Source organism: Alnus glutinosa, chromosome 8 (genome assembly GCF_958979055.1).
Source record: "Alnus glutinosa chromosome 8, dhAlnGlut1.1, whole genome shotgun sequence".
Lineage (NCBI taxonomy): Eukaryota > Viridiplantae > Streptophyta > Magnoliopsida > Fagales > Betulaceae > Alnus > Alnus glutinosa.
Window position 1 is genome coordinate 24,387,563 of NC_084893.1, and position 72,089 is coordinate 24,459,651.

The 72,089-nt window shown below is 34.8% G+C and overlaps 2 protein-coding genes, 5 long non-coding RNA genes and 1 pseudogene across 8 annotated transcripts; 2 read left to right on the forward strand and 6 right to left on the reverse strand.

Moving 5' to 3' along the window:
* Nucleotides 1-5,653: 5,653 nt before the first annotated feature.
* LOC133874510 (uncharacterized) lies at nt 5,654-6,583 on the reverse strand. The gene is made up of 2 exons (XM_062312348.1): nt 6,215-6,583; nt 5,654-6,105 (listed from the first exon to the last, which is right to left on the reverse strand). The coding sequence occupies exons 1-2, from the start codon at nt 6,297-6,299 to the stop codon at nt 5,792-5,794; spliced, it is 399 nt and encodes a 132-aa protein (XP_062168332.1). The 5' UTR covers nt 6,300-6,583; the 3' UTR covers nt 5,654-5,791.
* A 14,473-nt stretch (nt 6,584-21,056) lies between these two features.
* Nucleotides 21,057-23,142, reverse strand: LOC133874513 (uncharacterized). The gene is made up of 3 exons (XR_009901310.1): nt 23,101-23,142; nt 22,905-22,971; nt 21,057-21,246 (listed from the first exon to the last, which is right to left on the reverse strand). It is a non-coding gene; the product is annotated as an uncharacterized LOC133874513 (long non-coding RNA).
* A 5,910-nt stretch (nt 23,143-29,052) lies between these two features.
* Nucleotides 29,053-32,503, reverse strand: LOC133876447 (uncharacterized). The gene is made up of 4 exons (XR_009901538.1): nt 31,796-32,503; nt 29,907-29,969; nt 29,726-29,830; nt 29,053-29,265 (listed from the first exon to the last, which is right to left on the reverse strand). It is a non-coding gene; the product is annotated as an uncharacterized LOC133876447 (long non-coding RNA).
* Nucleotides 32,504-32,794: 291 nt separating this feature from the next.
* LOC133876264 (TMV resistance protein N-like) lies at nt 32,795-46,869 on the reverse strand (annotated as a pseudogene).
* LOC133875326 (uncharacterized) lies at nt 39,400-42,155 on the forward strand. 2 transcript variants are annotated; one of them, XR_009901444.1, is made up of 4 exons: nt 39,400-39,814; nt 41,393-41,482; nt 41,578-41,836; nt 41,926-42,155. It is a non-coding gene; the product is annotated as an uncharacterized LOC133875326 (long non-coding RNA). The 2 variants fall into 2 exon arrangements; XR_009901443.1 differs by having other exon boundaries at nt 39,401-39,814; nt 41,578-41,758.
* LOC133875325 (uncharacterized) lies at nt 42,565-45,202 on the reverse strand. The gene is made up of 3 exons (XM_062313423.1): nt 44,773-45,202; nt 43,139-43,274; nt 42,565-43,062 (listed from the first exon to the last, which is right to left on the reverse strand). Exons 2-3 carry the CDS (start codon nt 43,262-43,264, stop codon nt 42,733-42,735), a joined length of 456 nt encoding a protein of 151 aa, XP_062169407.1. The 5' UTR covers nt 43,265-43,274; nt 44,773-45,202; the 3' UTR covers nt 42,565-42,732.
* A 15,748-nt stretch (nt 46,870-62,617) lies between the features above and the next one.
* LOC133875204 (uncharacterized) lies at nt 62,618-63,862 on the reverse strand. The gene is made up of 2 exons (XR_009901440.1): nt 63,617-63,862; nt 62,618-63,023 (listed from the first exon to the last, which is right to left on the reverse strand). It is a non-coding gene; the product is annotated as an uncharacterized LOC133875204 (long non-coding RNA).
* Nucleotides 63,863-68,175: 4,313 nt separating this feature from the next.
* Nucleotides 68,176-69,581, forward strand: LOC133876383 (uncharacterized). Its single transcript, XR_009901528.1, has 2 exons — nt 68,176-68,417; nt 69,005-69,581. It is a non-coding gene; the product is annotated as an uncharacterized LOC133876383 (long non-coding RNA).
* Nucleotides 69,582-72,089: the final 2,508 nt, after the last annotated feature.

A 72,089-nucleotide genomic window follows, 5' to 3' on the forward strand; every position in this document is an offset into this window, starting at 1 on the left:
ACCACACAATTTGGAGTAATGAACTTCATAACAACTAATCCACAAGAGCTTCTTTCGTAAATTATTCTTTACTTATTACACCTGTAATTATGAAGATCATTGAATAAACGTTTTTCAATGTAAGAAGCTAGCCAATGTTGAATTATTAGAAATTCTGGTAATATGTACGTAATTTGATATATTACAACAAATTGGAAAAAAAAAAAAAAAAAAAAAAAAAAGAAATGGAAGAAAATTTCAAGGAACTTTACATATCTTGCCAAAAGAAAATGAAGTTCTAGAGAACTTTGATGCACTCAAAATTTCTGATAGCTTTTCATGTTGTGCATTTGTTATCAGGATAAACTTGGTCTTAATATTAAAAAGAAAAATCTAGGTTTTAACCCACTTAATGTACGTGCGGCGACACTCTAGTAAAATGTTAATGAGTAATTATATGCAATGAGTCTTTTGATTTACCATAGACACTAATTACAATAGAATGTAAAACTAAATGTCAATTATTTACTTTAAGATTTTTCATAAATGTGGGATCTCATCAAAGAACAAAAAAGAATTCTTAGCCGACCAAAAGTCCCATGCATACTAAGTTCTCATCGCTACAAAAAATATGGTCCTCATCGACTAGGTAATTAGTGATGACCTTTTGGTCGTCGCTAATAAACACTTATCAACAATGACTTTATGTAGTTGTCGCTAGTAGCCTAGTACTACAAAAAGTAGGAACAAGAGATTTTACGTGGTTCAGTACCTACTTTTACTGGAAGCTCTAAGGCTATATTATGCTCTTATTTCACTTGATGAGTTTACAATACATTAGACTCTTATATATAAGAGAATTTGGATAAATAAGTATGGTAATTAAATCAATGTGATTTGATTAACATCAAATCTAATTACAATCGAATCTAATTTATAGGAGATAACAATAATTACAATAAATTTTTGAAATCAAATCTCCTAGTATACTTTAACATCCCCTCAAACTCAAGATAGAATAATCTGGAAGCTTAAGTTTGCAATAAATTCTTCTTCTTCTTCTTTTTACTTTTTTTTTTTATTTTTTTATTTTTTTATTTTTTTTTATTGGATATTACAACGATCAACGGTGATGACCGGAGGAAGTCGGTGATGGTGATTGTAAATGCGCCTTAAATTTCTATAGGCCAACTATGGGTTAAAATGGGCATGGTTATAAACAATACCACAAATGCCAAAAAAGGATAAGCCAACTATGAGCCAAAATCAAAGCCAATTATGAGTTAAAATGAGCATAGGTTTTACACAATGCCACAAATGCCAAAAAAAAGGTAGGTTAACTATGGGCCAAAATAAGATCGCCAACTATAGGTTAAAATAAACCTGAGTTTGAATAATATCACAAAGGTCAAAAGATGGGTCTCGATCAACAATTTGGCTAACAAAGAGCCTAAAAGTAGGCAATTTGGCCTCTTTTGGAATTTTATTTTATTTTTTTCAACTTTTCTTTTCTATTCTTCTCTTCGATCTTTCTTCTTCTCTTTCCAATTTTTTTTTTTTTAATTTTTTTTCATGTTTGGCATCTTTTGACAATACACGGCAAACAAAACAAAAAGGAACTTCAACGTTGGTTCCTGAACCATTACCCCCATCACGGAGAACAACAAAGAATTTTTTTATTTTTTTATTTTTTTATTTTTTTGGGAAAAAATACGATTTAGCCCCTTAAACTACTACTATTTTTTTGGATGGCCCCATAAATTACCAAGGCTTGTATTTTGGCCCCAAACTATTAAAATCTTTGAAAAATACCCCTTTTGACGAAATATCCCCATAATACCCCTGCTGCATGTCATTTTTCAATTAAAAAATTCAAAAAAAATCAAAAAAATTTATATATATATATATATATATATATATATATAAATTAAAAAAATTAAAAACTAAAAAGAATTAAAATTTTATTTTATTTTCTTGTTTTTTTAAAAAATTGCAATCCACCGGAAGACGTACTGCTTCTTTCTAGCATCGTCGTTGGGCACGATGCATGTTTGCAGCTGGGCGAACAAGTCCCTGCCTCTCCGAATGCGGACATGACTAATTTCCTATCCTTCGATATTTATGATATTGATCTTTCGAAGGTTATGAATGATTCCAATCTGAATTTTGTTTTGTTATAAATGACGAGCAAGTTTATCATCGTTGTGGAAGATCTCGATCGGTTTCTAACGGAGAAATCAACGGTCGTGAGCTTGTCGTTGATGTTCATATCAATTTTCTTCTTTGTGATTTTGCAATTCAAAACGTTGGGGCTCAAGGATCACAAGCTTTTCTCTGACGGTGACCGGAGGAGTGTTGGAAGATCAGGTCGCGGTTGGGAAATAACTCCACCCCAAACACCCATCTTTTTTTAAAAATAAAAATAAAAACAAGAAATAAAATTTTAGTTTTTTTTTTTTAATTTAAAAAAAATTAAAATTTTTAAATTTTTATTGAATTTTTTTATGATTTCACTTTTTTTTTAATTTTTTAATTAAAAAATAACATATGACAGGAGTATTATGAAAATATTTTATCAAAAGTGGCATTTTTAAAAAGTTTTGGTAATTTGGAACCAGAGTACAAGACTTGTTAGTTTGGAGGTTCATTCACAGAAAAATTGTGGTAGATTGGGAGCTAAAATGTATTATTTGTTATGAATGCATTCATGCATTTGGTGGATGACCATTTAGTTTCATCTATTGGAATTCTACACATTCATGTCATCTTTTAGAATTCCATAACATTCATGTAATACATTGATGTAGCCTTTTAATTCATGTCCTATCCTTTCCTATTCCTTAACCTCCCACTATGATTCTATGTCTATAAAAGGGAGTATTGGATACTTTGTAAAACACACAATTATAGAGAAGAATCATACATAGTTCCTGAAGAACTAATTTCATATTTACAATTTCTTTATCTTGTCTTGTTATTTTCATTAATTTTACAACACGTTATCAGCACGAAGCTCTAGCCAGTTGTTGTGTTCTTTTGATCTTCAACATCAAAAGCTATCCGTGGGATATTCTTCAATCATTGTAAGCCTCTTTAAGATTTAGTAATCTTATTATCTATTTTGTTAATTAACATTCTAACATATGCTTAGAAATTTTTATTGTTTTAAGAATCATATTAAAACATATGAATCTTATGATCCATGTGCGATTAATATGAACTAAAATGTTATCATTTATAATGCTATGAATATTGATGTTATGAATTTTGGAAATACTATTAAGAATGAAAATCAAACATCCCAGCAGGATCGTGATAAAGCAATGAATGAAAATCAAGCATCCCTGCAGGATCGCGCTAAAGCAATAATTTTTCTTCGCCATCATCTACATGATGAATTAAATAAAAATGAGTACCTTATAATAAAAGATTCATTGACCTTGTGGAATAATTTGAGGGAGAGATACAAGTACCAGAAGACAGTTATCCTCCCAAAAAGCTCATTATTGTTGGATGCACCTGAAGTTGCACTCTTTAACATCAGCTCACAGTTAAAACTGTGCACTTATGATGATATATACCATATTTCATGCCTCGAATGTGCTCCTGCAGCAGCAATATCGAGAGTGTAATTTTACAAGATATTCTGAACTAATATCTTGTCTTCTAGTGGCTGAGCAAAACAACGAGCTATTAATGAAAAATCACCAATCTCGTCCAACGAGTTCTACACCATTTCCTGAAGCAAATGGAACCTCATTTTGTGGTAATAAAGGAAACCATTATCGTGGACGTGGACGTGGTAGAATATGTATATATTATAGAGGTCAATGGGAACGTACTCATAATTCTTACAAAAGAAATTTTCATTTCCACCAGAAGTGGAACCACACTGAGGCGAAAGAATATAAAAACAAAGGTTTACAGAATAAACCTACAAAGAACTATTAAGATCGATAAATGTTACAGGTGTAATATGAAAAGACATTTGTCGCGTACCTGTCGTACGCCTAAACATCTGATCGACCTATATCAAGCATCCATAAAAGAAAAAGAAAAGTGGATTAAAATGAATTTTGTTAATCACAGTAATCTTGTAGTAATATATATATATATATATATATATATATATATATATATATATATATATATATATATATATATATATATATATATATATATATATGTTTTCATTATGTTGTCAATTTTAATTTTATTTTGTTATTTTATTTTGATTAATGAAATTTAATATTTATTTTATTATGTATGGAGGTATGGGCCATACTGATGGAATGATTAATTCCAAAATGATTGGTGAAGATTTGTGTCTAGCAGACAGTTGTACAACGCACACAATTCTTAGAGATAAGAAATATTTTCAATACTTAATATTAAACAAAGCTAGTGTCAATACAATATCAGGTTCATCAAACCTAATTGAAGGCTCTGGAAGAGCAAATATTATATTGCCAAAAGGAACAAAATTTTGTATTGATGATGCTTTGTATTCTTCTAAATCTAGAAGAAATTTAATCAGTTTTAAAGATATTCGTTTAAATGGTTATCATGTTGAAACCACTAATGAAGGCAGTGACGAATATCTTTATATTACTTCAATAATTTCGGGCCAGAAGCTCATATTGGAAAAACTGTCTGCTTTCTCTTCTGGGTTGTATTATACAACAATAAGAACAATTGAATCACATGTTGTGATGCACCAGAAGTGCTCTAATCCAAAAATGTTTATGCTTTGGCATGATCGTCTTGGACATCCGGGAACAATTATGATGCGTCGAATAATTGAGAACTCTCATGGGCATCCCTTAAAGAACCAGAAGATTTTTTTACAAAGTGATTATCCTTGTGCTGCATGTTCTCAAGGTAAACTTGTAATAAAACCTTCCCCTTCTAAGGTAATTCTTGAATCTCCATCATTTTTACAAAGAATTCAAGGGGATATATGTGGGCCAATTCACCCTCCATGTGGGCCATTTAGATATTTTATGGTTTTAATAGATGCATCAACTAGATGGTCACATGTTTGTCTACTTTCTACTCGTAATGTTGCATTTGCTAGACTTCTTGCCCAAATAATTAGATTACGGGCACAATTTCCTGATCATCCAATTCAATCTATTCGGATGGATAATGCAGGTGAATTTACATCTCAAGCATTTTATGATTATTGCATGTCAATCGGTATTAATGTTGAGCATCCTGTTGCTCATACACACACTCAAAATGGTTTAGCTGAATCGTTTATTAAACGACTTCAGTTAATTGCTCGACCTTTGCTTATGAAATCAAAACTACCTATTTCTGCTTGGGGACATGCAATATTACATGCTGCATCATTAGTTCGGATCAGACCAACATCTTACCAAAAATATTCTCCTTTACAACTTGTATTTGGTCAACCACCAAATATTTTTCATTTTCGCATTTTTGGTTGTGCTGTATATGTTCCAATTGCTCCACCTCAGCGCACTAAGATGGGACCTCAACGTAGACTTGGGATTTATATTGGTTTTGATTCTCCATCTATTATTAGATATCTTGAACCTTTAACTGGTGATATTTTTAAAGCACGTTTTGAAGATTGTCATTTTGATGAAAATATATTTCCATCACTAGGGAAAGAAAAGTCGTTGCCAGAAGCACGACAAGAAATCACTTGGAATAATTCGACGTTATCTCATTTTGATCCTCGTACAAATCAGTGTGAACTAGAAGTTCAGAGGATCATTCATTTGCAGAGTATTGCAAATCAATTGCCGGATGCATTTACTGACAATAAGAAAATAATTAAGTCTCACATTCCAGCTGCTAATACTCCAACAAAGATAGAAGTCCCTGTAGGACAATTAACTAATACAGCAGCAAATGAGTCTAAGGCACGCCTGAAGCGTGGAAGACCTATTGGTGCAAAGGATAAGATTCCCCGGAAGAGAAAAGCACAAGGAAATGAAATCGGCGCTCCTGAAGAGGCCTTACCCACAAAACAGGCAACGGAAATTGATCCATCCAAACTTTCTGTACAAAATTCTCCTGGAAAGAAATCCCCTGAAGAGGAACCTCTTGAAGAGGAATCTCCTGAAGAGTTACCCCCTGAAGAGGAACAGGTACCTGAAAATAATGAGATCTCAATAAATTATATAAGTACAGGAGAAATATTTGATAGAAATAAAATTGTTGTCGACAACATATTTTCATTTAAAGTTGCATTTGACATTACCAGAAGTAATGATGATATTGAACCACAATCCGTCGAAGAATGTCGACGTAGAAATGATTGGCCAATGTGGAAGGAAGCAATTCATGCAGAATTGAACTCACTAGCAAAACGTGAAGTATTTGGACCTGTAGTCCAAACACCAGAAGGTGTGTCGCCTGTTGGATACAAGTGGGTATTTGTACGAAAACGTAATGAGAAAAATGAAATTGTGAGATATAAAGCAAGACTTGTTGCACAAGGTTTCCTGCAGAAACCAGGTATTGATTATGAAGAAACATATTCCCCTGTAGTGGATGCAATTACATTTAGATTTTTGATTAGCTTGGTAGTTACAGAAAGTTTGGATATGCGTTTAATGGATGTGGTTACAGCATATTTATATGGATCACTTGATAATGATATATACATGAAAATCCCTGAAGGATACAAAATGCCTGAAGCATGTAATTCAAAATCCCGAAGTATTTATTCTATCAAGCTACAAAGATCTTTATACGGGTTAAAGCAATCCGGACGCATGTGGTACAATCGTCTTAGTGAATATCTATTGAAAGAAGGATTTGAGAATAATCCAATTTGTCCATGCGTTTTCATTAAGAAATCAGAATCTGGATTTGCTATCATTGCAGTTTATGTAGATGATTTAAATCTTGTCGGGACTCCAGAAGAGCTCACAAAAACTGCCACTTATCTAAAAAAATGAGTTTGAGATGAAAGATCTTGGGAAAACAAAATTTTGTCTTGGCTTACAGATTGAACATTTTCAAAATGGAATTCTTGTTCATCAATCAACATACACAGAAAAAGTCCTGAAGCACTTTTACATGGAGAAAGCTCATCCTTTGAGCACTCCAATGGTTGTTCGTTCGCTTGATGTGAAAAAAGACCCTTTTCGCCCTCGAGAAGATGACGAAGAAATTCTTGGTCCTGAAGTACCATATCTTAGTGCAATTGGCGCACTCATGTATCTTGCAAATTGCACACGACCTGATATAGCATTTTCAGTTAATTTACTAGCAAGATACAGTTCTGCACCAACTCGAAGGCATTGGAATGGAGTTAAACATGTTCTACGCTATCTTCGTGGAACAACTGACATGGGATTATTTTATCCAAAAGGTTCAAATTCACAGTTAGTTGGATATGCAGATGCGGGTTTTCTTTCTGATCCGCATAAAGGTAGATCTCAAACAGGATATCTATTTACATGAGGAAGTACTGCTATTTCATGGAGATCTGTCAAGCAAACACTTGTTGCTACTTCTTCAAATCACTCAGAAATTATAGCAATTCATGAAGCAAGTCGGGAATGCATATGGCTAAGATCAGTAATTCAACACATTCGAGAAAAGTGTGGTTTATCCACAATCAAAGATAGCCCGACAATATTATATGAAGATAATGCTGCTTGTATCACACAGATCAGAGGAGGATACATTAAAGGTGATAGAACAAAACATATTTCACCAAAATTCTTTTATACACATGAGCTCCAGAAGAGTGGTGATATTGATGTGAAGCAGATACGATCAAGTGACAATTTAGCAGATTTATTTACCAAAACATTACCAACTGCAACATTTAAGAAGTTGATGAATAACATTGGAATGCGCCGACTCAAGGATCTTTCATCATAAACAATTGAAGCTCTTCATCCTGATGAGGGGGAGTAAAATGATTATGCTGATTGTACTCTTTTTCCTTCGCTAAGGTTTTTCCCACTAGGTTTTCCTTTGCAAGGTTTTAATGAGGCAATCCTAAAGCATACGATGACACACAAGAATAATGTACTCTTTTTCCTTCGCCACAGGTTTTTTTCCCACTGGGTTTTCCTTGGCAAGGTTTTAACGAGGCATATTCTTAGTGTATGGTCATCCAAGGGGGAGTGTTATGAATGCATTCATGCATTTGGTGGATGACCATTTAGTTTCATCTATTGGAATTCTACACATTCATGTCATCTTTTAGAATTCCATAACATTCATGTAATACATTGATGTAGCCTTTTAATTCATGTCCTATCCTTTCCTATTCCTTAACCTCCCACTATGATTCTATGTCTATAAAAGGGAGTATTGGATACTTTGTAAAACACACAATTATAGAGAAGAATCATACATAGTTCCTGAAGAACTAATTTCATATTTACAATTTCTTTATCTTGTCTTGTTATTTTCATTAATTTTACAACATTATTCCCTTTCTTTTCTTTTTTTTTGTGTGTGTTTTTTTTTTTTTTTTTTTTTTTAAAGATTGCATAGACATCTTTCTGCAATCTATGACTACCCCGTGGAACGAAATACGGCTGGGGAGATAGAAGGCCAGACGAAGACTGCCAACGACTGACTGGTGGACGGCTAGCGACAGGCCATTGATGACCGGAGGAAAGGGTGCCGCTGCTGGGAGTGGACGGCTGGATCGGTGCGTTCTGGGCGGTGGCTGAGACGACACGGCCTCGTATGGCGGCGGACTGATGGAGAAGAAGACGCACAGAGGTGGTGAAGGCAGCATGGCTGATCTAGAGATGACCGGCACCGCGAACATGTGTTGCGGCGGCGTGGGTTGATGAGCCGAGATCGAAGGAGACAATGACGCGTCAGATATGGTGGCAGCACGGTGAGGAGTTGATCAGATCGTGCACGGCTGGTGGAGGCGCCGGCAATACAGGGCCAAGTTTAGCTGGACAAGGTGCGGCGTTGCTGCTGTAGATCGACAGTGACGAAGATGAAGCAAGATCTGAGATTCTTGAGCCGCAATTTTTTTTTTTCTTCTGCCTTCATGCACAGAGAGAGAACAAAAGTTTGATGACTCTTCCTTTACAACGTGCCAGTGGTGCAAAAACCTCTGGTCACTAAGAAGAAAAATAAGGTTTTCACGGCGTTGTAACCCATGGTGAGACTTTTTTGTTTTTATTTTTTATTTTTTTTTTGACAAAAAAATAAGAGAAGAAAATAAGTGAAATAGTCCCCAAGTGGTAGCTCAATCGATTGGGGACCACGCCTCATGAAGCGGAGGTCACTAGTTCGAACCCTTCTCTCCCTCTTGTGTGGACATGTAAAAAAAAAAAGAGTGAAATAAAATTAAAAAAAAAAAAAAATGAAATTCACAAGATCAAAAATTGATGTTAGCCTATAGCTCTAATATCATGAAAAGAAAAGATAATGTTATAGAAATATAAAATGAAAAGCTTAATAAATAAAATAAGAACAAGTATTTTATGTGGTTCGGTCTATGATCTATATCTACAGGATAAAGCTTAAATTGCTACATTATGCTTTGATTCCTTGATGAGTATACAATACAAAATGCTCTATTTATAGAGCTTACAGATGAAATATAACGGAAAATTTATATAAAGGAGAGTTGAAATTGAAGAAAATTAAAAAATGGTTACCCTAAATTGACAATTTTTAAAGTTTGGACACCATTTTTAAAAAATGATGAAAGATCAAGGGTCATAAATGAAGTTTTTCAATTCTAACTTGTATGTAGTTATCAAACTATTTTAAATTGACAGTTGAATTGGTAAAACCGTGAATCGATGGATTTTCGATTCGGTATTTAAATTATAATAGCTAGATATACAATAAAACTATTGAGGACAGATTGAATTGGTTTCCTTTTTTTATTTTATTTTATTTTGGAAGAAAAAAAAGTCAACAAAACTAACTAGATGAACCGAATTAATTGAACTGCTTATCTTATAAATCATAATTTGTTGTTATGGTGATTCAAACATAGAAGCTCAATTTTGAATAAAATTATAATTAACTTGTTATGGTAATTCACACTTAGAACCACAAAATTTGGAGTAATGAACTACATAACAACTAATCCACAAGAGCTTCTTTCCTAAAATATGATATCTTTTATACTTATTCGCATAAAACCAAAGCAAAATACAATAGAAAATACATTAAAAAAAAAAAAAATAGAAATACAACAAATCAACCAACAACTAGAACACCGCCAGCCACGCTCCGGTCCGACCACCACGTGCCGGTCAATGCATGTCCCCTCCTTTGCTCCGGCCGCAACTTCTAGTCCGGCACGTTATCTTCACTTTATGTATACAATCATCATATATACTATGTTGGGGTTATGCGAAAAACTTATAACTTCGAAATATTAAACAATAAGGCGCTAATAACCAAAAACACTCATAATCAAACATGATCTCTTGTTCATGATCAGGGGTAGAGAGAAGGCTAGTCAGAACAAGAGAGGGTGGGAGAGAGGGAGGCAAAGCGTTATTGGCATTTAATACAATTAGAAAGAGCATAAGCAACATCATTATCATCACCAAAAGTCTGCTAAACCTAATGCCACTCATTCTTTTTCCTACTCGATCGATCTCTTGGATTTTGTTAATTGATTGTTGAAGATGAACTGGTTATTTATAAGGAGTAAACCCTTTCTCATACATGGGTTTTTGGACCAATCATATTAAAATAAAGATATTTTAGTCTAAATATTAGTTCCTTTTTGCGAAAATATTTTTATATAAACCAATAAGTTTTGATTTTAATAAAGAGGCCCTTGAACTTTTGGCAACATATAGTGACTTTTGAGTTTATACACGCAAATTAGTAAAAATGTGCTTGTAAGTGCTCCCGTTAAGTCATATTTACAATTTAAAAGTCCCACTAAAAATTTAAAATTAACAAAATAGTAGTAAATTAAGAAGGTTATATTTCTACAAAGAGACATTTGTTAAATTATAAATGGAAAAATATTACTTATAACTTCTGATATTTCATCACTTTTAAAAAAAGGTACCCAACTTTAAAAATTGTCAATTTAAAGTATTCATCATTCAAGTTTTTCAATTTCAACTATCCGTTGCAATTTTCTATTAAATCCTATCAAAATTCATGAATTACCTCTGTATTTTTTTTTTTTTTTTAAAAATAATAATAATTTTTTTAAAAGATTCAGACATGGGTATTTTTACAAATTCTGTTAAATTCTAACCAATACCTAAATCCTAGCAATTTTTTTTTTCTTTTTTTTCCTAACAAAAAAAATGAGGGGTATTTTGAAAATTTTAGCATGATTTAACAGAAAATTGTACCAAAGGGTTGAAATTAAAAAAAAAAGAAAAGAAAAAAAGAAAGATGAATATCTAAATTGACACTTTTTAAAGTTTGGATACATATTTTCAAAATTATGAGTAGGCAAAAAGGTGTACTATCAAAATCCCAAACAAGATGCTCCACACTGTAGGAGCTCTGGCTTGGGGATCATGGCTGAGAGCAGAGGATCTTTCCAGAGGCCCGGAATCCTTCACACGAAATGAGACGGAGCATACGTCGTCCACGGAGGGGCCCGATGGAGGGAGGGCGTCGAGGAAGGCGGAAGTGACGAGAGACACTTAGAAGGAAAGAAACACCCACCCGGATATCTCGCAAAAAACGGCTCCTACCAAGCAGGATCCAGCAGGGGATAAAATCTTCCCTAATAGGGCTTCAAAATCCAATCAGGAAAGGAAAGGGGATTTGATTTCCCAAGATATGCCCGGAACTATGGAGAATGTTAACAAACGGATCTGCTTTAAATAGCCAACCCAAAGCTCCAGCTGTGGCAAGTTCTGAGGGCTCGAAGATTTTAAAAAATTTAGCGCCCACTTTTTCAAAAGGTGATCAAAGGGGTGGGCCTCTGGGCTGGGTTGCCAAACCAAGCAAACAGGGTCCTAAAGTCAAATGTGAGAAGCCCAACAAACTTGGGAAAAAGTACGTTCCCCGAGAAGCGAAAATTCTGGAATCTATTTTAGGGGAGTCTTCGTCTCCGAAGGTTACGGAAGGGACTAAAAAAGGAAAGGCTCTTAGTAGCCCCCCAAAAAGATGCAGTGCGGAGGGTGGGCGGTTAACACATTGGAGAAGGGTGGCGAGAGGGCAGAAGTTGGTACAGCAGGAAAATTTGATTTCTAATGTTCTACCGGAGAAAAGAAGTTTTGGGGACCTCTCAGGGTCATCTCTGGCTATTTCTCCACCGTGCAAAGAGAGAAGGTATGAGTTGGTGGACTTTTCTCTTCCAAATGTATTGGCGGAGGCTACGGAGCAGCCCCGCCAGTCGCCATGAGTCTCCTCTGTTGGAATTGTCAGGGACTCGGGCAATCCCTGACGGTTCGAGACCTTCGCCGTTTGGTGAAGGAAAAAAAGCCCACTTTTTTGTTTCTTATGGAAACAAAGACTAGTAATTCGCGGCTTCACTTTATTCGTAGAATGCTTGGGTATGAAGGAATGCTCACGGTGGATCCTACTGGGAGAAGTGGGGGTCTGGCTTTTATGTGGTTAAGGAATAACGAAACGGAGGTTATAAACTACTCTTCTCGGCACATTAGTGCTAAGATTAGTTTAGAAGGTTCTGGGTATTGGTGGAAATTCACAGGGTTTTATGGCCATCCGGATAGAAACCTGCGGGCTAAGTCATGGCAGCTGCTCTCACATTTAAGTATCGACTTACCGCAGGATTGGCTCTGCGCGGGGGATTTCAACGAGATAGCCGATTGGTCGGAGAAGGTGGGAGGGCAGCCCAGAAGTATACAACAGATGGAGTTATTTCGATCCACCTTGGCGGAATGCAATTTGGGGGACCTTGGATTTAAAGGTCCCAAGTTCACATGGAATAACCAGCGCCCATCTGCAGAATTCATCAAAGAGAGACTTGACAGAGCCTTAGCTACTCCTGGATTGTGTGAAAATTTTCCGGATATGGAAGTGGAGGTGTTGGCTTCCCGGAGTTCGGACCATAAGCCCCTGTGGATCCGTCTATACCCTGATTTATTTCAACGTAGGCTTTCTAAGTCTTTTAAATTTGAGGCCTGCTGGAATAAAGATGAAGAATGCTCTGCCATCATCAAATCTGCCTGGGAAGGACGGATGGAGGAGTCTGTCCATGAAGGCATCCTGGAGAAACTGGACAGGTGCAAACAAGCTCTCTTCGTGGAGTTCTGTGAAGTTCGGTTCAATTGGTAAGTCTATAAAGACTTTATCCAATAAACTAGAGCAGTTGCAGAAGAGGGAGGATTCGGGGAACTTAGGCCAGATTAAATCTCTCCAAGTCGAGATACAAAAGCTGATGGAGATGGAAGACCTATGGTGGAAACAGAGAGCTAAGAAAAGCTGGTACAAAGACGGGAATCAGAATACGAGATATTTCCATGCATGGGCTAACCAGAGAAGAAAGAATAATCACATCAGCAAAATAAGGGATGAGGCAGGCTCTGTATGGTCCTCGCAGGATGACATTGGTGAAGCTTTTTCCAATTATTTCCAGCAGCTGTTCTCAGCCTCGGGGTCCAGGGGAATTGATGAATGTATTGAGCGGGTGCAGCCTAGGGTCACCCCGGAAATGAATGAGAAACTTTTGTGTCCTTTCTCTTCGGAGGAAGTGGACAAGGCCCTCTCTCAAATGCAACCTCTTAAGGCTCCAGGTCTAGATGGGTTCGATGCTAGTTTCTATCAAAAACACTGGCCTGTTGTGGGTGAGGAAGTCAGGAAAATGGTCTTGAACTTTCGTAACTCGGGTGTTATGGTGCCCTCTGTCAATAATACACTGATTGCACTCATTCCCAAAACAACCCCTGCTGTTTCAGTCACGGAGTTTCGCCCTATAAGCCTATGCAATGTGTTATATAAACTCATTGCTAAGGTGCTTGCCAACCGATTGAAGAAGGTGCTTCCAGAGATTATCTCCTTGCAGCAAAGTGCTTTTGTGCCGGGGAGATTGATATCGGATAATGTTTTAGTGGCCTACGAAGCCCTTCATTCTATGAATTCACGGTTTAAGGGGAAGAAGGGTTATATGGCCATCAAATTATACATGAGCAAGGCTTATGACCGGGTTGAGTGAAACTATCTCGAGGCTATTATGAGGAGATTAGGGTTTGGGTATCAACGGATCCACCTGATTATGAAGTGTGTTACCTCAGTGACCTATAAAATTTTGGTGAATGGGAATTCTTATGGCCAAATTAATCCCACAAGCTAAGGGGGATAAGGCAAGGAGACCCCCTTTCTCCCTACCTATTCCTCCTGTGTGCTGAGGGTCTAAGTGCACTGCTGTAGAATGCTGAAAGTAATGGAAACTTGTCGGGTATTCCAATAGCTCCTCGTGGTACTAAGGTGAGCCATCTTTTCTTTGCCGATGATGCTTTACTATTTTGTAGGGCAAATTTTTTAGAATGGGGCAACGTGATGAAATTGGTCCAGCAGTATGAACAAGCCTCGGGACAGCAGATCAACACCTCTAAAACATCAATTTTTTTCAATATAAACACAAGGGGTGAGTTCAAGGGGTTGGTCTGTTCTTCTATGGGCATCTCTCCCACGGCGGGCTATGAGAAGTACTTGGGATTACCCTCTCTAGTTGGTAGATTAAAGAAGAAGGCTTTTGCTGATATAGTGAGTAGGGTAAGGCATAGGGTGGATGGTTGGAAGGAGAAACTTTTGTCCCAGGCAGGGAGGGGGGTGCTAATAAAGGCGGTATTGCAGGCAGTGCCCACTTATTTTATGGGAGTGTTCTTACTCCCGAAATCATTATGCCAGCAACTGAATTAGTTGATGAACAGATATTGGTGGGGTGCTCAAAATAAGGATAGTTTTACGTCTTGGATGAGCTGGGGAAGACTGGGTAGATCAAAACAAAGAGGAGGCTTGGTCTTCAGGGATGTTGGGGCTTTTAACTAGGCTTTATTAGCCAAGCAAGGATGGAGAGTCATGCAAAATCCACAGTCCTTGGTGGCAACGGTCCTGAAGGAAAAATATTTTCCTAAGGGCTCCTTCTGTCTGCCTCTCTTGGGAGAAACCCATCTTATGCATGGAGGAGCATTATGAAGGCGAAGGACCTTTTGGAGAGAGGATTGGTTTGGAGGGTTGGAAATGGAGAACAAATAGCTATTTGGGGGGATAGGTGGCTTCCAAACCCACCCTCTAACCAGGTGCATTCTTCGGTTGGCCAACTGGATAGGGGATCAAAAGTGTCTGCTTTGATAGATCACTCCACTGGTAAATGGGATTACCCTCTAATCCAATCCAGTTTCGTGAAATATGAAGCCGATATGATTTGTAGCCTACCTCTTAGGTCTCTCTCTCAACTGGACCGGTTAATTTGGTCAGGAACTAAACATGGGTGTTTTTCAGTTAAAATTGCATACCATATGGAGGTGACTAACTGATCCCAAGAAAGGGGGGAGAGTTCGAATGCCAATAAGCTGAAAGGTGTTTGGAAGAGGATCTGGAAGTTGGAAGTCCCTGCAGTGGTGAAGAACTTTGTTTGGAAGTTGGGGAACAATTTGCTCCCTACAAAGGAACTCTTGGTCCAGAAGCATATAGGTCAAGATCCCTACTGTCCTTTTTGCTTGAGCAATACGGAATCAACCAGTCACATTATTTGGGAGTGTCAATCTTCCAAGGGAGTTTGGCAGGAATATAGCAGGAGAGTTCAGAAGTTATCTATGCAGGTCAGTGATGGTTTTGATTTCCTTTTTCAGCTTTTCTCCAAATTAAAAGATGAGGCGATTGTGGAGGTAGTTACAGTGGCAAGGTTGATTTGGCATCGTCGGAATTCCTTTGTCTTTCGCAATGAGTTCTCTACCCCCAATCAGATTCTTAGTGTGCCAAAGGAGCATATGGAGTCTTACAAACAGTCTATAGAGAGGGAGACCCCTGATGGGAATTCAACTGAACCTCCGTGCACTCCACCGTCCCATGTTGGTTGGCATAGACCACCTTCTGGTTGGTTTAAATGTAATTGGGGGACAACCTTTTCAAAGGAAAATAACATGTGGGGTTTGGGAGTGGTTGTGCGTGATAGTGAGGGACTGGTGGTAGCAACGATGTTGAGCTCTGGCCTTTTTCCACAAGACTCTGATACTGCAGCAGCACTAGCAGTGTGGCGAGCAATTGGGTTTTGTAAGGAAATGGGATTCTCTCGGATGATCTTTGAAGGGGATGCTTTAGTGGTGGCCGGTCAAAGCTCTAAACTCTGATGCTATTTGCTGGAGTAGGTATGGTCATGTTATGGATGATTCCAGGATCCTGTTGAAAGAGTTTTCACAGGCTTCAGTGCAACATGTGAACCGAAGTGCCAATCGAGCAGCCCTTTTGTTAGCTAAGTATGCTTTGAGTTCTCCGTCTGATTTGTTTTGGGTGGAGGATGATCCTCCTCCTATTCAATTTGTAATCCTTGCTGAGCAAGGTTCTATTGCTTGATCAATAAGATTGCCTATTTTTCCTCAAAAAAAACAAAAAAACAAAAAAAAAAATATTAGTAAAGTTCTTCCATTATAAATTGTACGCATATAGTAATCACAATAATTTAAATTAACAGTTTAATTGGTAAAACCATGAATAGATTGGCTTTTCGATTCAGTATTTATATTATACTAGATAGATATACAATAAACTATTGATGACAGATTGAATTGGTGTTTCTTTTTCTTTTTTGGCAAAAAAAAAGGTCAACAAAACTGACTAGATGAACCGAATTAATGGAACTGCTTATCTTAGAAATCATAATTTGTACGTTGTTACGGTGATTCAAACTTAGAACCTCAATTTTGAATAACAATATAATTAACTTCTTGTTATGGTAATTCACACTCAGAACCACACAATTTGGAGTAATGAACTACATAATAACTACTAATCCACAAGAGCTTCTTTCGTAAATTATTCTTTACTTATACCTGTAATTATGATGATGACTGAATAAACGTTTTTCAATTTAAGAAGCTAGTCAATTTTCAATTAGAAATTTTGGTAATATATACTTAATTTGATATACTACAATAAATTGAAAAAAAAAAAATGAAGAAAATTTCATGGAACTTTACATATATATCTTGCCAAAAGAAAATGAAGTTCTAGAGAACCTTGATGCACTGAAAATTCTGAAAGCTTTTTATGTTGTGCATTTGTTATAACGATGAACTTGGTTTTAATATTAAAAAGAAAAATCTAGGTTTTAACCCACTTAATGTACGTGCGGCGACACTGTAATAAAATGGTAATAAGTAATATGCAATAAATCTTTTGATTTACCATAGACATGCACTAATTACAATAGAATTTAAAACTAAATGTCAATTATTTACTTAAGATTTTTCATAGATGTGGGATCTCATCAAAGAACAAGAAAGAATTCTTAGCTGCCCTAAAGTTCCCATGCATACTAGGTTTTTCATCATTACCAAAAGGGAAAACTACATTTTACCCGTCCCAAAATTTCACCCAAATTGTAATCTTGCTTTCGAAGTAAAAAAAAACTTGCAATGCACCTCAACCAAGTTTTAAAAATTTGCAATGTAGCCAATTCTTCCGAAAATATCCCTAAAAAAATCAATTTATCCCTAAAAAATCTTCTTTTTTTAAAAAAAAATAAAATGTTTTTTTAGAGATATTTTTTGAAGAATTGGCTACATTGCAAATTTTTTAAATCTTGGTTGGCATGCATTGTAAGTTTTTTCACTTTAGAAGCAAGATTGCAATTTGAGTGAAACTTTGAAGGGGTGAATGGTAGTTTTTCCGTACAAAAATTTGGTCCTCATCGACCAAGTTATTATTATTTCAAAGATGTGCACAGTTTTTAGGAGTAACTTATATTTTCTTTTGTGTGTATCTTGCCTTTTCACTTTAGGACATTTCAATAATAAAAACAAATTACATTTTTCGTAGAAAAAAAAAAAAAGAAAAAAAAAAACAATATAAGAAGACAAACATATGGGCCGGGAATAAGCTTGTTCCTTTTTACAAAGTAATAAACACAAACGTGTGTATATATAATATATATATATATATAATGATTGTTGCACAACTCTGGATTATGGTTCTAACTCTATATATAAATTTTATCAAAAAGAGAATTATAGTTCTAACTAGTGTTATAGGTTAGGATTTTGCTGGTACCCTTAACTATACGGAGCCTAATTTTCTCTCTAATGAGTTAAGATTGCTTGATTGGCCTAATTATCCTGAAAAATCTTTACGATTCAATTTTTGTAAAAAGAACATTGTTGAGTTAAGTTCGTGTTACAGGCACCTCAAAGGATTAGAGGGAGTACCGGTACAATTACTGTTTTTAATATTTATTTGGTTTCAATTACATTGTAAACTTCTTCTTTCAAAGTTCAAACTAATTTGTCTTCTTTTATCTAAACAGAATTTCCAAAACATGACAAGTATGGATTTCCTTGGTTGTAAATTCCTTAAAAAAAATTCCAGATCTTTCAAGGATCCCAAATTTAGTGAGATTGATTCTTGATGATTGTGGAGGTTTAGTTGAGGTTCATTGTTATGTTGGATTTCTTGGTAAGCTCGTTTATTTGAGTCTTAACGATTGCTCTAATATTCCGAGTTTGAGATCTCTAGAGTCACTTCTCCTTGGGGGCTGCTCAAGGCTTAAGAAATTTCCTGAAATTGAGTATCGAATTGAATGTTTAGAAAACATCGAATTTCAAGATACTGGTATAGAGGAACTACCTTCATCCATTGAGTACTTTGTTAGGGTTAAAGATTTAGATCTAAGCAGTTGCACAAACCTTATGGATCTTCCAGATAACATTTTCCAGTTTCAACATTTAGAGCAACTTTCTTTCAATGGTTGTACTGGTATAAAAGAGCTGCCTTCGATCATCTATTGGGTGCCTGGGCAAGATTGAAATATTAGATCTAAGCGGTTGCGAAAACCTTAAGAGTCTCCCAGGTAACAATGTTCTATCAGAATCAGATTTCTTGATTCAACATGATTGCCCATTGGGTTTGGTTATAGTCGTAATTTACCTGGCTCAGATCATGTATGGTTGAATTTCCATGGTTCATACCAATCTCAGCTGAAGATGGATAATCTTCTGAGTTAGATTTATATGCGAGTGTAAAGATACAGAATCAGTGATTTTTAGAACTTGCGGATACCATCAAAAACATATATAAGAAGATGAAGCGATAGATTTAATTGATGATATTGAAGATGATGGAGACCATGTTTGTTGGAGATGATTTCAGGTTGGTAGCCTCTGCCTCTGTATTATGCTCATCCATTCTTCTCTGCTTGTTGATCAGTTAGGGACTGACTGACGATGGCGTTTATTTAGGTAACTTTCACATTCAAATTCACATTCGCATTATGGGACAAAAAATTTCTAGTTTAATTAGCATCTGCAGACTAATCACCAACGGTATAATTAATCAAGCAAATTTGGAGCAAAATTGTTATGATATGCTTCAAATTACTTCTAGCCATCTAGGCTTATTGAAGAATTTTCTTTTGCTCTGGGTTTGTGTGTTTTGCAGGGGACTTGCAAAATCTAGCAGGAGAGTCGCATGCTGCAACTTCCACTTCAGATGTCATGTTAGTGGTTTTATTCTTCATAGTCTCTCTTTATAATTATTTTTTTTTTAAGTGTTTAAGGTTAAATTATCCAAGCTATTATAATTGAATTGTGTGGCAAGGAATTGACTTGCAATTCTTAGTTAAATGTTTAGCAACTTTACATCTTATAGTCAGTCTCTATTTGTCATGGGGGAAGCCGCCTAAATGAGACTCAAATTATAATTGTTAATGACTTGCATCTCTTTTTATTTTTTATTTTTTTATTTTTTTTATTGATGTACTTTGCTAAGGCACTTCTTAATCATGGCCATGCTCTTTTGTAATATTGGAATTAACCCGATTCAAAGATCAAGTTAGAATTTGTTTTCACAAATTTGCTTCTTTTTTCTGTCTTTCTTTCTATTTTTGTATATTCTTTTAATTTAAGCAACAACTACAAAGAGAAAAGGAGTTGTTCTGAAATAAAAGCTTGATTACAGTGTCACTAGGAATAAATGGAGAAGGGATCATTATCTATATCAATTAACCAACGAATTCCATGACCATTTATATCTAATTATATATAGAAAAGCACAATTGCTAAGCCATGAAAGACTGTTTTTTCATTCCTTAATTGAAGGAATTAATATAAGTGTTGTAGATGCTCAGCCCATGTTGAACTAGAGGAGGGCTAGCTAGAGATCTTTTCATCAACCCCCTATTGCTTGGCCAACTCTCTCAATCTAATTTCATGTTGGAGTTGAATTTGCAGGGTACTCTTACCAAACAATCCATGGCTATCTCATTAGGCGGGCTCGGAATCAACTACTGCTGTTGTTTGAGTTTCTGGAAATTCTCGGCACTGTTCTCCGCTTCTCTTTCAAGAGTCAAAAATATTTATGAGATTTAATGCGGAATTTATGATTCTTACCGACTATGATATGTACATGGCTGTGAATATTTTCATTTTTTGGTTTAAATAAAAAAGTGTTGTATGATATGAAGAATGAAATTCTTCGATTGAAGTTGGTACTTTCGGATTTGCATGTTGTTCATGTGTTACAATAGCCTTTTGTATTGGATTGATAAGTACAAGGCTATTGGGATTCATGTTCAAAATGGATGACATTTTGGAAGCATCACTATTTCGTGACGTAAAATTTTATGAAGCTTATGTATCAAACGTCATTATTTTGTGACACCTAATGTATAAAGCACGTTAAAGTTTTATGACATTTTCTGTGTAAATGTCACAAAATTATGTCGTTTACACAATAAACATCATAAACATTCCACATACAATTTAAGTCATTTAATTGCTAAACAATGTAAATTTTCTTTTAAACAAAAAATGGTTATTATATGAAATTTCCCCCTTTTTTAAATCTGTTTTCACCTCATAAAACATCTGTAAAATAACTTAATCGAAAACAAAATCATATATATAGGCAAAATACTATTATTAGATTGCTAACAAATACCTTCAAACAATGTTTCAACTACATCCAAAACAAAACCATACACAATTTTATATACGCTATTGAAATTGCCATTATTTCAAAATAAGCAAACACCTAAAGCAATGTACTCATAGTACCAGTACTTCCTTAATTACAAAAAACCTAAAAAAAAAAAACCAAAACATCATATTGTTTCGCTGGACGTCCTGTTGTATATCAACCTTGTTCTGCACCAATAAAATTCAAAAGTTGCTCTAAATCCTACAGTCAGGGGAAAAAAATGTTAGGGTCATCCACATAGTAGGAAAATAAATCAATACTAATCAAAACAATATATGCTTGTGAAAACAGGAAAACAATATTAGCGGTGTTAACATGGAATAATGCCTTTGTTTTCTTAAAATCCTACATAGATTCGTCCTTAAGGCCCCAGACGAAACAATAATTTAGCTATTTCATGTAACAAAGGAGAGATGATTGAATCATCGATCCAGTATGATTCAAGACAAAGAACAATCATCCAAAGGAAGGAGATTGAAGAGGACCTTGCCCATAAAATGAAGCAAATATTTGCTTTTGCAGTAAGCTGTAATTGGTTTATCTCTGTAAAATAATAGATAATCTATACTAAAAGAATATAATATAATTAAGTGCAGGTAAAATAAGGATAAGGAGATGATTAACTAGGATGACAAGAAATGAATTAATAAACAAGCAATTCACTGGTGTAAAATGAAGGTAGACAACATAAGAAAGATTCAGCTAACATGGTTTTGTCATGCATAGGCAATGAAGATAAGTGACTGCAACAATAAGAAGTGTTTTGCTTCAAGCCAAATGCAATAGACCAAAACAAGGAAGGTCAATAAGAAAATAGTGAAAGAAAGCGTAATAGCCTACATTTCAATAGACATGGCACTGAAGAAAGCTGAATGTGGCCAGGGGCTTGGGTAGCAGACCCCAACCGACTCTGATGAAACTTGGTTGAGTTCGATCAATTGCATCTTGTGAAGTCAGTCATCGAGAAAGGAGATTTCGGTCTCGATTAGTTTACAAGATTGAATGGCCCATTCTCCTCCATCCCCTCGATTCGATTGTTTTCCAAGAATGTTGAGCCGGGTATGTAAGCCATGTATCTGGGAGGAACCTAAAAGAAGGGCTTTCGGTTTTTTGTACCCTGTTTTGGTCTTGTAGCTATTACTATCAAAATGATGCATCTGATCTATGTTTGACTTCATCGATTCCGAAAAAAAAAATAAAAAAAGGCCAAAACAAAAACCAAAAAAAAAAGAAGAAAAGGTTAATGCAATATTGATCACCCAAAAGTCTCCTGGTACTAGCAGTTGCTCCAACTAAAGTAGTGGTTAAAAAATTTAAATGCCTGCAAACTCTGTTATCTGAGACATGTCTGCAGAAACTCTAAGGGAGAGAAAGAAGGATTATAAAAATTGAAACAGAAGCCAATCCAGTATGATTCAAGACGAAGATTCCCATTATTTCCCAAAAAATGAAGGTTGGTAATGAGCTAAGAAAAGATGTTACTTAGTTGACAGCACCAATCTAGAGAAAAAAATACAGACACACACACACACACACACACACATATATATATATTCACCTCGTTTCAAACATTCGGATAAGTAGTTGAAACCTATATGCTAAATCCCCAAACTTGATAAGTGGTAGAAAAGATACCATATATTCTAAATCCCCAAACTTCCAAGCACATTCATTAGCTTCATTCTAATCTATCAAAATCTATTCGCTAGAATTTGAGACTATTTACAATAAAACCAGGCTTGCAAAACATAAAACACAACAACCCAACAAGCCATGTAGATAACAAACTTGCTTAAGTAGGGAAGCAACCAAAAATTCGTAAAATAAGTGCAACTAAATATTGTTACTAATTAACACACCTTCTGATTTATCTTTCGCCGTCATCTCCCGCTTGATCATTGTCATCGACTGCAATTGGGTGTTCACCTATAACAAGAGCGGAATCATAATGTTAATGACTTTACGCCAATTAATAAGTATTGTGTTATATTACGTCACATGACATTTAAACTCAGCAATTCCTAGTTTAGAAATGAAACCAAAATAAAACATCACCTGCTCCAGTACCCACGGATGATTTGGGCATCACAGGTGGAGTGAAAGAAAATATGATAGGATGGAAAACTTAAAGACAAATAGTAGAATAATAGAATAAAGACAAGAGAATTTTATGTAAGAAAGAGAAAGAAAGAGAGAGTGGAAGAGAGAAAGCGGAAGCTTATAATAGACTACATTGTGCTTCTTTATTGCTTAATTGTTTACAATACAGAAGTCCCTATTTATAGGGTGTAAAGTAAATACAAATATGGTAATCAAATTCTCATCAAATATAGTAATTAAATCCCCATAATTTGATTACAACACACCATCAATGTAGAATATTACAATATCAATCAAATATGGAATATATGGAAAGTATATTATACTTTCCATATATTCTAACCCTTCATATCTTCTAACATCCCCCTTCAAACTCAAGGTGAAAGATTCTGGAATCTTGAGTTTGCAATAAATGCTTATTCTTCTTCTTTTGGAGATGACAACGATCAACGACAGTCAACGACGATGAATGAAGGAAGTCGGCGACGGTGAAGATGCGCCTTAAATATCAATGGGCCAACTATGGGCCAAAGAAAGTAAAAAGAAAAGAAAAAAAAAAGATTGGGCCAACTACAGGCCAAAAAGAAAAGGTGAGCCAACTATGGGCTAAATAAGGCATGATATCACTTTTCAAATGCCAAAATAAAATGGGCCAACTATGGGCCAAAGAAAGTGAAAAGAAAAGAAAGATTGGGCCAAAAGAAAGTGAGCCAACTATGGGCTGAAATTGGCATGGGTTTTAGAGAATACCTCAAATGCCAAAAGAAAAGAGAGATGGGGCCAACTATGGGCCAAAAGAAAATGAGCCAACTATGTACAAGAATAATATGGGCAACTTGACCTCTTTTGATTTTTTTTTTTTTTTTTTTTTTTTTCACTTCTATTTTCTTCTTCTTTTTCTTTTTCTCTTTTTTTTTTTTTCTCATTTTTTTTTTCATCTTCCCGAGACTACCCATTGGGCATTAACTGCCAAAACTACATCTTTTTTTTTTTTTTCTCTCCTGAACAACAACCAAAGTAGCAACAATCATTTTACCAGATAACTGCTACAAGAATTCGCAGGAATAAAAGCAGATACGAGCACAACCTTGAAGGGGACGGTGGGACTGATGGACGGCCGGCAAAGGGGCGGTAAGATGGTGACTGCGAGGGTGAGGAGAAGCTCTACTTGCGACGGGCCATGGATGACCGGAGGAAGAGGCGCCAACGTTGGGCCTGCACAACCGAAGGAGAAGGTGCCGAATCTGAGAAGTGGACGGCGGCAGAGAGACCGATCCCGGCTGTGAAGTGCGAAACTCGGCTGGGTTTGTCGGAGATCAACAGTAACAAAGCAAGATCTGACGCATGCTGTGTATGAGAGAAGCAATATCTTATGCTTGCTGTGTATGAAAGATTAAGAACAAGACAAGGGTTTTGGATTGTAGGAGACACAGGTGGCGTGGGTTGGAGTAAAGCTTATCTCCAACTCACGCGCACAACTTGTTTGAAGAAGAAGAAAAAAAAAGAAAAAGAAAACACAAACCAAAAGAAAATGAAGAAAAACAAAAAAGAAGAAAAAACAGGTTCTGCTGTTCTGCCGTAAAAAAAAAAAAAAAAAAAAACAAAAAAAAAAAGGAAAAACAAAACAAAGAGAAGCAAAAATAGATTCTGCTGTGGAGTGAGATTTTTTTTTTTTTTTTTTGGAATAAAAAAAAAAAAAGAACAACAATACAAAAAGAAAAGACATATGCGGGGAGAGGAGATTTTTTTTTTTTTGTCAATCATACACAAAATTTATGGTGAGGAGATCTGCAAAATAATGACTATCAAGAGAAAAATGAAATATAAGAAAACAAAAAAAAAAATTCACAAGACCATTAGATGAAACATTGGCGTTAGCCTATAGCTCTGATACCATGAAAGAAAATATGATAGGATGGAAAACTTAAAGACAAATAGTAGAATAATAGAATAAAGACAAGAGAATTTTATGTAAGAAAGAGAAAGAAAGAGAGAGAGGAAGAAAGAAAGCGGAAGCTTATAATAGACTACATTGTGCTTCTTTATTGCTTAATTGTTTACAATACAGAAGTCCCTATTTATAGGGTGTAAAGTAAATACAAATATGGTAATCAAATTCTCATCAAATATAGTAATTAAATCCCCATAATTTGATTACAACACACCATCAATGTAGAATATTACAATATCAATCAAATATGGAATATATGGAAAGTATATTATACTTTCCATATATTCTAGCCCTTCATATCTTCTAACATGGAGAAGTTGAGTTTGGAATAATGTTTAGCGCATTGTCCCTATGCGCATTCCCTTCCACAAGCATGGCAAGAAGCTATCTCATTTGAGTCATCTCACTCTCTTGCTTCTCATGCGCCATTTGTATCTACGTAACTGGAGCTTTCAGTTGATTAACTTCACTTACAAGTTCAGGATCTTGGGAAGCCGATGTTGATGCCCTACACGAACTGCTCCTGGATCTATCCAGTGTTGGCCCCAATCCCAATCCACGAACACACCCAGGATTTTCAAGGCCCATTACCTGCCCGTACACATCCTTTGGGGACCACGGTATTATGCCATGTGTACATGATCTAGATGTTGGAGTATCCTACTACATGAGTTCCTTCATCTTATCCTATAATTAAGTTCAAACTTATCGTCTATTTAGATCAATTATACGAGACAAAATGATATAAAAAATAAAGGATGCGTATAAACTTTAAGAAATCATAATATAACATTTGCACTTTAGATTTTTTCCTTGGCCTTATCATTGATGGGGTGTCATCACTTTTTGTGTGAGTTTATATAAACAGTTCGCCCGTTGTGGGGGTATACCCTACCTTTGTCTCCTACAATATTAGAATTTTTGTACAGAACCTATCAAACAATGTATCTTGAAATACCCAAAGTACATACCCGCTCATCAACAACTTGGGCAATGCTTTTCAACCCCAAGGTGTGCGAAAATTCCTGCATGCCACGTCTTTGCCTATTCTTCTCGGGTCTTTCCTATACATTTGCATTATTATCAATATTGTGATAAATATATGTATGTAAAACATTTAATACGGTAATGGTCATGTGTTATTACCCAATCTTTATCGGTTAGCCATGTTTCAATTATGGCCACTATGCCATCCGCATCTTATAGGTGGATGTTCAGCGTGGTTTGCAACACATCTTCAAGTTTTTCACCCTGCTTGAGTTGCAGAGATTGCTTCAAGGTGTGCTTGAAATCTTTTTTTTTCATTCCAAAATCCTTGAAAGGCAATATCTAAAACTCTTTCCATAGGTACACCGAGCTCCACATAGAATTTTTTCTGCATAAAAGTTAGAATTGCATATCATTAAATATTTTGCCACTAATAAGTTTAACAATGATTACAAAGTAAAAATTAAAAAAAAAAATAAAATAAAAAAAAAATAAAAAAAAATCTCAAAACATGCACCCTGCCATAAGAGCATCCATGATATCTTGTTTTTGTTGTGTTGGTACCTTCCTCCAATCGCGTGTGAAAATCACAAAGTTTCCCAGTTCTGATGATCAACTTCGCACTAAGTCTACGAAATTTCAATCCTGTGGTGCCTACAGGCACACCAAGCCTATTACACCGCAATACCACCTTCTGGGATGCGCCAAACATCCGTAGGTAAAGGGACTTTCCTTGAAGTTATTACCTTTTATGTTGGCTACTGTTTTTTTTTTTTTTTTTTGGGATAAATCTTTCCTTTCGAGGCACACCTGGAGGATTTGGTCAACAAGGAAGCTGCAGAGAAGTCTAATGCTACAAAAGAAGCTTTCTTAGCAAAGCTTGCTCTTGATGCCAAGAAGAACACTAACAAAGGAGATATACGAGGGTCGGGAAATTAAATCAAAGGATAAAAAGAAGAAAAAGGTTCATAGAAAGGCTATAAAGGTTTTGAGGTTTGTATCACTAGTTTTGTTCTGTTTCTTTTTACTATAGCAAATGTTGTCTTGTATATAAAATGTATTATATAAAGTAACGTCATAATAATATTCAATTCCTATATTGTAACCAGCAAGGGGTAGTGAGGAGCAGCATCCTACCAGTGTGCCTTTTGTTGGTTCAAGTGAGCTGCAGCATTGCAGTCAATCTGGATCAGTCCTAGACTTCCGGAAACTTTCATACAGAGAGACGGCAACCAGTGAGAAGAATGAGAGAGAGAGAGAGTTTTAGGCTTAAAGATCCTATGTTTTCCTCACCATTTTATTTGGTGTTTTTTAGCCAACGTGTTAGTGTTTTATTGGAGGCTGTGAAAATGTTGTTTTGCGGTAGGTCCGGATGGTAGGTTTTCTCTTTAAGTATTATTAAGTTTTTAAAGTTAAACATCACATAGGGAATTACCTCTATTATTATCAAATACGGAGAATCAAGCATGTGCCTTGCAAAATTTTTCCTTTGAAATTAATACTACATAAATGTACAAGATGACCAACAAGTTTGAGGCCATAAACGCCACTGTGGATAGCTATCTTCTATGGGGTTAAATGTTGTGAGAAACGCCACTATCAACCAAAGCACTCGTTTGTCATGGACCTTTGCACACAAAATGTTATCACTATGTGTGAGCCAGTTGACCCGTGGTGTCGTCCACAAATGGCCACTCTGGAATACCCTTAAAAAAAAAAAAAAAAAAAAAAAAAAAAAAAAAAAAAAAAAAAACTCGTACGTCAAAAAATTGTTAAGAGGATTCCTAATGACTTAGTCATTTTGAAGTTTTAGTTAGAATAGTTAATCATTCCTCTAAAACCCTCCCCCATTAAATTATGCACAAAAAGAAAAATGCAAAATGCATTGGTGAACATGTTTCATATTACCAACTTGATTCTTTCTTTGATTGAGGCATCCTTCGATGGTAAATATTGCTATAACCATATCGGACAGTACTAAATTTTTACTACATATTGCGACATGCTTACTTGCTATTATTAATTTTTTTTTTTTTTTTGAAAAAATTAAAACCTGTCAAAAAATCGGCCCAAATTAAAGAGTTGTTTTCAAACTGCCAGTTATAAACATGATAACCGCTAACCAGCGATTATAAAAATAACCGCTAACCGCCTAGGCGGAGGCGGTTGTTAAAATTCAATAACTGCCTCAGGCGGTTGCGGTTAGCGATTTTAGCCAATAACCTTTAATCGTAACCGCTTGTACAGTCCTACTCTTATGTGGCAATTGCTACATCAATTAATAGCTTTAAAATATTAATTAGAGGAGAGTCCACATAAGTTTACATAACCCCCTCAAATATAATCAGACAATGTCATCTTAAACTTTCAATTGTGACAATGCCTCCCAAACTACTAAAAATTGTCAATGTCCTCCAACGTCGAAAATACCCGTAATAAAATTTTAATTATGGATAAGGATGATGGAGAGGAATTTAAATAGCACAAGTGAGAAGCAACCAAGCAAGCACCATTCATTATCTCTAGCTTTCAGTCGCTAATTAAGGAATTTCTTGGCTGTGGCAAACGTGGTGTCTAAAGTCATGCTTAATTAGGGAGTTGTAAGGATAGATAATTTCTTTAGATTTTCTAAGATAATAATACCGCAGTAAAATCCATAAAATTTGAACAATCAAAGTGTTAAGATCTTGTTATCTTAATATTTAGAGTAATGCTATATATAAGAATTTTATCCCTCATTTTTATCCACATAAGAGATGTAATTTTTAAAATTACCATTCGATCAATTGTAATTTTAAAAGCCACGTTACTTTTGAATATATAACTCTAACAAATGAGAAGAGAAAGAAAAAATATAAACTAAAGATGAAACCCTATGCGGAATTATTTGATTGGTTGATACATGAGATGACAGAAAACCATTGAAAACTCTTTTTGAGAAAGCTTTTTACTTTTTTAGCGCCAAAAAAAAAAAAAAAACATTAATTAACAAACAATTCTAAATACAAAGCACTCAAAACTATTTTTACTTTTATATCACATCGTTACATTCTTTCAACTAAAAAGCACAAAGCACAGTTTCTTCTTATGTAAGCAGGCAGGATCAATACTATTGGAAGAATGGTTCCAATATAATATATGCTCCCATACTAGGCAAGTGTTTCGTGCTGCAGGCTTAATACCTGTCCAATACAAGCATATAAGCATCATAAGAACCTTGAAAGCAACAAGCTTTGGATCCCAAAGAAATTGATTAAGTGGCTGTGTGTGTGTGTGTGTTGTAGTCCTCTGGTGCCTAGGGCTAGAAGTCCATATCTACCTTGGGTCTCAAGTATTTCAATTCTAGTAGTTGTATATTTCAATAAGAGTACCTCTTTAAGATGTCTCAGTGTTGGAGTCTCTGAGTCAGTACAGGTTTTGAAGTCTTTGAGTTTGTTTTGCAGTAGGAGAAAATTGTTAGGGTTGTAAGTATATTTAAATATTGTTCTAGAGCTAATAAAATATAGAGAGAAGTTTATTCCAAACATATGTTTGAAGGAGGTCCAGGTTCCCTCTAATATAACCTATCTAAATTATCCCTTTACGAACTTGATATTCAGATTCGTCACAGAGAGTGTGTGAGAGAGAGAGAGAGAGACTAACCATGAAACCAACACAGGAGTAGTTTAGAACCAAAAGTGTGTAAGCAAAGTTCAAACTTGACAGGACCCATAGTTGGAGGTAGAGCTTGCTGACACCTGTAAATGACTGCTTGGACAGAAACAAAATAGTAAAGACAAAGAATAACAAAGCACAAGGGGAATAAGGGAGGATTGATCAATACCTCTTGAACCAGCAATCATCAATGCTGACTGAACAAAGAAGATGATGTACCCAGATATAATCCCTGTAATTTGCTGAGACAAGAAGGAAAAGAAAGAGGTAAATTGGTGTAGAAGTTGAAATTGAAGATGAAAAAAGGTTTACAGTTCCATTAATAAACACAAGAATTCAAGAAACCCACAAAATGGCTTTTGGTACAAAATTAACAAATCTAAATACAAATCCAAAATATCTATTAAAAAAAATACAAATGCAAATAGCCATATACAAACAAATCCAAAACCAAAACATTACAAATCCAAAGAACCAAATACAAACAAATCCAAAACAAAAACATTACAAATCCAAATACAAATCCAAATAACTAAATACAAATCCAAAACCAAAACATTACAAATCCAAATAACCAAATAGAAACAAATCCAAAACCAAAACATTACAAATCCAAATACAATTCCAAAACATTACAAATCCAAATAACCAAATTCAAACAAATTTTTAATATATAAAAATTTTATATATTTATTATAAGAGTAGGCAGTTAGCGGTAACTAACTGCCTCCGCCTACCTCTAAAATCGCTAACCGCCTAGGCGGTTATACGGTTATGAAGTTAGCGGTTAGCGGTTGCAGAGAGGTTATAACCACCCCGTTTTTACAAGCCTACATAAGATGCCACATTAGTTTGTAAAAGAATTATAAAAGAATTATAGTGAAATTGGTTTTATCTCTAACATTTTCTATAAAGTATATATATCAATCTAGAATTTCACATTTATTACAAGTCCAATATTAAATAAAATCTTATCAAAAAAGTGAAAACAAATCATTGTGCTAAAATTATCTGATTAAGGAAGTCCCACTTCTATATATAATATGATCGATCAACATCAACACATATTTTGAAAAACTAAAACTTCACAGCAACTAGAAGTCTTATTCCAAGAAGCTGGTTGCAAACGTTATCATGTATAAATTTGGTTGAAAAGAGAGAATCAACTTTCCATTTTATATCCTTTTATTAATAGACGTAGAAATTTTACAAAATCAATTTCAAAGTTAAAAACATGTCCTTCCAACATTTATGTTACTCGTTGTGGGTTTCCATCAAGGTCCTCTAGTATTATTTATCATTGCTGATGAATTTATGCCACAAAAATTCATAACGCAAAATACTATAACAACACAACCAAGACCCCCAAATAAAGCAATATTAATTTCAAAAAGTAAAATAATCGGCTTTGAATCTCCCCCTCCCCTCCCTAGCTCGAAGCAAAAATTCAGTTGTAATGAAATATAAAATCCACATCTTAATTACAAAATAAGTGTATAAATAAATCAAGCATTTACATTATTATAGCCCAAGTGACTGCCCTGCGCAAACAAGCTCGCTCAATGGTCAAATGCTGAATATGTCCCACGCATTCACGCATGGAACCCCATTTGTCAATGAATAATGATTCAATGCCACCTAAATATACAACTTTTCACCACCTTGCTTATGTGGTAAGGTGGTCCCCCACTACTTTTTGAATTTTTTTATTTTTTAAAAATAAATTAAAGTGGGGGACCACCTTGCCACATAGACAAGGTGGTGAAAAGTTGTATATTTAGGTGGTAGTGAATCATTACTCTTTGTCAATTGCACCAAAAGATCCGAAAAATGGCATGATTAAGTGGGCAAATCAAGAACTAACAATTAACCCTCTGAACCCACTCCATTTGTCAATTGCACCAAAAGATCCGAAAAATGGCATGATTAAGTGGGCAAATCAAGAACTAACAATTAACCCTCTGAACCCACTCCATTCAACAATTAGCAAGCAATTCTGACACCCCAAACAAAATTAACAAGCATTATGGGGTACTTTGAGAAAAAAGTGAAAAGAACCTGGCTGGTTTAAGTTCTGGGGGTGATTTGATTAGTGTTTTTGTGATTCATGTACCCAACCGCTGTTTCCTCCACATCTGAAATTCTAATGCCCAAGGTTGAAGAATGCCTCTTTTGTTGCGAGTACCAATTGGATTCCAAGTTGCCATCATCATCATCATCATGTCTCTTTGAAAGTTAAATTCCATCCATTAAAGCTATTGCTTTCTCTTCATATAGTTGTTGTAGATGGAATCCACAACTTTTAAAGAACACTGAATCTGAAGGTTCACTAGTCAAAATACCCTCACATAAAAATTTAACTTGAAGATTATTTGTCTTTAGCTGAGAATGGTGTGAACCTTGGTAATGCAACCATACATGATCTGAGTCGGTTAAATTATACATAGGACGAGACCTATGAGTATAGATTTTTTTACCATCAATGATGACTTCAACGCCAATAACAAAAGGATCCTCATTTTGTACATGCTCTTTGAAACCAATCACGGCAGAGAAAGCAAATCCAGTATTCTCCGAATCCAAATGTACAGCCTCATTGATATTTATTTCAAAAGAATTAGTATTTGCAACCTCTTTACGATGGCTAAAGCAATCTGGAATCTTGTTTCCCGAAAATACACAGCCATATTCACGGTCCTTATGATGTACCTGTTATACAGATATGAAAATTTTCAATGATACCACCTACAAATCAAGGCACACACTAAGAGCATTCACGCAACTTCTCTTTAATTTTTCTTAAATTTAGGGAACAAACTTACTTTTTAATTCCTTATCCAAATATACTCCACAAATAACTTCCCTCATATTTCCCAATATCAATTAAATATTCTTTCTTTACAAAATAACAGTTCCTATCTACCCTCACATTTTTTTATAAAATTCCGACACAATCCCCAATGAAATGCAAAAAAATGAGAGATATGAGTGAGGAGAGAGGAGAGAGGTTTTCTATTAAAATAATGTATAGGGAAGCTCTTTTGGTTTCCCTACGCATTAGTAGAACTGTAACATTCTTAATACTTAGGAAACCGATAGTGTATCAGCTGTGAGTGTTTTTTGTATTTTTTAGACATTTTCCTTATATGGTGGGAAGAGAAGGGGCTATAAGAAAACTGTTGGGAATGCTTTAACATGTGTATGAGAGAGAGAGAGAGAGAGAGAGAGAGAGAGAGAGAGAGAGATACCAGATTGAGTAAATGAATTTGTACATCATTTCTTATATGTTGAGCACAATCGGACAAGTCAATCCATTGAAGCATTGGTAAATCGCATATATTATTAATTTGAAATCTTTCCAATGACGTGCATCCATGCACAATAACCGCTCCTATATTAAGTGGTAGAAGTTCTGGAATTTCTTGAAGTTGCTTGCAATCTTCCAGGGAAAGCCGCCGCAAGTTATCAAATGTGTTGAACCATGTAGGAAGGCTAACAATAGCGCTGCCTGATAGATCTAGCTCTTCCAACAATTGTTGGGCTGGAAATATTGTTTCAACCCCAACAGGCTCTGGTGAGCCACCCGTATTAATCAATTGAGATCTTCTACCTTGTTCTAAAAATATTTCCAATGACACACACCTGTTAGCATACAGTTCTACTAGACTTGGTGGAAGTCCTAGAATTTCCTGAAGTTGCTTACAACCACACAAGTAAAGCTGCTTCAAGCAAACAAATGTGTTGAACCATGTAGAAAGGCTAACAATAGTGCTGCCTGATAGATCTAGCTCTTTCAACAATTGTTGTGCTAAAAATATCATTTTAACCTCGACAGGCTTGGGTGGATCCCATGTATTAAACAATTCAGATCTACTACTTTCTTCTAAAAATATTTCCAATGACACACACCTGCTAGCATACACCTCTAATACATTTGGTGGAGGTCCTAGAATTTGTCGAAGTTGCTTGCAATATCTCAAGCTAAGCTCCTCCAATCCAACAAACCTGTTGAACCATGTAGGAAGGCTAACAAGTGGGGTACCCGATAGATTTAGCTCTCTCAACGATTCTTGTGTTGAAAATACTATTTCACCTTGACTTCTACTTTCTTCTAAAAATATTTCCAATGACACGCATTCCCAAGCGTCCACCCGTACTACATTTGGTGGAAGTCCTAGAATTTCTCGAAGTTGCTTGCATTCACTTAAATTAAGGTACTCCAACCCAACAAATCTTTCAAAGCATCGAGGAAAGGTAACGATATCAGTACTTGATAGATCTAAGTGGACCAACGTGGAGAAACAACCAAGAACACGAAATAAATTTGATTCTGATAGGGCACAATTTGTAAGAGTCAAATCTTCAAGTTTCGAAAATACTATTGAGGAATAATCATCATTAGAATCTCTTGTATTTGGAGAAGGTAACTGTTGGAGTAATTTTGTACCTGTTGAAATTGCAGATTCCTCCATGAATACAATAGAGGGTATGGATTGTCTGTTATCCTCCACCTTCTTTGGGAACTTAACTTTTGAACAATTGTCGAGCAAAAGTATGTTTAAATGTTGTAGCTGATAAATGCTATTTGGAACATTCTGAAGGTTTGTGCAACCACGTAGATCTAAAATTTCAATCCTACCCAGGTACCCAATTGAAGAAGGGAGTTCTGTTATACCAATACTATCATTAAGATGAAGTTCCACTAAATGTTGCAACTGACGAATGCTATCTGGAAGATTCTTAAGTTTTTTGCAATTCTGTAGATATAACCCTTTAACCCCAACGGCATACCCAATGGATGAAGGCAGTTCCTCTATATCACTAAAACTGTAGTCGATGCTCGCTAAATAGTCCATTTGACACTCAAAATCAGGAAATTTCTTAAGGCTAGAGCAACGACAAAGGCCAAGAGATTGTAAAGATCTTGACTTGAGGCTTCTTGGAAAACTTATAAGATTAGAACAATCTCGAAAGCTCAACTCAACGAGCTTATCAAGGAATCCAACAGAATCATGTACCTCAACTAGATTTTCACAATGATCAAGACACAATTTCTCTAAATTTGGGATCCTTGAAACATCAGGGAAGTTTCTTAGGAACTTATATCTACTGAAATCCATAATTTTCAAGTTGTGGAAATTCTGAAAAGAGAAAAACAAATAAATTAGTTCAAATGAAGTTTACAACATAATTCAAACAAACAAATATTAAAAACAACAATTGTACTTGCACTTGCTCCAATCGCTCAAGGCTACTACGATGCATTCTTAAAATCACAAGGTTCCTTCCACAAAAATTGGATGGAAAAGATACTCCAAGATATTCAGACCAATCAAACAATCTTAACTCATTAGAGAGAAAACTAGGCTCTTCAGAAAAGCATGCATTACGGCTTATTAACAATCTGAGCTTTCTCATCTTCTCGAAGGCTTTGGGATTCAAGTGTACCATCAGATCTGATTCAAGCAAATCTACCAATATGCCCTCAACTTTGTTTGTTCCCTAACAAAACAATGAAATAATAAAAACAATTACCGACGATGATTTTATTTTTCTTAATTAAAAGGGGAGGGGGAAGGGGGGAGCTGTGCCACCCCCCACTACACCTCTGCAAGTATAACGCAGGGGGTGGGTCTCTATCTGTGCCTCCTTTAAAGGGGCGGCCTCCAACATGGAGGCAGGTCTTTACTTCTCTCTCTCTTTTTTTTTTTTTTCATATATATTAAGACCAACGTCCACGCCACGCTTGAAAAAGTGAGAATGTGTTTTTGAAACATTTGATTACGACAGTGTAGGACATTTCCTTAAAATAATGTTTTTTTTTTTTTTTTGGTAAAATATTGTGGTTTGTGTTTGAAAAATGTGTTTTTATTACAAATCTTTATTTTCCAAAAATTATATTTAAACTTTTAAAAAAGTTCATTACAATCTTTAAAATTTCTAATTGGACTTTTTTTTTTTTTTTTTTACCAAGGTGGGATTGACCTAAGATGTTCTCCTTCTATTATGAGCATCACTAATATTTTACGTACAATATTAAACCCTTGAAGTCCCATAAACATCTAACTTCAAGTAAAATTGTTATTTTGTGAAATCTCAAACAAAATTTTTATTTTGTAATCTCAAGAGGTTGTAATAAATTAACTTTCCTGGTATTTGAAAACAATTTTACAAATGGTTTTACAAAAACACAGCCAATTAAACAGTCGGACTCTATTGTAATTATGTTATAATTTTAATTTTAGTTCGAAATTAAATTCATTCTACTTATTCAATTCTTTTGTGTAACATATATGTTTTCTTTTGTGAAACATATTCACATCTATTTGTCTTCATAATCCTGTGGGGCCTTGGAGCGGGAGGACCTTTAGGTCCGTCATCGTCCTGCTAGTAATTTAAATTATGAAAACAAACAAATGTAAATTATAAAGGGTTTTTTAACATAAGTCATACCATATTTCTTTCTAGGACATCACGAACATCTTTATGAAACCACAACCTACTGCGTTCGCCAGGTTCTTTGGGTGATTCCTGTCGAACAATTTCTCTACCCACTTCTTGCAACAAGTCATGCATACTAATTAATCCAAAAACCTCATCAATAGATATGAGAGACTTATCCACAAGCACTTTTATACCATAATCTGGAAAGAAACCGCACTTGTCAAGTATTTTATTGACATAACCTACTTCTTCTCCTTTGAAAAAACATGCAATGTCAAGGAAAATTTCCTTCACAATGTCCTCCAACCCATCATAACTTATTCTAAGTATTTCGTGAATTTTTTTATTAGGAATTCTTTTGTACATATCCAGCGCACTTTTCCACTCATGTAAGCCTTTACCAGATAGATCTGAACCCATCACTACTAAAGCCAGTGGAAGGCCACTTGCATAATCTATTATATTTTTTGTGAGTTCCACAAAATCGTCGCTAGGTTCGCCACTTTTGAAGGCATGTCGACTAAAGAGTTGAATAGCTTGATTTGAACCCAACATATTCACCGGGTATACTGAATCAACTCTATGTGCCCGAAGTAAATGTTTATCTCTTGTTGTTATGATGATTCTACTTCCTAAACCAAACCAATCAGCTTTTCCAGCTAGCTTTTCTAATTGGACTAACTGATCCACATCGTCAAGAACTATAAGTACCCTTAAACTGCGAAGCCTCTGCTTTATCAAATTAATTCCTTGATCAACTTCGGAAACCATTTGACTTGAAACTCCTAGGATCTTCGAAAGAAGTTTATTTTGCAAATGCATCAGGCCGTCCTTTTGCCCGGAAGTTTCTCTAATGTTTCCAAGAAAACAACTATATTCAAACTGAGAAGCAATCAAGTTGTAAATGGCTTTAGCGAGTGTTGTCTTACCAATTCCACCAGTTCCGAATATTCCTACTATGCATGTACTGTCATTCTTCTCTATATTTAAAAGCGACTTCACCTCTTGTACACGGAACTCGATTCCAACCGGATACTTGGCAACTTGAAAGAACGTCTTTCTCACTAATATCGAATTCACCCATTCAATGATTTCCTGAATAAATTCAGGTTCATTCCTACCAATATAAAAAGATAAGTAAAGATCTAATGAGTATTTTCACAATAAAAGAATAGGAATATGATCTAGTTGCAATAATTTTCTATTATTTTTTCTTCATAAGCAATGACAATGGTAGGGCATGACGTAATGTAACAGGTTCATAGTAGCTAGAAGGGCTGGATTGTAATAAGTGGGATAGTTGGATAGTTAGTTAGTCAGTTGATTAGTTAAATGGTAGTGATTAGAATGTAGTTAGCTGTTATGTTAGTTGAATCTTGAGTTGTATAAATAGAGAAGAGAAGGCTGAGGGAAGTATCTTTGATCATTGTATTGTTCTTGAAACAAAAGGAGAATTGCACTCTCGAATGTGCTAGGAGATTGGCCCTCTCGAATGTGGCTGAATTAATACAAGTTCTTGAAGTTCTTTCTTTTCTTCCTTAGTTTCTTCTATTTTTCGTTATTTTCTGTATTAAAGTCTTAGGAGAGTAACAGGCGTGTTACAATAATGTAACAGGTTCATAGTAGCTAGAAGGGCTGGATTGTAATAAGTGGGATAGTTGGATAGTTAGTTAGTCAGTTGATTAGTTAAATGGTAGTGATTAGAATGTAGTTAGCTGTTATGTTAGTTGAATCTTGAGTTGTATAAATAGAGAAGAGAAGGCTGAGGGAAGTATCTTTGATCATTGTATTGTTCTTGAAACAAAAGGAGAATTGCACTCTCGAATGTGCTAGGAGATTGGCCCTCTCGAATGTGGCTGAATTAATACAAGTTCTTGAAGTTCTTTCTTTTCTTCCTTAGTTTCTTCTATTTTCCGTTATTTTCTGTATTAAAGTCTTAGGAGAGTAACAGGCGTGTTACAATTGGTATCAAAGCATTCGATCCACGGAAATTTCCACTGCTTCTGCTTGTTTTTGTTCAATTACAGAGCCTTCAATCCTACAAGAATGGATCTTCACCATTTTGATGGAAAAAACCTTTCGGTTTGGATGTTCCAGCTTCAGAAAAATTTCCTCTACTATAATACTCCCAACGATCTTCACAAATATATGATGGCCTCATATCACATGGAAGGTGAGGCTCTAACTTGGTTGGAAACAATGGAGAGAAGTGGAGTTTTTACAATGGATGCTGATTGGGAGAAGTTTGTGCGACTCATTCACCTTCGATTCGGACAAGAATCAGTTCCTGAGAAGGAAAAACACCTAGAAAATGTCAAGGAAGGAGAAGAGGAGAAAAGAGATGGAGAAGCAACTGATTTGGTTGAAGCTCCCTACCACTTGTTCGATGGAATTTTTGGTGAAGCACTCCCAGAAGCAACCAAGGAGCACACCGATGAAGAAATCCTCAAAAAATTCAATGCTGAAGACGATGAGCTGCGAGACAATGAAGCTACATCCACTTTTATTCCAAAACCAGATCCGACGGAAGCTACGGATCACACAAAAATTCCAGCAATAGTTTCGATTGAAGACGCCTATCCTCTGTTTGACGTAACTCCTCCACGAATTTTTGATATTCTCGAGGTGCAGCAGTTTCCAGTTCGGAGGGGTCTAGGTTATCAAATTCCAGATCGGTATGCAGAGTACTTGTTTGATGAAAATTCTGTGAATTCTGGGAATGGAAAGCACAATCCGCGCCGGGATGAGATTTTGGACTGGGTAGCACCGCAACAACATGGAGGCTATGCAGTACCCATGAAGAACATTCTGGAGGCCTCAATTCACACTGTGAATCCATTTCTGTCTCAGTATTTGAATGAGAATAGGGTGGATTTTGAGGTCCTCAAGCACCGATGGCGTTGGAAACGAGTGGCTGACGAAGAGGATGCGGAGGCTGTCGAGGAAGTGCCGCAAGCTCTGTTCAGAGGTGCTTCCTTTTATAGCCTTTGGAGGGCCGGCGTTGGTGGAGTACGTGGAGGTCATCGCCGGCGCACAACACAGTCAAGAGGCAGAGCCACGTTTGATGAAGAGAGCACATAAGTGGGTAAGTGTACAGCTAAGTGGCTATGTGTCATCATGAAGTGACGAGAAGAACCTAGAAGCTGCTACGTGGCAGTTGGAGATATGGAAAATGGTCCCTACACAAATATTATACAACAACCACACAAGAGTTGACGTGGCTTGCAATAAAATATTGTTTTCTTTTTCTTTTTTGGTTCATGCGGCTAGAAAACCGGAGAGAGGGAAAATCAAATTTTCATTTCCAATTCATTTCGCACGCTGCCTAGCCCCTCTCTCTCTCTCTCTCTGAAATTTCTCTCCGTACAGATCTTTTCTCCGGTCAGTGACGTCGCCGGCTTCTCCGTCGTCCGTCTTCCGGCGCTTCCCGCTCCGGCAGTTTCTCACTCACTCTCTCTCTCTCTCTCTCTCTCTCTCTCTCTCTCTCTCTCTCTCTCCGGCGGGAACCCAGCAGATTCAGTCGTGTCTTCGCCGTTCTCTCTCGGCGGTCGCCTCCTCTGTCGTCCGGCGCTTCCTCTCCGGCAGATTTCGTCTCAGTCCAGCTCTGTCTCCGGCCGGCCACGCTAAAAACAGGTTTTTTGTTCATGGTTTTTTGTTTGTATCACTGGGTGTTCATGGGTGTTCATGGTTTTTTGTTTGTATCACTGTTATTATGCTCAGAATTAGGTAAATACTCAAATATTTGATTACTCACAAATATAGAAATTTGATTGATTTCCTAAAAAATGACAGAAACTGTGGCTCTGCTTCAATGTATGTTTTCGTTGCAATCAACGAGGGTGAACGATGTCGTTTAGAGATGCCTAACAATTTCTTGCAGTCGTTTTGATCTCGGTGTTTGATCTAAGTTTGAAATCATTTTTATGATCAATAGCAAATCACACAGAAGAGTCAATTTCCCTCGCTGTATCGAGGTGCTTATAGTCAATCTCTCAGGCTCAGCATTGTCTTTCAAACTTGCAAGTCTCTACTCTTCATCGAGTTTGTTCTTTTACAGTTTTACCTCTGTCTCCCATCCATTTGTCTCTCTCTCTCTCTCTGGCCGGGTCTGTGTGTTGGGTGTTCATGAGTTTTTCATTTTCCTTGGTTGTTTTTCATTTTGCTTTATTCAAAATTTTGGGTTGTTTTCCATTGCACACAAGGTGCTTGATAAAATGCTCCACTGACCATTTTTAGCTTCTCTTGGCAAGTTTTGTCCAAGCTAACATTTTCTACCATTAGTTTCTGAACTTCAGCCTCTGTCTGCATCTTCTCACCCTCTAACAGTGTCGTCTTTGCAACTAGCCTGCTTTGCGGCAACATTAGCAAACAAAACCACCCAAAAACAAAAACAAAAAAAAGAGAGTGCGTGTCTTGCAGAAAAAAGAGAGAGTATTAGGATTTTCTAACTCATGGTTTATTGTTTGTATCACTGTTATTATGCTCAGAATTAGGTAAATACTCCTATTAAAAATGCAAAGGCACATCACTAACTGACACTCCCCTCAAGCTGGAGCATAGTATCACACATGCCCAGCTTGCCTAAAATGCTATAAATAAAACAGTGGTTGACACTCTTTAGACAATATGTCTGCTTGCTGGTCACCAGTTTTTCACATAAAAACATATATATTAGAGCACACAATCTTCCTTAGAAAATGAACTTGTAGTGCATTTTGGTGATAAAAAAATTAACAAATTCATCTAATTACAGATCAGACAAATTAGTGTTGATGCTTGATTACACTATCTTTTTATAGGATCAATCATGGACCTTGTATATTAGAATCATATAGCATTAATATTATTTTTCTCTCTTCCTCTCACAAATTGATAATATGGTATTAAAAATTAGTCATTAGATCAATAATTTTTTTTTTTTTTAAAAAAAAACAAAACATAAAAATTTAAGGCTACTCTTAATGTGTTATCTCTCAGCCAAAGATGGTTTTATGTTAAATGAATGGTTCAAATAGTAGTAAGTAGATTTCTAAATTAGAATCCTTATCTCTAATCATGAGTAAGAAAGCCTCGCTTTCACTATTCTTGTGTTATATATTCATGTCTAATCTTACTCTTTCTACAATTCTCTAATGTGTAATAGAATTTTATTATTATTAACAAATTCTTACATTTTTCCATTCAATTAACTTGTAGTGCTTTTTAATATAGCATTTTCCAAAATGGACTCTTCAAGTTCACGAGTGGATAACTAGGGTGAATTTGACGGTGCTTTAACCCATCAAGATGACCATCAAAATGGTTAGATTTTTCATTTTTTTTTTTATTATTTATTTTATTTCTTTATTATTATTCAAGGTTTTTTTTATAAATACTTGGTATTCTTTTTTGGATAGATGTGAGTGAAAAAGTTGAAGAACTGAAGGATTTAACGACTTTTAGTTCAGATGAAGAGTTGAGTGATAAGGAAGAAAATGTGGTACTACTTGTGGTGTTAAAGGATGATGAGAAAATTGAAGAACCGAAGTCATCAATGACTTTTAGTTCTATAGAAGAAGTTTGCTCTTATTATAGGAGGTATGCTAAGCAAACTGGGTTTGGTATAGTTCTATAGAATGGTTTACTTCCACCTTGAGACTAAAATGATAGTTAATGGTATTTGATTTATTATTTTGGTCATTGTTATGTTTTCTTCAGAACAATATAATGATCTTGTTTTATAATATGTATGTGTTTTCTTGCAGAGCTAAAATGAATATTTTGTGTGGGAGTTGTAATGGGGTAGCTTTCAAATGGACTCCTGGATGTACTGGAAAAGATTGACTCCATTATTTTATTTTATTTCATTTTAATTTTTTTGTTCTTATATGATGTTCATATATGTTGTGTACTAGCTAAAGAAGTTGAGGTGAATTTTGGATGGTGTATGTTATTCTAGAAAATCAGCTTTGGATGGTGAATTTTGGATGGTGTATGTTACTTTGAGTGATGGCTGATGTGTTGCTTTGGAAGAATTGGTATGGTAGTTGCTAATGTGCTGCATTTAATTTGCTGCCCACATATCTGCATTCGGATTCATTAATATGACAGCAATAGAAAGCTGTGTACCATCAGATGCTTAAGAGATAAAGAACAGCACATTCAGGAGGCACAGGATCAAGGAAGCTCTCGAAAAATGGTAAAAAAAGTGAGATAAAAAAAAGTGGTTGAGGTTGAGGTTACAAGTAAGGTTAGTACAGTGACAGTGCCGGATTTGGCACAACATTGACCTGAAAAATGGTAAAAAAAAAAAAAAAAAAAAAAAAAAAAAGGTAGAAGGAAAAGAAATGTGCATCAGTTAACTGAACCTGCAGAGATCAATAAATTCAAGACAAGGACTCAAGTTACATAAAACAAGACTTTTTCTTTTGAGGAAGAATAGAAAGGAGAAATTACAGGGATTACATAAAATATATGGGTTTGACTAATCAAATACTGAATTTACATATCAACTTCCATCATAACTAAAATATTTGACAACGATCATTTTCAACTTTCTTGTTTTCATCCTTTCATTCTAACATCAAGTAGTTAACTTCAAAACCACTATAACTACTGAGATAAATTACAAGGCCCAAAATGATTACAAGTACTGCTACCCAAAACATCTTTCTATTACTTTGACGCAGACCCAACTCTAACTGAAGTCTAGCATGTTGTTCCTTGTGTTTTGTTTCAATCAGCTTCTCAAGTCTGTCAATATTGGCCATTGTCATCTTCTCAACTTTCTTAATATCGGCCTGTCTCCCTTTCTCTATGTCTCTCATATGTTCCTCCAATCTCTTCTCATAAGAAGTCATGTGGTTATCAGCCCACTTAAAAAAATCACAATCCCCAGCTTCCTGTGTGAAAACGAATAATAAATGTCATAAACCACTAACAAAAAAAAAAGTCACAATTAATTAATTTTAAAATTACCTTATACTTTATACAGTCATACCACTTTCTTTCGGGGTTGTCACTAATCCATGAGTACCTTAGACGTGCACACACTCCACAGTAACATAACGGAATGGGTCTTGACGCATCACTATTTACTGACATTTTTTCGGGCCTACCCAAAAAAAAAAAAAAAATTACATACATATAAATATTATTAAAAAAAAATGTCCACATTCCTTTGCCCATATATTATTATCAAATTAATCAGCCAACATATCATTTTTTTTTTGTTTTGTTTTTTTTTTTTTCCCTAAAACCAAATCAGAACCAAGCAACTATACCAACATCATCCAACAATCGAAACCAGCAAACAAAAGACCGAATTTTTTTTCCCTCAAACCGAATTAGAAACAACCAACGGACGGAAATTTACCCTTTGCTTGGCCTGGGAAATTTACATATATTGCAGTAACATATAAATGCTACCAACACTAAAAGTTCATTGGTACAGAGCCTTTGAAATTATACTGTTATAATAAGGCAGAAATTAACATTTCACAAAACTATGACAGGACTATAGAAGTTATAAGATTGACCGTCACCTTATCAAGGAGAAAATAAATTGTCAATCGATCTGCATTTCTTATATGAAAAACTGGTGACCAGCAAGCAGACATATTGTCTAAAGAGTGTCAACCACTGTTTTATTTATAGCATTTTAGGCAAGCTGGGCATGTGTGATATTATGCTCCAGCTTGAGGGGAGTGTCGGTTAGTGATGTGCCTTTGCATTTTTAATAGGAGTATTTACCTAATTCTGAGCATAATAACAGTGATACAAACAATAAACCATGAGTTAGAAAATCCTAATACTCTCTCTTTTTTCTGCAAGACACGCACTCTCTTTTTTTTGTTTTTGTTTTTGGGTGGTTTTGTTTGCTAATGTTGCCGCAAAGCAGGCTAGTTGCAAAGACGACACTGTTAGAGGGTGAGAAGATGCAGACAGAGGCTGAAGTTCAGAAACTAATGGTAGAAAATGTTAGCTTGGACAAAACTTGCCAAGAGAAGCTAAAAATGGTCAGTGGAGCATTTTATCAAGCACCTTGTGTGCAATGGAAAACAACCCAAAATTTTGAATAAAGCAAAATGCAAAACAACCAAGGAAAATGAAAAACTCATGAACACCCAACACACAGACTCGGCCAGAGAGAGAGAGAGAGACAAATGGATGGGAGACAGAGGTAAAACTGTAAAAGAACAAACTCGATGAAGAGTAGAGACTTGCAGGTTTGAAAGACAATGCTGAGCCTGAGAGATTGACTATAAGCACCTCGATACAGCGAGGGAAATTGACTCTTCTGTGTGATTTGCTATTGATCATAAAAATGATTTCAAACTTAGATCAAACACCGAGATCAAAACGACTGCAAGAAATTGTTAGGCATCTCTAAACGACATCGTTCACCCTCGTTGATTGCAACGAAAACATACATTGAAGCAGAGGCACAGTTTCTGTCATTTTTTAGGAAATCAATCAAATTTCTATATTTGTGAGTAATCAAATATTTGAGTATTTACCTAATTCTGAGCATAATAACAGTGATACAAACAAAAAACCATGAACACCCATGAACACCCAGTGATACAAACAAAAAACCATGAACAAAAAACCTGTTTTTAGCGTGGCCGGCCGGAGACAGAGCTGGACTGAGACGAAATCTGCCGGAGAGGAAGCGCCGGACGACAGAGGAGGCGACCGCCGAGAGAGAACGGCGAAGACACGACTGAATCTGCTGGGTTCCCGCCGGAGAGAGAGAGAGAGAGAGAGAGAGAGAGAGAGAGAGAGAGAGAGAGTGAGTGAGAAACTGCCGGAGCGGGAAGCGCCGGAAGACGGACGACGGAGAAGCCAGCGACGTCACTGACCGGAGAAAAGATCTGTACGGAGAGAAATTTCAGAGAGAGAGAGAGAGGGGCTGGGCAGCGTGCGAAATGAATTGGAAATGAAAATTTGATTTTCCCTCTCTCCGGTTTTCTAGCCGCATGAACCAAAAAAGAAAAAGAAAACAATATTTTATTGCAAGCCACGTCAACTGTTGTGTGGTTGTTGTATAATATTTGTGTAGGGATCATTTTCCTGGAGATATATATACTGCACCTCATAGAAACTTTTACAAATGGGTTAGTTGAAATATTTTCTTGCTACGTGTCCAAGGACAAGGCATTTGACGACTGTTACATTTTTGAGCAGAAACAGTTGCAGACATATGCCTTTAGAGAATTTGAGCCGTTGGATTTTTTTTTTTTTTTTTTAACAATCTTGCTTCAATTGGACCAAGAAGCCCATGGCAGATTTCATGTCCTACACCGTAGCTGCCGTCTGATGCTGGGAGTGGGCCAGAAGTCCATGGATTGTTTGGCAAATACTGGGTTACTTTCTCATTCAACTAGCACCTTGAGGGCAAGGTGCTTAAAAGGGGTGGGTAATGTAACAGGTTCATAGTAGCTAGAAGGGCTGGATTGTAATAAGTGGGATAGTTGGATAGTTAGTTAGTCAGTTGATTAGTTAAATGGTAGTGATTAGAATGTAGTTAGCTGTTATGTTAGTTGAATCTTGAGTTGTATAAATAGAGAAGAGAAGGCTGAGGTAAGTATCTTTGATCATTGTATTGTTCTTGAAACAAAAGGAGAATTGCACTCTCGAATGTGCTAGGAGATTGGCCCTCTCGAATGTGGCTGAATTAATACAAGTTCTTGAAGTTCTTTCTTTTCTTCCTTAGTTTCTTCTATTTTCCGTTATTTTCTGTATTAAAGTCTTAGGAGAGTAACAGGCGTGTTACACGTAATTAAGGGATAATCTTTCCCTCCCTAAAGGCCAGTCCTCCAACTGACTACTAGTCCTTTTATTAGAAGAAAAAATCTAGAATAATCTAAGAGGAAAGGCCCAAGAGTGGTTAGAAATACCTGTTCCCCAAATGCTTCCCGGACAAATCGGCCACTTTTTTAAGGGCTTTCTTCCACTCCTTCACCTTCATTATATCATTCTTGAACCTTTTTTCAAGTTTAGCGAATGCTTCTCCAACACTATTGGTTTGATGACGTACTTCCGATGGATCTACGTCGTAGAACAACGGTAGAACCTGCTGCCCCCTGCTTCTCTACACTCGAGGATCTTTATTAGCTCGTCCAAACACCATCGGGATGATGCGTAGCTTTTGGAGAGTACAATGATTGAAATCTGGGACTCTACAATGGCTTTGACAAGTTCCGGTGAAATTTCCAGTCCGCTTCTAAGCCTGTCGTCCAAGAAGGTGTGGATTCCCTTTTGACGCAAAGCTGTGCATAGATGGGCAGTAAAAGTATTGTGAGTATCTTCGCCTCTAAAGCTCAAGAATACATCCCATCGAGGAACGGAAGAAGAGGAGGAAGCTGCTAGACTACTAGTTACTGGAGAAAATTCAGAGTGAATTGCAGAACCCATTTCCGGGACGGACAAGTCAGATCTGTAGACAGGGGAGAGGTTGGAGTCCAAAAGAGAAGGAGATCGGGCGAGTTGGGTCGGAGGATGATCCGGGTTGGCGTAATCGGGTTGAGCGAGCTGGTGTTGTGGTTTTCTGTGCGAGGCGATAAAGATGGTAAGGAAGATGGTGAGAATGGTGAGGCTGAAGGAGAGGAAGAGGCAGGGGGAAGTTAACCAACTGGCCATGAGAGCCCAAATGTAACTCATCTCAGTAAACACACACAGACAGAGAGAGCTTCTTTTGGAGAGATAGAGTGACAACGAAGTTGGGGATTTGCTAATAAATGGGTTTGGATATAAAGTTGGTAAAGTTGGTCACTCGCTTGAGACGCGTCAAAAAAAAAAATGAGAAGCTTCTTTGCAACTTCCTTAAAGCTGACAACTGGATTATTTTTTTTTTATGCTTTGCAGTAATTTCTGTAAGATTTTATCTCCATATATGGCCTATATGCCACATAAGGAAGCATTTATTAATAATTTAATAAATGAATAGTATATACGGTATTACGGTTAGGTAATTTAATTAATTTAGATTACCGTAATGGAATCGATTAATTGATTTAAAATCAATTAATAATATTGTTTCCTTGATGGGAGGAATAATACGGTACTTACCATATTTGAGGGTCCCTGACCTAGCCTATAAATATACAGCCTGTGTACACCATCAGTACGGCAATATAGTCATAGGCATAGGTTAGAAGAGGAATAATACGGTACTTACCATATTTGAGGGTCCCTGACCTAGCCTATAAATAAACAGTCTGTGTACACCATCAGTACGGCAATACAGTCATAGGCATAGGTTAGAAGATCCCTCAAACAATTTTTTCTTGTTCTTCAGATGGATCGTGGAAAAGCTTAAGCAAACATGGCTAGAGGTAAGCCTGAATCCTGTTTTATTCGTTTTCCGCTGCGCATGTTAGATTAAGTAATATGTTGATTATTTCTATCATGTGGTATCAGAGCCACCTTTATGCTATTTTGCTTAGCATTAAGTTTTGTTGAATCCATAATTTTGTGAACATATTCCTGTTCAATCCAGTATTTTTGTAAACACAATTTGTTCAAGTATAACATATGGGTATTTGCTTTTTCCAACATGTCGTTTGTTCCATTGTTCCATATAGAACAAAATTCAGCCTGTTATTATTGTTCATGAACTGTACATGTTTGTGTTTCGAATCTGTGCATAAGAGAATTGTTAGAGCGAACCGGTTGCCGTGAAACCTCCATTGCCCGATCTCTTCTCTACCACCAGCAGGATCGCCACCGGCCCGTCATGACCGGCGTCGTTTGTCGAAGGAGAGGCCGCTTCCAACGGCCTCCCTCTTCATTGGGATTGGCGGCCCTCACAGGTCGCCTGGTTCCTGGAACGAAGGGACCGGCCCGTAAGGGCCGGCGTTGTTCTGGGTAGAAGAAGCTGCTGCAAGCGGCCTCTTCCCCGTCACAAGAACGGGCCGCCTGGTTCCTGGGCAATCGGCGACCCCTCTGGGTTGCCGTGGCCGCTGCATAAGGTGGCAGTGCTAAGGGCGACGGCCGGCGTTCATGGTGAAGAAGGGAAACGGTGGCTTGAGATTTTCGGGTCAATGTTTTAGGCATCCGGGTCTGGGTTTTGTTCTAATTCGGGTAGGGTTTTAATTTGGGCTAAAGGTATTTAGGGTCATCAAATGGGCTGACCCAAAATAAAGTAATTTCGGCCCATTTAGGAATCCGGGTTTTCGGGTTTATGAACCGGGTAAGGTTTCAACCCATCAAGTGAATCCGGGTCGGGCCAGATTCATTTTTAATTGCGGGTCGGATTGGGCAATGGGTATGGTTTGACCCATTCGGGTCAGCCCAATCCAAAAACCCAAGAGGCCCTATTCAGATTAAAAAAAAAAAAAAAAAGGGCCCATTTAAGTGGATTTGACCCAGCCCTATAAAGAGATCCACTAGCCCATTGCAACAACTCATCAAGTTCTTTTTAAAAGGGGAATTTGGGCCTTATGGTGTTTAGAACTTGGGTTCACCAAGTGTAAAGGGCCTTGGCCACCTACTAAACCATTGGGCCATTTTTTTTATTATGTCCTCATATTGCAATTTTATTCCACTTATTATTTACAGTGTTGTATTTTAAGATTATTGTTTCTTTAATACATATATTGAGGAATATATTTTAATTGTTGAATTTATATTGTTATATATAAATTGTTTGATGCCTAGAGACCTAAAAATAATTAACAATACCATATACGCTGGTGTGTTTACAGTAATATCCAATAATGCAATGTCTAGAAAAGTTCTGGCAAAGAAAGTCTTGGGATTTAAGTGTGTCCAAGTGACCCCCACTCACTTTCCTGGGAACTCACCTGGTTGCACATTGAAAAATGCTGTTTACCCCATTTAGGTATTGGTTTGTTATATTCCTGGGGTTATTAAGGGGCATCTATAAAGTTATTAGATGTTAATGAAGTCGCAATTATCATATTGATTTTGGGGAGCCACAGCATCCCAAATTTGGATGATAATTGCATCAAGATTACACACACGTAATTATCATTATGATTTTGGGGGCCACAGCATCCCGATTTTTAATGATAATTACATCAGGATTACACATATAAACATCATAAAGAATTTTGTTAGATGTTCATAAACTGCAGATTGATTATTATGATTTTTTGGGAGAGCCACAGCTTCTCGATTTTATAATAATCGCATAAAGATCGTACACGTGAACTTCATATAGAAAAATTAACATCGTCTTGTAATTAATTCATAAATTTAATTACTTATCCCCAAAGGGAAGTTTTTATTTTTATGACTTAATTAGAATAAGATAACAAATTTAGTATTAAAAGTAAAATTTCTTTCGGTTGCCCAAATGTACGAAGAATTTTATTTATTAATATTTAAATTTGCTTTAGTCTTATTAATAAAGAGTAAATTCCATGCGTGATGCAACCTTTGCCCACAGGTAGGTTGAAATTTACTATTTAAATTGGCATTGGCTAATTTAAAATAAAGTTGATATCGTCTTGTAGTTAATTCATAAATTTAATTACTTATCCCCAAAGGGAAGTTTTATTTTTATGACTTAATTAGAATAAGATAACAAATTTAGTATTAAAAGTAAAATTTCTTTCGGTTGCCCAAAGGTACGAAGAATTTTATTTATTAATATTTAAATTTGCTTTAGTCTTATTAATAAAGAGTAAATTTCATGCGTGATGCAACCTTTGCCCACAGGTAGGTTGAAATTTACTATTTATTATTTAAATTGGCATTGGCCAATTTAAAATAAAGTTACTTCATAGCATTAAAGTATTTTTATTTTTTGTGATTGCAGCTATTCCTGTTACTCTGCCTTTTGGTGGTTTTATATTCCAATACATTATGGTAATATTTTTCTGACTGGAAAAGGATTGATATGCCTTTTCATTTGAGTGTTTCTAATTCCATTATGGGAATGAAGGATATTGTAGTTTAGCTTAAGTCCCTAAAGATTGAGATTTTTTAAGTCATTATTGGTCTATTTCAATTTTTGAATTCTCTCTTCTAAGTGTAGAATTTTATCTTGTAACACACGTAAGGATAAATGGTTAGTAAATAAACTTCTAACCATGTGTGTTCAAGGATATGAGAGAATTCATAAAGTGTTCACATGATTACTCATGTCAAGGGAAGGACCAATAAATGCAATCATGTCCAACACTTAAAGCATGAGAATAAAGTGCCAATAAAGTATTATGGCAATCAAAATACCTATTTCTCATGCAATAAGAAAAATTAAGGGCATATAAAGAAATATTGCATGAAGTATAAGAAATGACTTAAAATAAAAAATAATCTTCATATTTAGTATGTCGTGAATCTCTTTTAGTGACTCATTCAAATATATTGTGGATTGATTATGGTTTAACAATCCACATTGTCAATACAAATGCAGAGTCCTTTTTAAAATGGATAACACGTGTTTATAATTTGAGCTTGTTGGGATCTATAAGTTAATTTTAAAATTCAGTTATAATTTTGACCTCAAAAAATGATTTATATTCCATAATCTTTTAGAAATTTACTTTTCTAGTTTGGCTTGTTAAAAATTTCAATTTTATTTTAAACTTGAAATTTTTCTTATTTTTTGTGGAATATTGGTTGGGGTTTATTTAAAGTCTATTTAAAATTAACCTACGTCCCAATTTTTGAAACAAAATTATTTGTTTATTTCTGCATAGTGATGTTGACGTAAAGTAGAGTCTTTGAGAATTTAAAAAAAAATGCTATTGTTATGGCTTTGGAGATTGAAATATATCTCTATACAGAAATAAAAGTTGGTAATTTACTGACTTTGGTACTTGTGTGGGCTACATAAGGGAAAGCATACCAACAAGACCACTAGAGGTGCCAAAGAGAGCATTTTGAGATTCTTGAGATCATGTAAGATGTTGACCTTTTCATACTCATTGCCTAAATGGTCAGAGATATTTTTTTATCTTTTTAGTGACGACCATATAAAGTTTATGTATCTCTATCTTCTAAATATTAAAGCTGGGGTATTGAATGCTTTCAATATCTATAAGGAAGAAGAAGAGAAACAATATGAAAATCATAAGATCTAATATAGGCATAGAGTATTAAGGTAGGTACACACAAAGGGGAAATGATTAGTAATACTAATCTGCTATTACCCTTATAGAGTAAAGCTTTGAAGACCGTTATGTATATGTTAAACATGATTTCATCTAAGGTTGTCCTTATGACACCTTTTAAAGTATGAAATAGATGGAAGCTTAGTTTACATTATTTACACATATATTGCCTTGCTAAAGAGAGGATTTATAATCCTCGCCTTAGGAAATTAGATTCAAGGACAACCAGTGGATCTTTTATAAGCTATCTAGTAAACTTTAAAGGGTTTTAATGTTTTATTATCCTTCATATAATCCTAGAGTTGTTGATTGTAAAAATTTCTAGAGGATGCAGAACCTAGTGGGAGTGCTCATTCACATAAATTGGAATTTGAGGAAGCACTAGAGTTGGTCAAATCTCCTCCTCATAGAGGATGATTGATTGTATTCAGGGAAAATCAGATTGATTATCCTGAGCCACAATCATTTCTAGAACAACCAACTCATACAGAACAGGTTCAAAAGTCTATTCTCCCATTGCAAAATGCAGAGGAAGTAGAATTAAGAAAATCCTATAGAATAAGGAGATCAATAATTCTTAGTGATCATGTTGTCTGATGTTGACATTGGACATAAAGATGATCCAAATTTGTTTTCACATGCTATGAGTGGAGAAAACTCCACATTGAGATTCAGTGCCATGAAGTGAGAGTTAAGTCCATGGCTGAAGGGTCGAGCTAGACTCGTAGCCAATGATTTTACTCATAAGGAAGGCATTGATTATCGTGAAACATTCTCTCCAGTGTCTAAGGATGGTTCATCAAGATGATCATAGCATTAGTAGCTTATTTTTGATCTAGAGCTACATCAAGTGGATGCGAAAACAACTTTTCTGAATGGGGATCTTAAAGACGAGGTTTACATGAAACAATCAAAATGTTTAATAAATAACAGTCAGAAAGCTTGCAAATTAAAAAATTCTATTTATGGGCTGTGATAGATCTCTCATTGGTAATATACTTTTTACAAGGTTATTGTTTTATTATTTATTGAAAACCTTGTTAATTAGTATATATACCATAAGGTCAGTGGGAGTACAGTAATCTTTCTGGTCCTATATGTGAATATTATTTTTGCAAGTGGTGATTTAGGTTTGCTACATAAAGTTCATTTCACAAAACTTTGAAATGAAGGATTTGGGTGAAATCTTTTATGTCTTTTGACATAGAGATTCACAGAGACATAAAGAATATTAACATTGTCTCGGAAAGCCTACATTGAAAAAGTTTTGGGAAGATTTAGAATGAAGGATTATGTACCTTCAGTAGCAATTAAGAGGGACCAATTAAATACAGATTAATGTCCCAAAAGGTATTGGAATAAGGGCAGATGAAAAGTTTTGAGTGTCTGCATTATACATAACCATATGATTGACAATAAATATATTGAGTCAATAAAGTGCTGCAAATAAAGTCTTGCGGTATATGCAAGGAACCAAGAAGTACAACTTAACCTAAGGATACACTTTCCATTTGAAGGTGGTTAGTTGTTCAGATTTGAGTTTTACTGATTGTGTAGATAGTAGAAAGTCTACTTTAGGGTATATATCTTTTTATTGAGAGATATATCTTAAAGATGCAGTATGCAGACTATGGTTACTACGTCTACCAAGAAAGCTAAAATTCTAGCGTGCTATGAATTTAGTACACAGGCATGATGGTTGAGACATTTTGTTGAAAGTCTCAATATTGTCGATTTTTACAGTTAGACCATACAGATACTCTGCGGTAATTCTACTATAATCTTCTTTTATAAGAATAAAGAGTAGAAGCAGAAGTAAATCGACATCAAGTATCTCAGTACGAGAGATAACATTAAGAGACATAAAGGGTCTATTGAGCATATAAGTACTGAATTAATGATTGCGGATCCCATGGCTTAAAGTTTACCGGTAAATAAAGAATAAAGTCATGCGAAATATATGAGACTCATTAATTCATTTTTTGCTTGGTTTGTCTCTTTTTTGGTCTATAGACATAAAGTTATTATAATAAAGATTTTGTGCACATTTGTTATTTTATCCATGAGGATAAATAAAGTTGGACCCGAATGACTTATAGGAAGTTCATTCATAAAGCTTGATTATCCATAAGGTACTCATGTAAGGAGTGTTTTACATCGTGATACATGGAAGGGACGACCTAATTTTATAATGGTTTTACCGCCATGATTTGTGTGAAACATTTCTTATCTGAGTGGAAGGATTCCATAAGTGATTGGCCAAACTAAAGAACCTAATACCATAAGGTTATGTGTCATAAAGGCCAAGTGGGAGAATGTAAGATTTTATCTCCATATATGGCCTATATGCCACATAAGGAAGCATTTATTAATAATTTAATAAATGAATAGTATATACGGTATTACAGTTAGGTAATTTAATTAATTTAGATTACCGTAATGGAATCGATTAATTGATTTAAAATCAATTAATAATATTGTTTCCTTGATGGGAGGAATAATACGGTACTTACCATATTTGAGGGTCCCTGACCTAGCCTATAAATATACAGCCTGTGTACACCATCAGTACGGCAATACAGTCATAGGCATAGGTTAGAAGAGGAATAATACGGTACTTACCATATTTGAGGGTCCCTGACCTAGCCTATAAATAAACAGTCTGTGTACACCATCAGTACGGCAATACAGTCATAGGCATAGGTTAGAAGATCCCTCAAACAATTTTTTCTTGTTCTTCAGATGGATCGTGGAAAAGCTTAAGCAAACATGGCTAGAGGTAAGCCTGAATCCTGTTTTATTCGTTTTCCGCTGCGCATGTTAGATTAAGTAATATGTTGATTATTTCTATCAATTTCTCCAATATAAATTAGATTAGCAAAGATCCAGCAATTTCGCAAGAGAAATGTTCACTTCCCAAATTTTTATTTTTAAAAATGATTATCAATTGATGTGTTATTATTCTATAAGATGATAATATATTTTTGGGAAAAATATATATTAGCCCCCCAAACTACCACCCATTCTCCGGATGGCCCCTCAAATACCAATGCTTAGATTCTGGCCCTCAAACTACCACTTTCTGATTTTTTGGCTCCATCCGTCTATTTATGCCGTTAATTCTAATAGAAATTGGCCAAAAACCCTAAAATACCCCTCTCTTAACCGTGACAATTTCAAAGTATAAGAGGGGTATTTTTGGAATTCTGTTTAGAATTAACGGAATAAATAGACGGATGTGGCCAAAAAATCAGAAAGTAGTAGTTTGGGGGGCCATCCAAAGAAAGGGTGGTAGTTTGGGGGGCTAAAATATATTTTTTCCTATATTTTTTAAAATGACAGATAACATGAGATTGTGACACATTATTTAGAAACTAAATTTTTTTTTAAAAAAAAATTGGTATGTATAGCACTTTTTCATTTCTTAATAGATTCACAACGGGTATGAATTCAAAAAGAGATTCAATAGAAATAGGATGTTGACACATTGTTAGTTCTTTTATTGGGTGTGCTAAGATATCGTAGATACTTCTCATTTTTTGTTTTCTTCATTTTTAAAAAGTACTCTTTTATTACTAAAACGTTCTACCTTTACATATAATATATGATTTCTTAAATTAGTCATCATATATATATAGAGTGATAGATTGAAATAATGGGCAGAGAAATGCAAGACATCTTGAGACTATAGCGGGGATGAACACCTTCAATCACAACAATTGTAATACGTAAAAAGTAGAATACATATGAAAAAGAGTAGAACCTACTACTGTGGTTGAGAGTTTATAAGCTACACAACCTGCAATGCGACCTTTTTAGCATACAAACTTTAGATATTACTTAGACACACGGATCAGACAGACAACATAGGACGAAGGATTTGTCTAATTTTGGTCGGTTTATGTCTCGCCAGTAGCACCGTGTCCTGGGTGACCATGACCGTGTCCATGGCCGTGGTGACCATGTCCACGCCCGTGCTTATGGTCACCATGCTTGGCCTCCTCCACAGCGTCAGTTTAGACATTTTCCTCTACAAAAATATCAGTCGAAGAAGTTAAAGGTAAAAGGTAATATTCAAACTAAAAGATAAAACGTCACTTACTTATCATTTGGATCTTTTATTACTTTTACAATCATACTCTTAAACTCAAAAAATGTCAATTTAGTGTATTTATTTTTCTTTTTCTTTTTCTTTTTTTAATTTTACCATTCGGTCAGGATGTTAAGATTTTCTGTTCAATCCGATCAAAATTTTCAAAATATCTATGTTTTATATATATATATAATTGAAAGATTTAAGTATAGGTATTTTTACAAATTCAACCAAATTCAACCAAATTCTGACTAATACTTAAATATTTAATTACAATTTTTTTCTCTTTTTTTTCCTAAAAAAATGAGAGGTATTTTAGGAATTTTGATACCCTTCTTCTAAAAATTATTCTAATGTATTGGTGAAATTGAAAATATAGACCAAATTTACAATTTTCAAAATTTATGAATGTGATTACAAAAGTGATAAGTGATGTTTTTATAAACTATAATTTTACTCTGGAAAGTTGTGCATTTCAAAAACATAAGTGCTTAAATAAATTCTAAAAAACGCATGAAAATGATAATAATGTTTACTAATTAAAGAGACATATTTAACTGAAGAAAGGAATACACTCACGGGTTTGAGCTGCCTCAGAGACATTGGAAGAGGTGAGAAGCACAACAGCAAAGACAAGAGCAAGGAGAAGAAAAGTCTTGGAGTAACCCATTTTTGTGTTAATAAGGAAGAAGGATTGGAGATAATGTAGTTGGGAAACACAAGATTCTGTGTCTTAGTAAAAGATGAGTTACTGCAATATTGTGGCTCTCCTTATTTATAGACAAGTCTTGAGAGAGAGAGAGAGAGAGAGAGAGAGAGAGAGAGAGAGAGAGAGAGAGAGAGAGAGAGAGAGGGAGAGATTGGTTGTTTTTTATGATACTAATAGGATCAGTGTGCCAACTAAGCATTGGAGTCCGAGATTAAGTAAGGCACTCACATATTTGACTTAAAATATAAAATTTAAAACTTAAAAAATTAATTAATTAATTATTATTTTTAAACCCTACCTCTGTAGTAACCTGCAAGCCACCCCAAATGGTGTGCAGCCACATAGGCCGAGAGTGGCTCGCAGGCCACTACCCTCCGATCCCCAAGGGGATGGCAACTTTCTCTTGTTTTTTTTTTTTTTTTTAAAAAAATAAACTTTTAATTTTAATATATTTAATATTTTTACATTTTTTTATTAAGAGTACCGACATATGTCATCATTATATTGATGCTAATGGGGCATGGAAACCGTCAAGTATTTTTATAAAATTTGATTACAAAGATTAAATTATTATTTTGGCCTATCTCAAGGATCTCTGAATTATATTTTATATCGCATTGAGTGATTTATAATTTAAGCCAACCACAATGATTGATTTCGTATTTATCCCTATTTTTTAATATTTAGATAGCTATTTGTAATTTAGACCAACCACAGTGACTGATTTTACATTTATCCAAATTTTTTTGTTTAGAAAAATAGTTTAGTTTAGTTTTTTTTTTAGTTTTTTATTTTATTAATTTTTGACTTTTAAGAGAATAGGGTATTACAGGAATATAATTTTTTTTTTTTTAAAAAAAAAGGTAGCCTTTTTGACACACTTTAATAGTTTGATGGGTCACTTTAGTACACTAGTCACTTCATAGGACTATTTTAAAAACGTCTATTAGTTCAGATGACCTTTTTATATTATTTTCTAAAATTAAATATGTGCCATTAAAAAAAATTACTGTAATTCAGCACATAAGCTAAATCTAATACCAACAATGTTGTCATTATACAGAGTCGAGCTAGGTTTCGTCTAAAGAATGAAAATCATGGTACGTGGTTATCAAAAGTGATGTACCCATCTATATATATCACATTCATTTTCACCAACTTGTAAGCAAATATTGGAGCTAGCTTTATGTTCTAATTACCATCTTAATGGATTTAGGTTAGAGCCAAAGTTTTTTAATAATCTTTACAATCTCTGAAAAAGAAATATGACTATAGTCACATGATAAATAATGTTTACACGTATATAATATGTGATCTCCTGACCTAACTCTTTGGGAAAACCATAAATAATGTGCCACCTAATTTTCGCACCGCTCTATGATATCTAGGAATGGGTGAAACATTATATATATATATATATATATATATATATATATATATATATATATATATATATATATATATATATATAGAGAGAGAGAGAGAGAGAGAGAGAGAGAGAGAGAGAGAGAGAGAGAGAGAGAGAGAGAGGTGGCAGAATATTTGGCATGGCAATGTCGTACTTGTGGTATATATATATAGGACCCATGATATATGATTATATGTTTCTGTTTCACAAAACTATTTAATTAATCATCATCAAAACCATCAACAATCACATGCATGTATGCTGGTTTCTTAATAATTGGGCTTTTTATTTCATGCAAAATGGAGCCGCGAAGAAGTTTCACATCTCACATGGCTTTTGAATATCTTCATGATTTGTCGCTTCGATCTCTATCAATCTTGTTCCCAAATAGCTAGATTTGCAAATCAACTGGGGATATATATAACCAAATAGGTTGGTTGCACACGTCCCTCCTTGCGTCAATGGGGGCACAAAAAAATTGGAAACTTTCCCCAAACTTTGGCAATGAACAACAGGGGACCACGTGGAACTGTGTTATCTCCTTTCTTTGTCTGACTGTGTTATCTGGAACTGTGTTATCTCAGCAGGCCAATGATTGTTGTACGTTACTTTTGTCTACATTTAGGTATGTATATGGATTTCATATACGTAGGACTCACATGCATAGGTCTATTAGTGTACATAAAGTGATGTGCAAATCTCATATCAGTATTGTTGGAACTGTATCTTGTCTCATTTTTGTGTTTTTCCTTTTTCTTTCTCTTTTTCTTTTTCTTTTTTAAAGTACAACCCGGATCAATGCCCAACAGGAGAGGGTCCTGACTCCTTACTACTACGAATATGGAACCGGATGAGCAATTATCAATTGAGAATGTGGGATGAACACAGTAGTGGGACAATGAAATGGAAATGATATTTCACTCAAATTGGGAAGTAATTATTTTAGAGTAATACCAGACTTTTTTCACTTGAAATAAGATTTTCTTCGTTTCAAATTAAATGGATATTATTCATTTAGAGCACCAGCAGCATATGCCGTATAATGATTTCTTTTCTTAAATATATGAAAAATTTCAAGAAAAATTACAAAATAGCTCCCACAGCATATGCCCTAAATATACATGTTTCCCTTGAGTAGCTACAATGTTTCCCTATGTATTAGGTAGCACTCTAGCTACCCAATATACTCTATAATAATAAAAAATTGACAAAAAGTAAGAAAGAGAAAAAAGAATTGGTTGGTAGAATAAAATGACAAAAAGTATGAAAGAGATAAAAGAATAAAATAAGAGTAAAAAATAGTATTTAATTGATATAGGAAAATATAAATGAATCTATTGTGAAGTGTTTTTTTATAGGGAAGCAAAAAGTAATTTTGTTCCCTAAATTTAGGGAAAATTGTTGGGTAACTGCTGCTAGTGTTCTTAGAGCATTCATAGTAGCTTCCCTAAAGGGGGTCTGTTCCCTAAGTTTTAAGAAAAATTTCAAAAAAGTTACAAAAACTCATCCACAGCTGCTTCCCTAAAATTTTCGTTTCCCTGGGCAGTGAATAGTGCTTCCCATTCACTTCTCATTCAATTGTTTATTCACAAAATATATTATATGAGAAATGATCCCTATACTCATTTCTCACAACAGCCCCACAACAAGCTGACGTGGCTGGTAATATTTTATTATTTTTTTACAAAAAGAAATGAAAACAAAACAAAAAAATAATAAAATATTACCAGCCACGTCAACTTGTTGTGGGGCTGTTGTAAGAAATGAGTGTAGGGATCATTTCTCACATTATATCTCTCATACTTTATTCGCCTTTCCTACTATTAATTAAAGTAAAAGTAAAAAAATATATTATATCTTTCCTACTTTATCCTTCTTTTTCTTACTTTTAATTAAAGTAAAAATAATAAAATAATATTTTAATGATATATAGAAAAATAAAGGGAAGCTGCTGTGGGATGTTTTTTGATAGGAAAGTAAAAAGTAGTTTTGTTCCTATATTTAGGAAAAATTGTTGGGAAGCTACTGGGAATGTTTTTATGGTTCGAATTTAAAGTTAATACATCTAATGGCATACATGATTTCACATTATTTAAAATTTTAAAAGACGTGTCAACATTAACTTCACATACACTGTTAGATGTACCAACTTCAAATCCTGACCTTTCATTTAAAATAGATAATATATTATTAATATCCATTTCATTAAATAAAATAGAGAGGATCCTATTCCCTTTCACTTCTACACTTTTTAAGCTAGTTTTTAAAATTAATATTAAATTTGGAACAAATTATTATTAAATTTTAATCTAATTGTAATTTTTAAAGCCACATCAAAGAATGCGTCACTGTGTATAACAGTTTTTATTATTATTATTTTTTTCATTTTTTACAACTTTCTCTGTCTTTTAAATTTTATTATTTTTTAATTGAAAATATGACACGTGACAAAGGTATTATAGAACTATTTCAACAAATGAGGTATTTTTAGCACTTTTCGGTAGTTTGGGGGGCCATAGTACGAGGGTTGGTAGTTTAGGGGTTACTTAAAAAACGACTGGTAGTTTGGAGGGCTTAAATGTAGTTTTTCCAAATTTTAAGGAAAAACTTCACTTATAACCCTTGAACTTTCACTTATTTTGAAACAATGTACTTAAACTTTAAAACATCTTAATTTAAGGTATCTATTTTTCAAAAAGTTTAAATCTAAGTTATTCGTTAGAATTTTCCGTTAAATTTTTTCAAAATTTTCAAAATACTTTTGTTTTTATTTTTTTTTAAAAAAAAATTATAAAATTTTTCAAAGATTCAGGCATGGGTATTTTTTGCAAATTCCGTTAAATTCTGACCATTACCTAAATCCTAACAATTTCTTTATTTCTTTTTTCCTAAAAAATGAGGGATATTTTGAAAATTTCGACAGGATTTAATGAAAAATTCTAATGAATGACTGAAATTGAAATTTATGAAAAATGAATACTCTGAATTGAGACGTTTTAAACTTTCTTCCATTTTTCTCAATTTACTTGGTAAAAATAATCCAAGAAAATTATCCATTCAATCATGCCTTTTAGATTTTTGTTATTATTATAACATTAGGTCGTGCTCCTATAATGCTAAAGTATACAACGATGGCTACATTGCAAACATCGAAGAACAGCTACATGACATATGTTTGTGTGAATGGTTACATGACATGTGTGTGTGTCATGGATGGAATTATATCGTCTATGCTTCGAAAGAAACGTTTAGCCGAGGCGACTAAAGCTGACTTAGCGGAAGACTGAGGTAATTAATCAAAGAACAATATCTTTAATTTTGCAAGGAAAAACGTCTTGGTTTTTTATCCAAAATTATAAAATAAGCTTGCAGGCTAAAAGAAAACTAAAACTCTGTAGAATATTTGAGAGAGAAGTTTTTGATTTGATAATAATTCAATTGATTGAGTTTTTACATAATAAACAAGCCTATTTATAAAAGATAAATACTTGAAGAGAAAGTAAACATAATCCTAGTAGTAATAGTAAACTTATTCCTAGTAGCAATAGTAAACCTAGTCCTAGTAATAATAGTAAATCTAATCCCAGTGAGGAAAAAAAGTAAATAAAGCAAATTTAGTCATAATAAGTAAAGGAAATAAAATCTTAATTGTAAATAAGAAAATAAAATAAAATTCTGGTTTAACGATCAAGTATTTCATTTTGTACTTCCATTGTCTGAGAACTGGTAAATAACTAATCAAACGGCGTTGTTCTAATATTATTTTTGACATTTTTTCTATTTTTCGTTTTCACCGAAAATATTGGTAAATTCCGTCCTACATGAGACACCCCTACTTGAAAAAAACTCATCCACGAGTTTTCTTTGTGATATGTCACACATGGTTCTTCGGGAGAAAAATACTTGAAGAAATTTACGTAGATAGCACTAAGAGTACACGACTTTTCTTTTTCATCTCCTTCAATAAAAATTCCTCCAAACTTTTTTTTTTTAATGTCATCTTCAACTTTATTGTTTTCTTCAAATGAATCACCATTGTTATTTGTTTTTGTGGTAATCATGATAAACTACGCTTGTGGTGGATATTCTTCCACTGGTACAATAGTTGGAACCAATGGTTGTGGTTGCACATATTGTTTCTTTGACGGCAACTCTACTTTTTCACCTTAACTAACATTCTCTTCATATACGGGTTTTCTATTCGAAGATTCATAAATAGGATTACAAACAGGTCGAACGCAACTTACATCATCGTCAAGGAACCTGTCTACAAAAGGTTTCCCTGTCAATCTAATGATAGTGCCTTTTATATTGCGAAACACTTATTGTGTCTCTTGCTTTAACTCCATGAATTCAACCCTTGAGATACGGTGAGATTGAGTGGGTTTGCTCACCACTCGTATGAGATCGTTCAAGAGTTTACATATCACTTGCAATTGCTCTTGATATAGTGCCTGTTGTGATCGTGCCTTTGATCATTTGATGTATCGCTGATAGTTGGCTCCTGAAACATCCTCTCTTGAAAAAGACATTGTTATAGAAGTTGTTACTGTAATATAAATTGGTCATCGAATCTGGATAACACCGGCTCTGATACCCCATGAATTCGGCTCTCAAAAGAGTCCCTCCCCTAATAGCAATTTTTAGGAATATTTGAGTGCAAATAAATAGACAATTGATAAGAAAATTGTTATTAGGATAAACTATATTTATTTTAAAAAAAAAAAAAAAAAAAAAACTAACAAATCATTTTGTTTTGACCGAGGTGGGAAGTAGTTTGCCACAATTTTTTTTGCTTTTTTTATTTACAATAGCACACACCTAAAAAGCAAATACATATGTAATCTCAAATTGCTAGTGGGTGGAGAGACGACGTTCAAAATTTCTCTTAACTCCGCGCAGTGCCATTGTGGACCTTGTGGTATTACTCAAAAGAGTTAATTAGTGTTAGTTGTCGGCTTTGGTTGGAGATAGAGAAAATAATATGAAGCTTTTCTTGGGTTTACTTTAATTATTAGTTCTTTTATTGGCCTAGCTAAGATATTGTAGATGCTTTTCATTTTTCATTTTCTTCATTTTTAAAAAGTACTCTTTTATTACTAAAATGTCACTTTAAACTATTCTTTTCAAGGCTTTTACCTTTATATATAATATACGATTTCTTGAATTAGTCATCATATATAGGATGATCGATTGAAATAATGGGCAGAGAAATACAAAACATCCTGACACCACAGTGGGGATTGAACACTTTCAAGTACAATAATTGTAATACATAAATAGTAGAATAAAGATGAAAAAAAGTACAACCTATGGTGCAACCTTATTGGTATACAAACTTAGATAAGCTACATATTACTTAGACACATTGATCAGACAAATAACTTAGGATGAAGGATTTGTCTAATTTTGGTCGGTTTCCGTCTCCCCAGCAGCACCGTGTCCTCATGGGTGACCATGACCATCTCCATGGCCGTGGTGACCATGTCCATGCTTGTGTCCATGCTTGTACTTATGGTCACCATGCTTGGCCTCCTCCACAGCATCAGTTTGGATATTTTTCTCTATAAAAATGATCAGTTGAAGAAGTTAAGGCCAGGTAAAAGGTAATTTTTGAACTAAAAGAGAAAACGTCACTTACTTACTACTCTAGATCTTTCATCACTTTTGTAATTATACTCTTAAATTATTTATTTATTTTTTTAAAAAAAGTCAATTTATTATATTCATCTTTCATTTTTTTTTTTTTTTTTAATTTTACCATTCTATTAAGATGTTAAGATTTTCTGTTAAATCTGATCAAAATACTCATTTTATATATATATATATATATATATATATATATTAAAAAAAAAAATCAAAGACTTAGACATAGGTATTTTTACAAATTTTATTAAATTCTGACTAACACTTACGAATTGGTGAAATTAAAAGATGGATACACTAAATTGACACATTTAAAGTTTATGAATTTGATTGCAAAAGTAATGAAGATAAAAAATGATAAGTAAAGTTTTTTTAAATTATAATTTAACTATGGAAAGTTATGCATTTCAAAAACATAAGTGCTTAAATAAATCCTAAAAAACACATGAAAATGATAATGATGTTTACTAATTGAAGGGACATATTTAACTGAAGAAAGGAAGAAACTCACCTGTTTGAGCGGCCTCAGAGACATCGGAGGAGGTGAGAAGCACAACAGCAAAGACAAGAGCAAGGAGAAGAAAAGTCTTGGAGTAACCCATTTTGTGTTAACAAGGAAGAGGATCGGAGACAATGTAGTTGGGAAACACACTCTAAGAAAGATTCTGTGTCTTAGTGAAGGATGAGTTGCTGCAATGTGGCTCTCCTTATTTATAGACAAGTCTTGAGAGAGGGAGGGAGGGAGGGAGAGTTTGGTTGTTTATTATGATTCTTATAGGACCAGTGTGCCAAGCATTGGAGTCCGAGATTAAGTATGACACTCACATATTTGACTAAAAATATAAAATATAAAATTTAAGAAATTAATTAATTAATTAATTTTTTTTTAAACCCCACCTCTGTAGTGACCTGCAACCACCCCAAATGGTGCGCGGCGACATAGGGCCAAGAGTGGGGCCACTCACCTCCCCCAAGGGGATGGCGGCTTTCACTTGTTTTTTTTTTAAAAAAAAATAAATAAATAAATAAACAAAAATAATAATTTTAATATATTTAATATTTTTATATTTTTTATTAAGAGTATTGACATGTGTCATCATTCTATTGGTGCTGGTGTAGCACACTAACAGAAACCGTCAAGTTTTTTGACGAAATTTGACTGCAAAGATTAAATTGTTATTTTGGCCTACATCGATAACTTCTGAATTATTTTTTATATCATATAAAGTGATTTGTAATTTAGTTCAACCACAATTATTGATTTCGCATTTATCCCTATTTTTTAATACTCATGGAGCTATTTGTAATTTAGACCAACCACAATAACTGATTTTGCATTTATCCATATTTTTTTTTTTTTTTAGAAAAATAGTTTATTTTAGTTTAGGTTTTTTTTTTTTTTTTTTTTTTTAAGAGAATTGAGTATTATAGGAATATAATAATAAAAAATAACACTTTTGACATACCTTAGTAGTTTGATGAGTCACTTTAACATACTAGCCACTTCATAAGACTATTTTAAAAACGCCTATTAGTTCAGAGGACGTTTTGATATTTTTTTCTAAAATTAAATATGTACCATTAAAAAAGAATTACTATAATTCAGCACATAAGCTAAATCTAATACCCACAATGTTAATGTAATTATACAGAGTCGAGGTATCGTCTAAAGAATGAAAATGGTAGTACGTGGTTATCACGTATATAATAATATGTGATCTCCTGGCCTAACTCTTTAGGAAAACCATAAATAATGTGCCACCTAATTTTCGCACCGCTCTAATCTTGGAATGGGTGAAAGTCTTATAGCCCCTCCCCAGCCCTCCCCTCCCCGAGCAAATTGAGCAATGATACACATGAACGGAAAAGACACCCACTTTTATAATAAAAATGTGGGTGTTGGGCAGGATGGAGTCATAAGTTTTTATGGACAGGGGGCAATAGCAAAAGAAATTATTTGGTAGGAATCAAATAAACTAAATTTTTATTTTTACCTTATATTTTTTAGGGCTCCCCCTCCCTCCGTCTATGGTGCTGGGAACAGTTTACCAGCAAATCATTTTTCATGTATATATATATATATATATATAGGACCCATGATGTTTATGTTTCACAAAACTATTTAATCATGGTTATATATACGACCGGTGATGTCTCTGTTTCACACGACTATAATCAAAACCATCAACAATCACATGCATGTATGCTGGTTTCTTATTATAATTGGGCTTTTTTATTTCATGCAAAGGCAAATGTGGAAAGATGTAGCCTCAAAGAAGTTTCACATCTCACATGGCTTTCCTATATCTTCATGATTTGTCGTCGCTTCTCGATCTATCAATCTTGTTCCCAAATAGATTTGCAAATCAACGGAGGATATATATATATATATATATATATATATATATATATATATATATATATATATATATATATATATATATATATATATATATATATATATATATATATACAAATCAACCTATTATAGCAGTCTCAACCAATTTTTAATTTTTTAACAATAATTAATCCAATAATTAATTGAAGCTACCCCATGGCATTGTTTGATATTTCTTTGATTAAAATTAAGAAATGGAGCCTATTTAAACTTGAAAAATTATTACAACCTAAGAGCATTCACAATAGCTTAGTCATTTTCATCTTTAGGTTAAAATGACTAACCAATTCACTAAAATGTCTATCAATCCAATTATACAAATTAAATGCAAAATGCATTTGTGAAAAGTTTAAAAAAAAAAAAAAAAAACTCTTCACACACCCATTACACACACACCCTCTCACATGTGGTGAAATCCATGTGGAGTTGCACTATTCACACATCCATTTCTTTTTCTTTTTTTTTTTTTTCCTTTTTTGTTTCTTTTTCTTTCACTCTCTCTCCCTCTCACCAAAATTCATTTACGCCATAACAATATTTTAATATATCTTCGAATCTGAAAAATTGTATTTCAAATTTTGTCTATATGACAAAATCCATACTTGCTATTTTAAGCTTACACTCATGTAAATCACCTCAGATAAAAACAAAAATTTTACTGACTTTATAACAAATAATTATCAAAAAATAAAAAAATACTTATTGTTGAAAATATATCTAAGAATGAAAATAAAGAAAGATTAAAAAAATATTTAAATAATAAATAAAATAAATTTTAATTAATCATTTTGCATATAAAAGTCCTTAAGACATTGGGAGTCCTCTAACAGGTTGCACACGTCCCTCCTCGCAACAAAAAAATTGGAAACTTTCCCCGAAGTTTGAAAATGAAAAACAAGGCCTCAGCTCATGAAAAACAAAACAAAGAACATCTGGACCAGGTATTGTCTGGAACTGTGTTATCTCGGGCTTGTTTGGCAAAGACATGTACAGAACAGAACAGAGTAGTGGGGTTGTTAGTTTTGAAATTAGTAAAAAGTGATGATGTGATATAAAATAAAAAGAATTTGTATAAAAAAGTGAAAAAGTTTTGTATTGTAGTGAATTTTTTTATTTGGATAGTAATAAAAAATTATTGATGTGATATAAAAAGTGAAAAAAGTGAGAATGTTTTGACGTTGATTAGTAGTGAAAAATATAAAAAAAAAAATGAAAAAAAAGTACATAAACAGTGTCATGTAATGTTGCTAGATGACGTACCATCTTACATCATTCATTGTCTGTAACTTTAAATGCCTATGCCTACTTGTGAAGAAACAGGATCCGGCTTCTATGCAGTATTTTAAGGTAGTGGAATTTAAGGCAAAAAAAAAAATGCAGGAAATTTAACTCATCATCAGGGATGGGCAAATTATCCGCCTACCGTCTACCGACCGCTTACTGAATCGAACCGAACTGCCATCGACCGCCTACCGACTTAACTGACTAATTTCGATTCGGTAATCGGTGTAAAATTTTATTCTGAAAGCCGGATCGGCAGCCGAACCGAACCGAACCGCCTTTTAAGCGGCAATCGAACCGAACCGCATTTTATTCGGACCGATTAATCGAACCGACATAAAACGAAACGACGTCGTTTTAGTAAGAACGAAACGTATGATCTTTTTCTTTTCTTTTTTTTCCCTTTTAAAAAATTAAAACGACGTCGTTTCGGTTTCATTACCCATTTTAACCGAATGTTAACCGACTTAACCGACCGCCTATTAACCGCCTTACCGACTTAATCGATTGCCTATTAACCGCTTTACCGACTAAACCGATCGCCTATTAACCGCTTAACCGACTTAACCGACCGCCTATTAACCGCTTAACCGAAATAAATTCACCGACTACATTCCGACAAAAGTCGGTTAACCGACTTAACTGCCTACCGAACCGACGCCCACCCGTACTCATCATCTGCTTTCTTCTTCCTTTTATAGTATATCTTTTGTAACAAGTTTGACCGGTCAATTGCACGTCATTAGAAAAGAAGAAAAAAAATCGCAATAAGAAAAAAAAAACGTATATGTTTTCTTCTCCAATAACACAGGTTAGGGTCTATTTAAATTTACAATTTAAAAAAATAAAATTTTAAAATAACGATTTTAAAATATATAATTTAAAAAATAAATTTTTAAAAACACAATTATGTATTTAAAAAAATCGCAATTTAACCTTTAAAAGTACGATTTTAAACCAAATCGTTTGAAAATTGCATTTTTAAAAAATTACGTCTTAAAAACATAAAAAATATGCATTTTTGAATTGCAGATAGGGAAGTACTTTTTTGAAAACGTATAATTTACCTTGTCAAATCGCAGTTAAGAGAGTTACTTTTTTTAAAACGCAAAATTTTAAAGGCTAACATACGATTTTCAAGGTCAAACTGTAATTTTGTCAAACACATAACTATATTTTTAAAGGTCAAACATGTCGGGCTTTTTTAGTTTTTGAACCGTTGTCATCTCCTTGGGGAGTAGCTTATAGGGATGGCTGCGCACCATTTTGGGTAGCTCACGGATCATTTTTATTTTTTTATTTTTAAAAAAAGTTTTTAATTTTTTTTTTTTTTACCGAGCTTAAAGTCAAATCTGTGAGTGTTATAGTTGACTCTTGGACTTCAATGCTTACTTGGCACACTGATCCTCTCTCTCTCAAGACTTGTCTATAAATAAGGAGAGCCACATTGCAGTAATTCATCCTTCACTAAGACAGAGAATCTTTCTTAGAGTGTGTTTCCCAACTGTACATTGTCTCCAATCCCTCTTGTTAACACAAAAATGGGTTACTCCAAAGACTTTTCCTCTCCTTGCTCTTGTCTTTGCTGTTGTGCTTCTCACCTCTTCCAATGCCTCTGAGGCAGCTCAAACCGGTGAGTTTCTTCCTTTTTTCAGTTAAATATGTCCCTTTAGTTAGTAAACATCATTATCATCATCATTATCATTTTCATGTGTTTTTTAGAATTTATTTAAGCACTTATGTTTTTGAAATGCACAACTCTCCTCATTAGTAAAATTATTCTTTAGAAAAACTTCACTTATCACTCCTTATTTTCATTACTTTTGCAATCAAATCCATAAACTTTAAACGTATCAATTTAGTGTATCTATCTTTCAATTTTACCAATCTGTAAGTGTTGATCAGAATTTAGCATAATTTGTAAAAATACCTGTCTAAGTCTTTGATATATATATATATATATATATAATGAGTATTTTGAGAATTTAGATCAGATTTAATAGAAAATCCTAACATCCTAACGGAATAGTAAAATAAAAAAAAATAAAAAATAAAAAATAAAAAAATTGAAAGATGAATATATTAAATTGATATTTTTTAAAATTTAAGAGTATAATTGCATAAGTGATGAAAGATTTGGAGCGGTAACTAAGTGACGTTTTCTCTTTTAGTTTGAATATTACCTTTTATCTTAACTTCTTCAACCGATCATTTTTATAGAAGAAAATGTCCAAACTGACGCTGTGGAGGAGGCCAAGCATGGTGACCATAAGCACAAGGATGGACACAAGCATGGACATGGTCACCACGACCATGGACATGGACATGGAGATGGTCATGGTCACCCATGAGGACACAGTGCTGCTGGCGAGACAGAAACCGACCAAAATTAGATAAATCCTTCGTTCTATGATGTCTGTCTGATCAATGTGTCTAAGTAATATGTAACTTATCTAAGTTTATATTCCAATAAAGTCGCATTGCAGGTTGTGTAGCTTATAAACTCCCAACCACAGTAGCAGGTTGTACTTTTTTTTTTTTTTTTCAAAGAAATAAGATTCTAAGCAGTTAATAAAATGGAATGTTGAGTTCGTTGTGTTTGATGGCATGGCACTTTCTTGATCTGTTTGAGAGTGATGACATCAACCAAGCTCTCCAGCTCTCCAGTCTCAGTCCGTATGAGAGTTGTCTTGTAGGAAGCAAAACCAAATTACTTGCAATATTGTAATTTGATGGAGAGACTCATCAAATTCCACAATCTTCTCCTTCTGATATGTCATTGTCAATGCACCATCTACTCCACGTTGTTTATTTATTAACTTATCTTGTTAAGTAATTAGGTCCAAAATAACAGCAAATATATCTATTAAAGCGTAGTATAAACTTTTTAATAGATATACTTTTTAAAGAAACCACACTTATCTAGTATTTTATTGACATAACCTACTTCTTCTCCCTTGAAAAAACATGCAATGTCAAGGAAAACATGCTTCACAGTGTCCTCCAACCCATCATAACTTATTCTAATTCTTTCATGAATTTTTTTGTTAGGAACTCTTTTGTATCTATCCAACGCACTTTTTCGGGCAAGCATTTACTAGATAGATCCGAACCCATCACTACTAAAGCCAGTGGAAGGCCCCTTGCATAACCTATTACATATTCTGTGAGTTCCACAAAATCGTCGTTAGGTTCACCACTTTTGAAGGCATGTCGACTAAAGAGCTAAAGAGCTTCATTGGAATCCAACTTATTCACCCAATATACGGAATCAACTCAATGTACCCAAAGTAAATGTTTATCTCTTGTTGTTACGATGATTCTACTTCCTAAGCCAAACCAATCAGCTTTTCTAGCTAGCTTTTCTAATTGGACTAACTGATTCATATCGTCAAGAACTATAAGTACTCTTAAACAACGAACCTCTGCTTTATCAAAGCAATTCCTTGATCAACATTGTCAACCATTAGACTTGAACCTCCTAGGATCTTCAAAAGAAGTCTATTTTGCAAATGGATCAGGCTGTCCTTGTGTCTGGAAGTTTCTCTAATGTCTCCAAAAAAACAACTACATTCAAACTGAGAAGCAATCGAGCTGTATATGGCTTTGGCGAGAGTTGTCTTACCAATTCTACCAGTTCTGAAGATTCCTACAATGTATATACTGCCATTCTTCTCTATATTTAAAAGCGACTTCACCTCTTGTACACGAACCTCTATTCAGACCGGATACTTGGCAACTTGAAAGTATGGATTTTTCACTAATATCGAATTCACCCATTCAATGATTTTGTGAATAAATTTAGGCTCATTCCTACCAATATAAAAAGATAAGAAAACATCTAATGAGTACTTTCACAATAAAAAGAATAGGAATATGATTTAGTTTCAATGATTAAATTTTTATTCTTGTTTCTCCATAAGCAATGACAATGGTAGGCCATAACGTAAGGGATAATCTTCCCCTCCCAAAGGGCCAATCCTCCTACTGACTACTATTCCTTTTATTAGAAGACAAAATCTAGAATAATTTAAAAGGAAAGGCCCAAGAGTGGTTAGAAATACCTGTTCCCCAAATTCTTCCGAGACAAATTGGCCACTTTTTTTAGCACATTCTTCCACTTCTTCACCTTCATTACATCATTCTTGAACACTTTTTCAAGTTTAGCGAATGCTTCTCCAACACCATTGGTTTGGTGACGTACTTCTGAAGGATCTAGGTCGCAGAACAACGGTTTCCCTGTTGCCCCCTGTTTTTCTACACTCGAGGATCTTTATTAGCTCGTCCAAACACCATCGGGCTGATGTGTAGCTTTTAGAGAGTACCATGATTGAAATCTAGAACTCTTCAATGGCTTTGACAAGTGCCGGTGAAATTTCCAGTCCACTTCTAAGCGTGTCGGCCATGAAGGTGTGGATTCCTTTTTGATGCAAAGCTGCGCATAGATGGGTAGTAAAAGTTTTGCGAGTATCTCTGCCTTTAAAACTCAAGAATACATCCCATCGAGGAATGGAAGAAGAAGAGGAAGCAGCAAGACTAATAGTTACTGGAGAAAATTCAGAGTGAATTGCAGAACCCATTTCTGGGACGGACAAGTCAGATCTGTAGACAGAGGAGAGGCTGAAGTCCAAAAGAGAAGGAGATCCGGCTAGTTGGGTCACAGATTGATCCAGATTGGTGTGATCGGGTTGCTGGAATTTGTAGAGAGAAAGGTTGAAGGACCTAACTCGGTCGAGCAGAGACGGGGCTTGAGCGAGCTGGTATTGTTTAGTTCTATGAAAAGGATAGCAAGTAGCTCACATAGAGTGGGTAGTTTAAAAAGATAATTATAAGTGTTAAAGTCTTACATTGTTTAGCTATTAGGTGAAACTGAGTTTTAAAAAGAATTTTATGAAAGCTTCAAATTGAGTAACTTTTTTCGGGTGATAACACAGATGTGGCTAACGCTTTTTTCTAAGTCGTTACAAATGGTACCAAAGCCACTTAGTAATGCGCCATCTAGCTAGTACTGCCAGTACCGCATGACATGGCCCTAACGAGCACGTCAAGAGTTTATGGATGGGAGTTTGTAACACTCCGGTTCATATTGGGAAGATGAGTAGCCCACACAAAGAGTGTGTAGTTTATAAGATATGTTTATGGGTGTTAAATCCCACATTGGTTACTTATTAAGTGAAACTAGGCTTTATAAGTGATTTTAGTGAAACTTCAAATTGACCAGTTATTTTGAAATGATAACGCAGATCTGGCTAGTGCTTTTCTCTGGGTCGTTACAAATTGTGTCAGAGACAGGTTGTAACATCAA

What these genes read in the sequence shown, in the direction of transcription:
- LOC133874510 (XM_062312348.1), bottom strand. Translation starts at nt 6,299, where the DNA reads ATGAATTGCTTCCTTCCACATTGGCCAATCATTTCTACGTCGACATTC. An exon ending in CAATATCATCATTACTTCTG is followed by an intron (nt 6,106 to 6,214) that starts GTAATGTCAAAT and finishes CATTATTTTCAG; the next exon opens with GTACCTGTTCCTCTTCAGGG.
- LOC133875325 (XM_062313423.1), bottom strand. Translation starts at nt 43,264, where the DNA reads ATGTCAGTAAATAGTGATGCGTCAAGACCCATTCCGTTATGTTACTGT. An exon ending in ATGACTGTATAAAGTATAAG is followed by an intron (nt 43,063 to 43,138) that starts GTAATTTTAAAA and finishes GTTTTCACACAG; the next exon opens with GAAGCTGGGGATTGTGATTT.